Source organism: Spinacia oleracea, chromosome 6 (genome assembly GCF_020520425.1).
Source record: "Spinacia oleracea cultivar Varoflay chromosome 6, BTI_SOV_V1, whole genome shotgun sequence".
Classification (NCBI taxonomy): Eukaryota; Viridiplantae; Streptophyta; class Magnoliopsida; order Caryophyllales; family Amaranthaceae; genus Spinacia; species Spinacia oleracea.
Window position 1 is genome coordinate 102,462,828 of NC_079492.1, and position 72,089 is coordinate 102,534,916.

The following is a 72,089-nucleotide window of genomic DNA, read 5'->3' on the forward strand; positions in this document are numbered from 1 at the left end:
TTGGTCAAGAAACCTAATTGTTAACGAAGTTTTAACAATCAAGGGAATTTTTTTTTGAACAGTGTTCACATTACCTTGATATTGCATACACACTGTATTTTATTCCACATCAATTATCATTTATTTCTATGTCCCAAACATTAACCATCATTGAATAAAAAAAAAACTCCTAGAAAAATCGTTACCACACTCTATAATCATGTTTTCTTAAAGTCTTAAAACATTTTAGAAAAGTCAAATATAATAAACACGATTTATGTTTTAAAAAAGAAAATTATAATTTGTGAAATGCAATACACGCGCGAGAGCTTGGTTCGAAAATGAAAGGGGTTGCGGAGGTGGAGATCTCATCTAGTCATCCCAAAGAAAGAAACCAAAGGTTATAAACGTAAGTACGCTATTCTTAAGGAAAAGACAAAAAAATAAATATGAAGGAATGGGGGCAATACAGGTAATTCACTATTGTGTGAATAGTAATTAAAGTGTGAATCTTTATAAGTGTTAGGATATATACTTATGACAAATTGTTTTTACCACCTAGAAAAATCAAAAAATTGTTTTTTACCACAATGTGGGACATTTCTCACTTTACACTTTTCACTCTTTTCTTTTGTTTTCCCAACAAGAATTTCCAACAGCAAACCCAACTTCAACGCATACTCCTCTTATCTCTTGGAATAAAATTTGTCAACCTAAAAAATTTGGGGGGTTCGGGTCTCCGAAAAACGCGACCTTTAAACCAAGCCTTCCTTGCGAAACTTGAATGGAAGATTTTACAAAATGAACAAAGCTTGTGGGTCTCCCTTATTAGGAAAAAATATCTTTCTAACACGACTTTTTTTCGAGTGTATGCCTAAACCGAAAGATTCTTCTATTTGGAGGCATATCCTTAATCAAAGAGAAATCCTGCGCAAAGGAATCCGATGGAAAATTGGGAATGGGAAATCTATTAATTTCTGGCTTGACAACTGGGCAATCCAGGATAATCTTCTCAATCACCTGAAATTGAATTTTAGTAATGTCAATATCGACCTGCTCGTAGCTGATTTTATACTTCCCAATCGTGAATGGGACCGTCTAAAATTAGCTTCTACGGTTCCCCAGTCCTTAGCAATGAAAATCCAAGGTCTCCCTATTCCGATGACTAACTTAGAAGATACCCCGATTTGGGGTGCCACCTCATCTGGAGAATTTTCTGTTAAGTATGCTACTTGGATAGCGCATGGGTTGGATAATCTTCCCCAATTGTGGAACCATACCTGGATTTGGAAACTAGATATCCCACCTAAATAGCTATCTTCCTATGGAAAATATGTCACAATAGTATCCCAGTCAGAGAGACGCTACATAAACGAAACATTCTTCCCTTCGATGTATGCCCTCTGTGTAACACTTATATTGAAACTACAAACCATTTGTTTATTCAATGTCCATCTTCCAAATTTATGTGGGACCTCCCACTAACTAAACAATGGCTAGATTATTCCATAACCTCGCATGATCTTCTTGAAAATCTGAAGCTTCTAAGAAAATACCCCATTTAATTTCCTTGTATAAATTCACCTTTCTTATATGGTCACTCTGTAATGAAAGGAATGGTTGTATTTTTAATAATGCATCATTTAACCCCTTCAGAGTTTTCCATAAAGCTAATTCGGATTATCATGAATGGCAGTCTCGGCTGCAAATAGACCATCACCAGCTCAAGGGTACCCCTTTCACCTCACACACCTCCACTAACTCCTCTCCACCTTCTCCTCCCGTCATGGTTCGTTGGTACCCCCCTCCAATGGGTACCTTCAAACTCAATTTTGATGGCTCCAGTAAATCTTCATCTGCAGCAGCAAGAATTATCATCCGCAATAGTACAGGAATCTCTATCTTAGCTTGTACCTTCAACCTTGGTCACACTCAGCCTTTCATGGCTGAAGCTATTGCTCTTCACAAAGGACTTCAAGAAGTTAGGCGACTCAACATTGGTCACATTCAGATAGAAGACGATAATCTTCTTATCATTAATACAGTTAAAGGATTATGGGCGAGTCCTTGGAAAATTCATAACATCATTGCTGACATCAAGCATCTCCTAAGCCTTTTTGACACTTGGGAAATCAAGCACGTTTTCAGAGAAACAAATTCAGCAGCAGATTGGATAGCAAATGTTGGAAATATGTATATAGACCCTACGACTAGCCAAAGTTTATCTTCCATTCTTTGTAATGACTACTTAGGAGTGACCCTCGTTCCGTAATTCTTAGTCCGTAGAAGTTACCAACCATCCTCTCTAACTCATTTCTCACGGAGGAGATGTTGTTACCATTAAATTACATTTCCAATCAATAATTAATGTTGTATACATCAAAAAATCAATAGCTGCTTTAATTTAAGCTTCTGCATTCTGCAATGGGTAAAAGGACTTATACTACATATCGAGAACTCAAAATTTACATAACCCAGTAAAAGGGAATATACTATGCAGACATAAAAGAGTAGGTCTCTCCTACAATCCCCAAAGATTCTTGTCGTATCTGTCTTGCTTCATTTTCACGTAAATCAACTGATCTATGAGAGGCAGAGTAATTCAACTGAGTTCCTTCCTTGAATTCCTTTCTAATAGCCCATAACGCATCAACACAGTTTTTCATTGCCGGTCTAGACTGCCTCACAGGCCCAGTACATTGTTTGGCGAGTTCTAGAACTTTCTGAATTACCTTTATAGACGTTGGACTTCTGTTCAGTCTAGGATCCATTGCCAGAACTGGCATACCATCTCTTAGCTTGTTCATTGCCTGCATAAACACATTTATTATTTCCCTAATACTTTTTTGTTCTATTAAGAAACAAGTCAAAAGAAATGGTTAGGATGATTGATGCTCACCCATCTTGTGGTTATTCTCTCTTTAATCCCTTTAAAAGGCTCAATTGGATGTCTCCCTGTTACAAGCTCCACAAGCACTATACCAAAAGAGTAGACATCACTTTTTTCAGTCAACTGGTAAGACTTCATATATTCAGGATCCAAGTACCCAGCTGTCCCTTTGATCTGAGTAGAGATGTGGGTCACATCTGCACCATCTGGGACAAATCGAGCAAGCCCAAAATCTGCTACTTTTGCTCGTAATTTCTCTGTTATGAGGATGTTTGATGCTTTTATGTCTCTGTGGATAATTGGAGGATCTGTCAATTGCAGGAACAACGTAAAAAGAGATTCATTCAATCAATCTTCCTTTACCAAATAATAATTCAAATTATACAAAACTCTACAGGGACTGGACAGTGCTACTAACTACTAACGACTAATATTGTTTCTGCACTTCTCATGAATTTAAAAAACTAATAGTATCTACATATACTTGTATAGTTGTACCAAGTACTCCGTATACATATGATAGTAGCATCTGAGTGTCCGTTCAAAATTAAGTTGTTGCAAGCTTTGAAATTTTGGCTCCATATCAAAATCTAACAGAAAATGTTTGTAACCAAATATAATACGAAGTACAACAAAAGTATAAACTGCATAACTGGAGCTTGAAATGCACCTACCATTATAGCTGTGTAAGTAAGTGATTGCATGAGCTATGTCGATAGCAATATCCAGTCGTTCAGCAAGCTCAAGCACTAATCCCCGATTACCTACATTGCAATTGAAATACAGTCAGCTCCCTTGGATTGAAGGTTTTAAAAAAGATTATTCTCACTGAGTAGTGAGCACACAAGATATTGCATTGCATATGCGACATTTTCATTTTCAAAAGTCTAAACACGCTAATGTTTCACCATGCATTGTATTTGTAACAGCCATCATCAAACAACCTTTTCAAGTACGTATATGCCTAGGGACATTTAGGAAATGACTTACCATGTAAAAGGTCGAAGAGAGTTCCATTGTCAACATATTCAACAACGATAATTTTTTCTTCTGGGTGCTCCAGATATCCATAGAATTTCACCAAATTTAGATGTTCAATCTTCGAATAGGCCAGGACTTCGCTCTTGAATTCTTGTGCACTGCGCTTATCATACAAGTCCTGCCACACAACCAGCAATTCAATGTGAGCAAAAGAGTTTTTTTGTTGATCATCAGATACTAAACCTGTCATATTTTTACCTTTTTCGCACGTTTTATTGCAACAACAGTTCCATCCTTCAGCTGGCCTTTGTATACTGTCCCGAAACCGCCATCTCCTATTACATTATTCTGAGAGAAATTCTTAGTAGCTTTCCTGATATCCTGAAGGGTAAAATTCAACGACCCATACACCTCTCCACTTGCTGATTCTGCCACCGAACTAAAAGAATTTGGTTGCCTTGATGAACCTTTATTTCTGCTTCCTGAGGAAAGCCCAGCTGAAACAGAACATAGATATCATGTCTTAATCAGAATCCTCCAAATACTATCATTTTACAGGTTCAATTCCAAAGCATTGACCACAATAATTCAGTTTAAATTAACAAAACTACAATCATTTTTAGATAATTATAATCAAATGAATATGAACTAAAATAAAACAGTAAGCCAAAGTAAAGACATAGAAAATGAGAAAGGTGATTGAGAACTTACAGGAGTTACTATGGATCTGATTTGAGTTCTTGTTTCCAAAAGATTCGTCAGGTTCAGGGGCTTCCCTTTCTGATTTGGACCCAAAAGCTGTGCAACTAATGGTAATTCTCCTTATAAATTGGTATAAACGAGACCTCTTTTCCTGGTCTTGCACCATAGATTTACTAACAACATGATCTTGCTGAGAGTTTGAGCTCGAAACATCGCGTTGTGAAGACCGAGGCGATTTCTTCATTCCCAGCTAAAAGAAATTCTCCAGCAAAACACTAAGCTGTTTGGATCTAAAAGATGAAGTATAAAGATTTGCTGGTGCATTAATTCCACAATTAGCTAGAGATATTATTTTAATGCTATATAATAATGTGGCGATAAAATGACTAGTTCAATCCTGAGTTGCAAAGCCAACTAGCAATAAGTAGTTGAGTAATTCCAGCTAGTCAAAGATGTTGAAAGGTCAATAAATTTCATATACAACCGCAATACTCTATAATTCTTTATGACCATTCTACACAAGTGGATGAGACCAAGTTGCCAAGGCCCCAAAAAAATAGCAACAGTGAAAGCCTGCCAGAAGCCTTTGCCCTCTCTTGAATAAACATGTTTTCTGCTTCAACAATCTCTTTCCTTGATCAGTAGTAACCACACAGAAAGAGAATAGAGCTACTAGTGATATTTTCATTCAACTTTTAACCATTTGCAAAGTACCTCAGAAAGCCGGTCATTTGTACAATCCTCAACACTAATCACCGTCTTCCACTGTGGAGAGACCTGGGGAGTTTACAAGACACAAAAAGTCACAGTTGATAGCCTCTCTGTTCTATCTACACAGATATAACGAATTTTACAGTGGCTCATGAATACATGTATGATGAACTTCTTATAATTTACAGCAGGAGTAATTCACACGTTTTGTGCTCTAGGATGAAAACAGATGCAGCCGAACCTACTTCTTCCATTCTTCATACACCTCTTCAATTGTATGATAAGTCCGTGTTATTTACAGATACTATATATCACCACAGGCACCTACAGAATCTGGTTCAAGAACCTGCGATTCAAATAATTTATGGAGTTTGTCAAAACAAAATTAACAATGTGCTGAGTGAAGCTGCTGCTACTCTGAGGAAGGCAAAAGAGTATTATAATCACATTGATCGACTTAGCCTAGCAATTATTTTACATTTTTTCAGGTGCAGCATTTGAATTGTTTGCTTCATACACTGCGCAGAAGATGCCACAAAAGCTAAACCATTCTATTTTTATTGCATAGCACTACTGCACCAGAACTCTACAGAGATAGTGAATGTTGAAAATGGAAACATGCTTAATAAATCATAAAAGGCATGACACTTACTGGATGCATCAAAATCTACCATCTCTCCGGTTGAAAATAAATTATAGAACAAAGCAGCAAGAATATACAAGAATGACGTCAGCCATAAAAATCCTCTGAAAGATCCGAACCGTTCAACAAAAAAACCGGCGCCAATGGTTCCCAGGATTGCAGCAACAGTTCCTGCTGTATTCGCCAACCCTGTACAAATATAAACTCTATCAAGCTAGAATCCAGAAATTCACGGATTGAAATATTTTAGTCTCGTTTTCCCATCCGTGTCTTGAAATTCCCAAGTCACGCATCAAACCAAAACAAAAGAAAGAAAGATAAATATAAACTTACCATGTAGTATGCCAGTATATTGTGGAGCAATTTCCTGGTATCAGAAAAGAGCAAGAATAAGATTTCTGTAGAAACTAAAGACATAAACTGAATGCCTACTGTAATACTTAACGTTTCAGAAGCTACAAACCTGTATGTTGACTAGGAAACCAGAATGACTGAATGACTTTAGGCCAACAGCTAATGTGAGCCAAGCAGAAGCTATCGAGGGGCTAGTTGCTGTAGTCAGGCCAACAAGAGCTATGGCAGGTCCAATAAATCCTATTGACTGCACATAATGAACAGAATCAATGCTACGGTTTGTCCAAAGATAGTTTAAGAGAACCCATTAATACTATAATTAAAAGTACAAGGTGAAACAAGGAGAACAATAGGGCGAGTCTAACAGGTATTTCATTGAGAAGTTACAACAGGATCGTTGCAAATATAAAGAATACAGGAATTCTCACATCAAATTCAACAACCTTATGGTTTCAATATGCAGTTTAAGGGAAGAGGAAAATTTTAACATGCATGGCAAGACAAAGGGGGTAGAACAGACAAAATTATGGTACACTACAAACCAACGGAATGTTTTTAACAAATGGATTAATGGAATAGCTCAGCAACAAGCTTAGCTTGAGAAAGATATAACAGGTCAATCTACTGTTGTCATGCACAGGGTATTCTACAAGTGCAGGAAAATAACACCAAAAGTTTAAAATCAAGTTGCGTAGTTAGTTGACCACAAAAAAAAATTCCCTTTAGCTCATTGAACATACAATTCAAAACCAATGACTATTTATGAGCACCAAATCCTCCCTTAATAGAGAGTTGATAGAAAGCATGGTTTTTGTATTAATTGCTTTGATTTGCATATTTGTAGTTTTGTACACTTCACATTTATAAATTCTCAAACTGGGTGGCGCCTACTCCGCTACTCATATAAAGTTAAGAAGCATGGTCTCAAAGGACTAAATCAACTAGACAAGAAGAAAGGATAGGCACTCAATTTATAAAATAACTAGTCTTATATAAAAATTATAAATTATAATTTTGTTATTAGAACTAATCACCACAAACAACAGGTAAAAATAATTATTTACAAAGATCAACTAAAGAAAAAGTGAACGCACATGTCTACATGTAATATTTGCATATTTTATTCCTAATAATTTTTGCGACTAAATATTCTTGCGTTGACTTTTTTTGTCCAATCGGATTGCTTTTCTTAGGAAAGCAACATAGGTAAAATTTGCATCACACTTTTCCTAAATCTTGGCATTAATTAGTACAGGGTATTAATGTTCTTTTATATACTACAATTTGAATTGTGAGTGAGGGTACTATTGACTATTCTATAGGGCGACACCAAAAGGTCATTATCAGGAGTTCCCTTATAGAATAGAGATACATCAAGTGATAGGAGGCCTATCATACAAAGTGATTGAAATGCAGAAATAAATAAGCACCGACCTGCATGATTTTTCGGGTCAAAGTGACACTGACACCACGCTGGATCAACATATCTGACCAAGCACCTCCAAAATATCCCACAAGCGCCATCATACTCCATGGAACAGCACTGAACCACGCTGCTTGTCTAAGATCAACATGATATACCTGCAACACACATTAAAATAACCACTCAAAGAAAAATCATACTCCGTATCACATATGCGACTTCACACATAGAAAGATAAAAAGTTGATACTCACACTGTTAAAATATAAAGGCATCCAGGAAAGAATAACAAAGAAGCCCTGCACAAGAGAAAAAAAAATAAAGCGCCTTAATGAGGTAGAAAATTATTTTTTGCTATATAAGTAGGTAGAGGAATACATGACATGATAATGTCAAGATGAGTGGATCAGATCTAGATCATTACCCAACTATGCATAGCATTAGCAACCATAAGTGACCAAGTAGGAAGCTTAGAGAGCAGCCGCTTGAAAGGTGGGATCACTTTAGCTTTGTGCGTCTTCCCGGCGATGGATGGAGAAGCCTGCTGCCTCTTCGTTAGTATGTACTTTAATTCATACGCAGAGATCTGAGGGCTTCTTTCTGGAATACTGGATGTAGCAGACAGCCATACCACAACCCAGAGAAATCCAAACAACCCGAATATAACAAATGGTCCAAAAACACCAGCGTTAGACATAAGAATGGGAGAAAGCACTAGTCCAATAGCACTTCCAAGCTGAAATCCAGCCATTGCTATTCCAACAGCTCTTGCTCGTTCTGCTTGAGGAAACCATCTAGTAAAAAATTAGGTTCAAACAGAGACGTTCAGAAAACTACTCAGAAATGCATTATTCAGTGCAGAAAGCCACAAACAAGGAAAAAACAAAAAAGAAAACATAAAGTTGGTTGCCGAATCAGAATGTTCAGTAAATAAGTTCGGAAAATAGACATGGTATCCATACTTTGATATCATGTTGTTCATCGAAGGAAGAGCTACACCTTCTGCAATGCCAAGCATAGCTCGCATGGCAAGCAGAGCCCAGAGAGACTTTTCAGCTGCCCACGGAGTAAGAAACGTAGCAAAAGACCACAAAGCAACACCCCATCCCATGACAGCTTTACCGCCATAATAATCCACTAGAGCCCCACCAGCTATTGGTGATATAAGGTACCCCCACAAGAAAGATGACTGCCATCAACAACAACATGAATCAGCAGCAGCAGAAACAAGAAATAGATCTTTTTACTTCTACTCAAACTTCCATCCTAAGCTAATGATATCATGCTAGTCGTGCATTAAATCAGTTAATGAATTTATAAAAATCCGTTACAAACTGCTATTCCCTAGCTCCTTGTAAGGGTTAACAAGTCAAAAAAATATCTGGCAAGACACAAGCCTCGTCATTCTCACTGATTGGCCCACAAAATTATATCTTCGGGCACATAAGCAAATTTTCTTTTATGATGAGAAGACAGTGGATATAAGAGTGATGTAAGGGACAAAGGGCATTCTACCATACATCCATTCTCCTGAACAGAAAATTACTCAATTTCTTCGATAAAGAATTGCTATATCAGTCCAAGTCTCCATAATTTTGCAGTTGAATCCTGAAGTTCTCAATCCCTAACTGAACTCAAATTCTCTTCCATGAAAGTGGTATCATTAGGAGCTAGAACCCCCAACTAATAACCAAATGAGCAACAAAACAAATTCAAACGCAAATCTAGGAACTGCTAAATGCTTAGTAACTGGACAAAGTTTGACAAAGAAGGTTCAGTCAACGCATAAAACTTCATAAACAATGTTCAATTACGTCACGACTGAAAGCAATTTCAAGTAGCTATTAATTCATGTATGTTACACTGCTTGCACAAGAATTAATCAAACAATTGAAACCTGAAGAAGTGTTATAAATTTAAGCAGTCAAAATAAATTCTGAAAGCTTTAATTGCAAAGATTAACATTCGAGCAATCAAAGAACATAGACCTGAACAACGCCAGCAAATGCTCGGCTCCAACCATGCGATTGAGAAAGAGGGACAATGGCGACGGACATAACAACACGATCAGCATTACAGAGAGCAAGAGCCAACGCTAGCATCATCACCACTTTCACTCTCTCAGACGTCAAGAATTCCAGAAAACTCGGCGCTTCCATTCCCTCCCCTCCTCCGCCTTCGGCGAGGAAGTGAGAATCATCGGAAGAAACCCTAGATTTACCGGAAAGTAACGGCGGATATCCATTACTGGGCCTGACTGCAGGACGAACGGAGAAAGGAACGCCGGCGAGAAAGGGAGAGAAAATCGAGCGTCTATTGATGGAAGGTGGAGCAAATTGAGCGGAGGAGAGAGAAGGATTGGAGAAGAAGTGGAAATTAGGGTTTAGGGAAGGGGAAATTGAGCGGAAATGAAGTTTGTAGCTTGAGGCTGGAAGAGAAGCGCAGGTGTTCATGGTTGGTGTTGTTGAATACTGACTGACGTTGGTAGAAGAGAGAGACAGTAGTTCAGGCCAGAAGTTGTCAAAAGTACGCCGTATTTCGGTGGTGTACTCCCTAGTTTATTTATAGGACTATTTTTCTTATATGCACGTGATATATGCGAAAATAAAAAAACTACTCTGTAATAAATGTTAAGTATCATTTATATTAAAAATATTCAAATAGTGCAATATTATAATACGCATGCTCTTAAATGACAAAAAAATCTAAATTGTAATATCAAAGTACAAAAATAAACATAATAGTATTACATGCACACGATGCAAACTGACAACTAATTTGCTAATTTTAATAAAATGTGTCGCATAAAGTTTAATTTTGTACAAACATGTGTAAACATTAAAAATACATTCGTATACATATTTGTATAAAGATTAGTTTTCTAATTTGTAGGATATATGTTTATATTTGCAAATTACAAGCTCAAACTTCTAATTTTAACAACCTTAAACTTATAAAATCATTTTAAATTACAACCCAAAGTCAATTTCCGATAAACTTTACCGGAAGATATAGTCATAATGTTATTAAAAAAAATTACTCCGTACATAATTTCTATAAAAAAAATTAAATCGAAATATAGAAATTAAAACAAAATAAATCGAAAAATAAGAATTAAGTGTTTTTTTTATAGCTATTATGTAATTGTTTTTTTAATAACATTATGACATCATATTCTGGGGTTATTTGCCTGAAAAAAGGCTTCGAGTTGTAATTTAAAAAGGATGTATAAGTTTAAGGTTGTAATTGGCAAAATTAGAAGTTTGAAGTTGTAATGGGCATAAATAGAAGTTTGAGGTTGTAATTGTCAAATATAGAACTTTATTAGGTTGTACGTAGTACTTGCCAAATTTGCCTTATTTATTTAATGCTATTGAATAATTCTAATTGTCGTTGAGGATATTATAATATATTCTATAGGGGCACACCAAAAGGAGGCATGCTACATCGTTGTCCACCAGCGACAAAAAAAATCCATACCCACCCTTAAAAAAAAAAGTTGGAAAGATGGCCCACACATAAATAAATGTGTACAAGTGTTGCTAACTTGTTATATACTGTCATCGGTAATATAAGTATTGTCATTGTTATACATATACTGTCATTGTTGTATTAAAATACTGTCACAATCAGCCAAAAAAGACAGATTGATAAGATGGCAGCTGAATATTGATGGTACTTGTGGCCTGTGTCAGTTGGAAAGTGAAAGCTTGGAGCACTTGTTCTTCTCTTGTACTTATTCTAAGGAGATTTGGAGACAGGTTCTGCTTTATCTAGGTGTGACTAGAACTGTGTTGCCTTGGCATGATGAAGTACAGATTGCAGTGAAGAAAAGCAGAAGTAAACAGAAGAAGGCTTGCAAGTATAATATAGCTTTCATTGAGTCAGTGTACTGTATCTGGTTGCAAATAAACTCTAAGGTGTTTAGGGATCATGTTGATCCAGTCAAAACTGTTGTTAGCAACATTATGTTTAATGTTGAGTGTAGATGTCAGTAGTGGCTTCTGTTTGCCTTAGCTAGCTTGTGTTGGTTAGCTTGTTGCTTCTGTTGTTCTGGTGGACAGTTGGTGTTTTCAGAGTTTGTTAATACTCTGATTACTTGGTAAATAAAGCTTATTATTATTTGCCAAAAAAAAAAAACAATCACCCAAAAAAAGGAAATTATGTATACAAGTGTAATGAAATAGAAAAAAGTAAATGGACCACTTAAATGAATGGATAAAAGTGTTGCAAATTAAATGAATGGATAAAAGTATGTATACAAGTGTTATATAAGTATTATCATCGTTTACATAAATATTGTCATTGTTGTATTAAAATACAGTCATTGTTGTATCAATTACTGTCATATTGCCGATATTTAGTAATTTGTTTGACTTTTCAACTCATGTAGCGAAAATACCATTTTGCCCTGGGTATGGAGTCTTTTTGTCACTGGTGGACAATGATGTAGCCTGCCTCCACCAAAAGGTTATTTGGGAGTTCCCTTATTTATAAGACTATTCTTCTCTCTCATGTGATTTGTACCACGTTACACGAAATTGAAAAACAACTATTGTGAATTTGTAATAGTAAGTACGGAGTACTTTGTATAGCATTTTCGTAATAAAGTAGAAAAAAATGTGAATTAAATGAATAACATTTATACTAATATATTAAAAGGCGTTGCGAAAAATGTTTATGTGCCACGTAGAACTCTCCTGTTTACGCCACGTCATTCACTCACCAAGTTTATGGGATGTTGTTGACAATTAAAAATCAATACAATGAGGTTCGAACACAAGACCTCAAGTTTGGAGAATAACTCTCATTACCATCTTAACCAACCTCTAATTGTTGTTTATCAATGCATGTTAATTTATAAATACATGTTAACATGAAGTCTAAAACAACTAAATTTCTATGTTACCTCTTATTTCTTATGGACTATATTGAAATAAAAATAATAATTAAAATATTAGAAAACCCATGAATTAAACAATTAAAACATTAAGAAAATTACTTGGCATTATAAAGGTAATGTACATGTGTAATTGATGAACTTAATGAATTTTTTCACTTTTATGGTCTACATGTATTTTAGTCAAATATTGAGTTGAAAAAGAATTTCGAATTTCAATTATTCAAAGTAGCAACCGGGGGCATCGCCCGGGCTACACACTAGTTTGATATTAAAAAAAAAAAATAGGAAAAATTGATAGGAACAAGTCAACATTTTGGGTGTTTGCAAAAAACTAAGTCAACCTTTTGATGATACCTGAATAAGTCAACCTTTATGCCTATCAATTTTAAACAAGTCACTTTGTATTTAATTATGACCGATTATAGGAGGTGGGGTGATGACATGGCAGGTAATTACCAATTTTTTCTTTTGTACTTATTTATTTATGTATTTTTTAGTTTTTAATATTAAAAATAAGCTTTTTTGACTCCTTTAGATAGGGGTGACAAGAGATCGGAGGTGGATCGGGTGGAGCTTCATCCGTCTCCATCCGTCAAGTTTGCATCCATCATCCAACTCATCCATCACCCGATTTACCTCCATCCACATCCGACCCATTCATTATCCGCGGATGAATCGGGTGGATCGGGTGATTAACGAGTGTAATTAAAAACATCGTCAACTTTATTTATAATATCAATATAAAGTAATATGTGTTAATATAGTGGATAATGAAGTATAAATTTAATACATCTACACTATAAAATAGCCTAAAATGCTAATAATAAAAAATTATTAGGTAGTACATACAAAATTCTATTAATAATTAAGTAATTTAAGTAAAAAAATTAATAATTTTAACGGATGGATGGATGGATCGGGTGACGGGTTGGATGAACCTCCACCCGAATCTGACCCGACCCATCACCCGATCCACCCGCCACCCGTTTAACATCCGTGTTTTATCGGGTTTTCATCCATATTTTCGGTTCGGGTGGTTCGGATATCCGTCGAGTTCGGATAAAATTGTCATCCCTACTTTAGGTGCTTTTGACACGTTTTTAGATGAGTTTTAACATGTTTTTTGAGGCATATTTAATATGCCTTTCCATGATGAACTTTTGGCACATTTTTCAATGCATTTTGACACTTTCCGACACTACTTTTTGTCAAGTTTTAAAAGACGACTTTACATGTTACGCGAGGCAACAAAAAAATTCAACTTATAAATAAAAACGAAAATATAAAATCCAAATGAATCAAATACGTCCGATTTTAAAACGGAAAGATATGCAATTGGAAGGCCAATTTTTCTCTGATCATCGTCAAATCTTAACATGTTATTCTTGTCATCTCAACATTAATCTCCAACTGTTGAACTATGGTTTCGTGTTTTTAAAGGTTGTACTTGATGTTCTTCCTAATCTCCATTTATTTTAATTTATTTTAATTTTTGTGTTTAGTTTTTTAAGATTCGATGTATTTTGTTTTATATAGTGTCTCCTAGTAAAGTGTGTCAAAAGACGCCTTAAAAAACGAGCTAAATACGCCGAATAGTCGTTTGAAAGTATGTCAAAGAGTTGCATAAAAAGGGTCTCACACTCAAAATATGTAAAGTTATATCGAAAAACATACATTGAAGAACGTGTTAAGGTATCGGCCTAAGAATTAAGGCTACAAAAACGTAAATTGCATCAGAAAATTAGTTAAGATGATTACCCAAAAATCATGTCGGAGAATTTATAAAACTAACAAAATAAAAAAATGAACTTACAAAATACGAAGTATAAAATAAATTAAAAAAATCAAAATGAACCTGTTAACCGAAACTACAAGAAGTCATTGCCCTCTCTAGTCATCTGGCTTGTTTAAAATTGATGGGTGTAAATATAATGTTGACTTAAATATCAGGTATTATCAAAAGATAAACTTATTTTTTTTGCAGATGGTCCAAAGGTTGACTTATATTCCCATCAATTTTTCTAACATTTACCCTTATATTTTAAAACATAATGTTTTGAACACAATAACCCCATGTGTCATCACATGAATTTGTTTTTTTGGTTTTGTTTTGTAAAATCCATTTTTATTTGTATGTGGAAAGCTTTTTAATTTCATTGTGGATCCTAACATTTGGTAAAATAGAATCTCTTCCTCTAACAATAATTTCTCAACATGTTAGTTTTTTCACAAATTCTTATTTACATGGGATGTACGATAAATATTGTACACCAAAGCTAAAGTTGAGGTAAAATGGTTAAAAGTTACCTTTAGATATGTAAAAGTTATCTATTTTTTAGTGATAAATTTTTTTGTTTTAATAAAAAATAGGCAAATTTGTCAGGAACCACCTTTTAAAAGAGATTTTGCGAGAAACCACCTTTTAAAAAAAAATTGCGAGAAGAAACCCGTTTTATAAATATTTTTGCGAGAGACCACCTTTAGCCGGATTCCGGTGGTTGACTCTTTTTCCCGACATTGACTTGCACACAAGTCAACAACTACTTCCAGTAATTCATTCAAAAATGCATATAAATACTCAAAACCTCAACACACCCATCAACCAAAATTCAACCAAAATATAATCAATCAAATTAGAAGGAGTTGAATGTCCCTAATTTCAACTTTTGACTTTGATTTTTTTTTTTTTTTTAGTTTTTCTGGGTGATCTGTAAATGAGTAAGAGGGTTTATGGAAAACTTATCCAGAAATTCAACGAAATTTGAGAAAGAAACCCAAAAATTCAGATGAGCGGTGTTTAAGGGAAAATTAAAGGGAAGAATGATGAAAAAAACGATTTAATTTTTTGTTAAAAAAAGTCACGTGCAAGTCACATGTAAAGTAAACTCCGGAAAAAAGAGTCAACTAACGGAATCTGGCTAAATGTGGTCTCACGCAAAAATATTTATAAATCGGGTTTTTTCTCACAATTTATTTTTTAAAAGGTTGTTTCTCGCAAATTCTCTATTTTAAAAGGTGGTTTCTGACAAACTTACCTAAAAAATATTTCTTCAAAATCACTAATAATGTATAAAATTAACCATTTAACACTTTACAATGTTTATATGTCAATTGTTTTTATAATAATATAAAAGTTAGAGAAAATTGGGTAAAAGTTAGAGAAAACTCAATAAAAGTTATGTTTGATGTACAATAAATTTATTGTACAATTTGTGCATACCAGACCTTTTGTAATTTTTTTTATAATAACAAAAAGTTACAGAATTAGCTTCATTTCCCTTTAAGCAATCTTAATCGAGATCTCCAAGTTGTTTAGCCAATATTTGTTTTTCCAACCAAATATGACATTATGTCCATAAATAACTTAAACATAACTTGGAAAGATAAAAGTAATATTCCTCACCCAACTAATCCTCAAACCTATTTTTGGAAACAAGGTTCATCCAATTGACATGGATGTATAACAAATTTATAACTTTTTCTTGAAACTTTGCATTCGCAAATATTTTTAGAACAATTTTGTTTTACATTTTTCTCCCCAACTAACCCATTTATTTTATAAATCATTTTTCTTCAAAATGATTTTTCATAGATGGCTATTAGATAACACAATATCGGACTGGAAATTATTATTCTTCAAAAACAGTCATCTATGCAGTATTTAGTTATGGAAAAAATATTCACCTGCCAAAATTTGATTTTAATTTTTTAATTCACAATCCATCATTTAGTTATGGAAAAAATATGCAACGAATCAGATGTACAATAAATTTATTGTACACCATAATAACTTTTACCCAAGTTTTTGACTTTTTGTAACTTTTACCTAGTTTATTGTAATTTTTAATATGTTTTGATTAGATTTTATATTATATACTCCCTCCATTCCTTTTTGTTGTACCCATAAGGAATGTTGGGGGTATTTTAAGAAAACTGAATCTTGGGTTGTATTGGGATATGAGTAATGATTGGGTGTAAGAATAATGATTGTGTGTAAGAAAAAGAATAAAGTAAAGAGAGAGAAAGTATTAAATTAATTGGGGAAAAAGTAGATATTTATTAAAGTATTGAATAAATTGAGTTACAATTTCTGTCACATGGACAAACCCAGAAAATTCAAACCAAAAAATCGACAAAAAATCAACCAAAAATTCGGAAAAAATCAACCCAAGATTCGACCAAATATAACCAAAAAATTCGACCAAGATCAAGGCAAAAAATCAACCAAATCAACTCAAAAATTCGACAAGAAATTCGACCAAAATCAACCCAAAAAATTCAAACAAAAATCAACCCAGAAAATCGATAAAAATCAACCCAAAAATTCGACCACAATCAACCCAAAAAAATAACAAAATTCAACCCAAAATTCGACCAATATCAACGAAAATAAATCGACAAAAATCAACCAAAAAACCATACCAAAATCAACCCAAAATTTCAACAAAAAATAACCCAGAAATTCGTAAAAAAATCGACAAACATCAACCTAAAAAATTCGAAATAAGGCAAAAATAAATTCAAACCAACGTGATCTCAATATCACGATTTTGAGGATTTAGAGGCCAAATTCGACCATGAAAATTCTAGATCTAGAGTTTTCATGGTCGAATTTCACCATCTAAAGCCATAATACGCATTCTACAGCTTTTTCTGGCGGGTGGTGGTGGCGGAGGTGTGGTGGTGGTGGCGATCTAAAATTTCACCTCCAGATCTTAAGAACAGAGATATTGTGGAGGAGAGAGAATCTTAGAGTTTTAAGAAATCAGAGATTTTAGAGGAGAGAGAGAGAGAAAAACGTGAGAGCAAGTATGGAAAATGAAGAACAATTTGGGGTTCTTGAGAGTTGCAGAGGTTTTGGAGGAGAGAGAGAGATAGAGCAAAATGAGAGGAGGAAGGAGAGAAATGAAGAGAGAGAGAGAAATGAATTTTGTCATGAATTCATGATAGGGACGGTTCAAATGGGTGGGGAAATGGGGAAGATTTAAGAATAAAATAAGAAAAGTGGTGAAATTTAGGTGTGAATAAGAGTAGAATCTTAAGGTTTTTTGGTAAATAGTGGGGAATCTTAGGGTAAATTGGTAAAAAAACTATGGCCAAAAATAGTAAAGATTCAGTAGGGGAACAACAAAAAGAAACGCCAAAAAAGGAAATGGGAACAACAAAAAGGAATGGAGGGAGTATAAAAAAGAGTTAATAGATAAACATTTTAAAAGGTTAAATGATTAATTTTATACATTATTAGCAATTTTGAAGAAATGTTTTTTATAAACTGAAATATTTATCACTAAAAAATAGATAACTTTTACATATACTACGTATAAGAGTACTGATATGTGTGTTTTATATAGTGTTTTACCCCCGTCTCTTAGTACTTTTATGCGTCAAATGAGCTCTTACGAGCCGTTTTTAGTACTAATATGTGTTATTGAGTGTGCCTTGAGTTTCAGGTTTGATTATGAGAAATTGGTCTTTTTAGACCCGTTTCATGGTGATTTAGGCCACTACACGAGCCCAAGGAAGCTCGGGACCTTTATCGTCGACTTTCGGGAGCCTTAGATGCTTATGGTTGAGCCCAGGGAGTTAGACTAGGTGATATGGGCGAAGGATATTGAGGATTGCAAATCGCCCTGTGAGCTGAGGGCGAAACGCGACCATCGGGCGGAAAGAAGAAGAACTGAAGCCATCTGTACGCGCCCGATCGGGCGCACTTTGCCCGGTCCGGATCGGGCGCCCATCAGAGTGCAGCTATGGACCTTTCGCACCGCCCGATCGGGCAGAATTCGGCCCGATCGGGCCGACTATCGAGCACATCGCCCGATCGGGCGAAGCGTCGTCCGATCGGGCGAAGCGTCGTCCGATCGGGCGAAGCGTCGTCCGATCGGGCGACGCCAACCTCCAGCAGCTTTTCGCGTGGTTTATTTCCGTTTTTTAGTTTTATTTTGGGCAAACTATATATACTTAGCCCTTTTATTTTTAGTGACATCTCTTATTCTAGTTTCTAATACTTAGTTTATTTTTAGTTTCTCTCTAATTTGTTCAAACACTTAGTTTTTAATTCAAAGTTAAAATTCAAGCTTTATTATTTCATTGTTCTTCAATTCGGTATAGTTTCTTACTTTAATTTATTTTATCGCTTTAATCATGTTCTCCATTATGTTAATTGCGTTGTTATTTATTATCATGAGTGAGTAGTTTAATTTCTAGGGTTTAGGGGATCCATGAATGCATGATTGGGATTATATGTGGACTTGATTATTGATTGATTGATTATAATTTCTATAGCTTTTTATTATTGCTCGTCAATTCTGTTCGGCCAGAATAATTTGATTTGAGTTTGATTAACTTTAGATTATGCGCCGAGAGGTATAAATCTGATATTTTTGGTCTGTGGCTATTAGATAGGAATTATTTCTAGTACATAGCGAGAGCCTGCTAGTTATTTTATCCTAAGGAATTCATAAGATTCGAGAGATGCATGTTTTCCTAGTTATGATTCTTAATTGATTGTTATTGTCCGTAATCCAATCCCGGTCTGCATTTATGGTGAACCGCTGCCCTAGATTCCCTTAATATTATTATATTCCGTTTTGATTATTTGCATTAGTTTAATATACAAACCAATCCAACTCTTTGTTACCAGTAGTCTAGAATAGTTAATTAATAGTAGGAAGACCACTGTTTCCCTGTGGATACGATCCCTGCTTCCCTTGTTATATTTTTAGTTGGTGAACGTTAGGTTTATCTTTGATAGGAGTGATTTTATTTTTTTCTCAAAAAAATCTATCTATCTACTACATACTATACTAGGAACCAATTGCTTGTTGGTTCAGTGGTGATTGGGGATGAACTTGGTAGGGAGAACCCGTGTTCGATCCCCCGCAACAACAATTGGGAGGGGACTGGAACCTAACCACCCAGAACTCGCCCCGAGTCCGGATTATCCCTAAGGGAGAACCGGGTGTTAACACCAAAAAAACATACTATACTAGAAGGGACGAAATCAATGTAGGGATGACAAATGTTGATTCGCCTCTCTTTTACATATAAAAAAATTATGACAAATTAGAAAATCAATCATAGTATGAATAAGAGTGTACAATTTTTTTTTTACTATAGTACACATAATATTTTAACAACTACATTAGATCATTATAACCCCTATTGGTTGTACTATTTTATACGTGGTATATTTAGGGAAGAGTTTTCAATGGCTATAATAAAATGGTAGCCACTATAAGATTGTTTGACCATAATCTTTGACAAAAAAATGTAAAAGAAAAAAAGAAATGTGTAAGGATTCTATAGAGACCGTGGTTTAAAATTTTATTAAATGAGTTGTTTTGAAATAGCGTTCTCTATGAATCCTTACAGAAAAAGGTGAAGAATTAAGTTTAATTCACGTAAAACGATTATGAAACGAAAGAGATATCCTAATTTTAAAATGAGAAAATCATAAAGTGGTATTAATTCTAAAACAAAAATATTATTTAAGGAAGTAAATTACAATAAAATTTTCATAAAGATAATTAATAGAGTATAAAAGTGGTGTATTTTTAAGATAGTAAATACCAAAAAAATATCCTTATTTTAATCTATTTAGATTGAGTATGATTTTACTACATTTTGAGATTTTCTTAAAATTAAAATGATTCCGTAAAATCGTAGCTAATATGTCAAAATCATATCCAAAGTTTTTTTTTAAAATAAAGAGATAAAATACTTCAAAATCTCCCTGTTTATCAAAAATAATTTCTAATTAGGATTAAATATTGTTAATTTACTAAATTTGAATTTTAACTAGGATAAAAAATTGTTAGTTTATTAAATCCAAATTTAATTTGGGATTTCTCAATAGCAAATGTATTAAATATGAATTTAATTTGTGATATCTCAATTGGTTGTATTTCATCGTTCGATGAAGTATTGAATCTTCGTCAGCAACAACAATGTTGCCGAAAATAACCACCAAAAGTTCGTCATCAACAACCATGTTGCCGAAAATCACCATCGAACATTTCGATTAAACCCGCTGAAAACTTCGCCATGAACAACAATATCGCTCGAAACTTTTGGAAGAGGAAGAACAAAAAGTTTTTTCTCTCCTGTCAAAAAAGGAGAAAATATGTTTTCTCTCTCTTGTCGAAAAAAACAACCAAAATTAGTATTCCCTCCGTTTCTTTTTTTGTTACGTTTGGACTTTTGCACGTTCATTAACGTATAATAAAGATTCTTTTAGCTTTTATTTTTTATTAAAAAAATAAACCCAAGCAAAACCTCAATCCACTAATCATTACAACAACCAATAAAATTGTTTTATTTATCAAAAATGAACCAATAATGGAAAATCACACAGATTGCTAACCTAACATACTTGGGAAATTGTAAAGAAATTTAATGAGTTGAAAAAATTGGACCAATTAAAATTAAAAGTTGGCACAAAAAATAACAGTATACAGAGTAATAAGTTTATAAAAGGAAAGATTCTCCCACATAACACACATTGTGAAACATCCTAAAAGGAATACGTAACAAAAAAAAAAGAAACGGAGGGAGTAATTAATTATGTTTATGGGAAGTTGTAAAAATTTTGAAATTCAAATCTTTGTTATATATTAAAAGACGTCTATAAGAACCTCTAGGGGTAGTTGACTGTGGTGGATTTGGAGATGGCGGAATTGCACTGTATTTGGGAGGGCCAACGAAATACCACTGGATGCAGGACCTTTTTTAAGGGGTAGAGTGGAGGAAAATTGGAGATGCTTCAATGACAGTGCATCAGCCAGACGAAGAACCTCTAGAATCTTAGTACGATTGGACTGCACCCCCCCCCCCCCCAAAATTGGTGCACACTAAATACTGATGGAGCATCAAGAGGTTCACCAGGTCTGGCTGGTGGAGGTGGAGTAATTAGACTCCAGTGGCACGTTTCTAAGGGCTTTCACAGCCAACTTTGGTATATGTTCACCCTACAAAGCAGAACTTAAAGCTGTTATGCAAGGACTAGAAATGGCAAAGGAGATGGGAATTCAGAAGCTAATAGTGCAGATAGACAGTGAAGACTGTGTTCAAGTGCTCAAAAGTAGTGAGTTAGGTGGTGGGGATTACTTTCATATTATTAATCATTGTCGTTTTTAACTTAATTTATGTAGCTGGGAAGTACAAGTTGTTCACTGCTATAGAGAGGGGAATAAGGTGGCCGATAAGTTAGCTAACTTAGGAGTCGACCAACAAGATAGTTTGTTGTTTTTCACTAGCCCAATAGGGGATATTATTAACCTCCTTCACGAGGACCATGTAGGTGTTACTACACCACGTTTAATTTCGTAATTTTAATTAAAGTCGGGGCCTATCCCCTCATTTGCACCCAAAAAAAAAAAGACGTCTATAAGAAAGTATACGTGACATGTAGCGCTCTGCTTATGGGTCGTTCGCTCCATATAATCTTCATACAGTAAAGCTTTTACCACTAAGCTATTACATATTTTATATTATCATTGCAAAAAAAAAAAAAAGTAAATGTGAATGTTATTAATGTAGTAACCCGGGGCATCGTCCGAGACCAAAAACTAGTTTAAAATTAAAAAAAAGACATCTAATTTTTTTTAGAGGAAGTTGAAAGAATGGCAATGTAGTATCATCCGTCAAAATGGCCAGCTTAGGAAAAAGTCATTACAATGGAGTCAAAAATCAAAATTCATTAGTTCATCAGAAGAAACTCAAGTATAAACCATCATGTATAACACCATCCCGTTAGTATTACAGTGTTGATCACCTGAAATTTGTAGGTGCAGCCGTGCAGGTGAACTTCTCATAAAGTCCAGAATTTCCATCCTTGGAGGACAATTCACCTCAAGCTCGTACCATACTTAAGGTTTACCTATTCGACATTAAAGTTTTGCAACTTATATAAAAATAAAAATAAAAATAAAATTGAAAAACGCGCAGTATTTAAGGAACACTTGAACAAAAGCATCTACAAACAATATCCAGAATTTATTTGATTCCCAAATGTTTGATCTGCTTGTGACTCCTTATTTACACATATCAGTAACAGAACTGCAGTTATAAGTTCGCATCTATAAACGAAAGAATAGTCTCTCGAGTGCAAGAGCAAATTAAAAATGGTATTAGTATCAGATTTTACTCTTAAGTCTGCTAAACAATGAGTGTCGTCCTTGAGCAACAATTTCTCCAGAATCCTTCTTCTTGATGACAACAGAAGTTCCAGAAACAGCTCCAATTTTCCCTAGTAGTCTTGACGTAACCTCCAATTCATCCTGCCAATATATAGACCAAAGTTGTTTAAAAGTGCATAACTTAAAAGATAAAGATACTTGGTTAAGATATAGCGACTAATCACCTAAACAATGAGAACTCAATGAACATATACATCCTAACTTCAGAAACAAGCTTCAGGTTACTAATGTGGACTAGAACTTGATTTCAGGGTCTTATAGAACTCACTCTATCCTTTTCAGGTTCATAAAATCATTCTTAAATTCATCAACAAGTCACTATCAAATGAAGTATGCATATCATGTACTGTAGAATAATGCTTGTTACTTACATCAAGCTTTGCATTTGACAAATATGAGATGGACATGTCAACAGACACATTCATTGGCTGTCCAATTCTGTAAATCAGTGCATTACCAACTATGTCGACGAGATTGGCGATTGCACCACCAGCCAGATTTCCTGTTCGATCCTGCAACAGGTTGTTTATATAAACTGAATAAGAATTGACTTGTCATACATCTCAAGAAAGGATATCTAAGCATGAACATGAAAGATTAAAAAACATAACTCCACTACAAGATAAGCTTAATTCTGTGTATGTCATGCAAAATAAGTGCCCTTTAAGGCTCTAATTAACCTCTTAAAAGTTACATTTGAAAATGGATACCAAATATCTTAGGAAAATTTGCAAAATACAAACCCATAAGCTTGTCCCTTTACGCGTTACCACCTCAACTTTCATCTTTGTTAATTACAACCCAAAACTTAATCCCACGCTTTAATTTACAAACCCATGTCAGATTCTGGGTAGCGATGTCAGAAAGTGATGTCATAATTATAATTTCCTCCCAATCGGAGATTGAGTTGTAATTTAAAGTGTGGGATTAAGTTTTAGGTTGTAATTAACAAAAGTAAAAGTTTGAGTTGTAACCCGTAAAGAGGGAAGTTTATGGGGTTGTATTTGACAAATTTCCAATGTCTTAGGTAGCAGAGTATCAAATTAGACATTGTATTGATCATAAAGAAAAGGTTTTGTGTCATTGTAATCACAGATGTCCACAAATATTTGACCATATGGTTCTCATTTTTTTGCATTTTGCTGTGCAACAACCTATAACAAGCAATAGTATCATGTACTGAAAAGAGCAAAGAATACCTAATCCACACGATCAAACATATATACTGCATTCTTCGTATACTAATTCTTAGCAGATGGCCTGATGCAGCCAATCGCAGCCTTCATGCTCATCCTATAGCCTCAAAACATCATACTTAAAATGAACCATTCTACTTCAAAATATGATTGCTTTATAAAAATGTACTCCATTTGTCTCAAAATAATTACTTTTAACAAACTTTGTTACGCAATTAAATAATGACTCTCAAGTCTCACCTTATAGATCAGTGCATCGTTATATATTCTTACAAGTAACAACTAACAAGTCAAAGCAAAAATTAAAACGTGGCCTAATATGGAGTATTTTTAAATAGAGATGGTATATTCTAATTTCATACTTCAACCTGAGCTGAAGCAGCCACTTGTAGAACTCTTTCATTCTGGATAATATTCAAAGTATTACAAAGTTTCAAGTAGTACATACCACTCTCATGATCATCAAAATATACACATACCACCACCATCATAGCTGAACAAAAACAGTAACGGACTTAAAATATATTTCTTTGGCTCCAAAGGATTAGACATCATATATCACTATCAGAATATATCACTATATCAGTATCATCACAAAATCAGAATCCGCTGTGGGCAAATCACAAGAGGTCCAAACGTATCCCAACTTCATCCGTATGCGTCACACAAAGACCCACATTTCCTTAACCAATATATGCACTAGAAAATCATAAACCACTAATTGAGCATTTATTCAAACCCCAAATTCTAAGCAAATTTCAACAGAGTTCCAATACAACCACAAACTCAAGCTTAAGGATTACGGATAGAGCTAAGAAATCATTTCCCCATCTCATTTCGACACCAATAGGAAAAAAAAACACCTTTCTATTTGATTACGGAGTATAAAAATTCCCAATAGTATAATTTCTGGGTTAATTTTAAGCACAAATTGACACCCTTTCTTTTGATTATTATAAATTCCAATAATTTAATTTCACAGCTGCCTCAAAATTACGATAGAATCATAAGCATAATTAGGTCAAAAATTATACAGGAAGCAATCAAATAAATCACTGTAATTCCGTAAAATAAGAAAAGGGAGTGAAATGAGTTTAGAAAGAATCTTACAATGAGGCGAGGAGGGACCTTGAAGGTGCAGAAGATCAGACCTGGTTCGACTCGGTCAACTTGGATGCCTCTGAGGGCAAAATCCTCGTAGAAACTAGGTCCTATTTGGGGCTCGTGCGGCTTAACAACGAGTCGCGAAACGCTCCCAAACTCGTCGTCGCTCAACTGTAGAACCTGTTTTGCTCCCTCCATAATACTCTGAGCCTTAGGACTTGTTTTGCATTTGTCGTAGGTTGGTATGACGGTTTGACTTCTTATATTATTAAAAATAATTTTGCCTAGAGTGACTATTGGATACGAAGTATTATAAAAGTGGAGCGCTAAACCCCGCCGCATTATTACTCACCCGCCCTATATAGTTACTAAAATACCCTTGATTATATTAGCTTTCTCTCTACCCCATTTTACCCCCACCTCACTCTTAATCTCTCCATCAAACTTGTTAATAAATTTAGTTAATGTATTTTTAAAATTTAATGAATTTGGTTCATAAATTTAATAAAAATCCAAAAATTAAAAACAATAATTTAAAGAAATTTAGACTTCTTTGTTTTGAGCTTGGTCCATGGTAGAGGCTTCTGCGTTTTAAGCTGCGTCCACGGGAAAAGCTTAAAGTGCAGAAGTCTCAACCATGGACCAAGCTCAAAATGAAGAAGTCCACGTGTTCAAACAAAATAATCGAATTTTAATTAATGATAATAATAAATAGGGAAATTCTCTATGGTAACATTATACTTTTGTACATTCTCTGCGGTAGCAAAATTTTTAAAACTTTCTCTAAAATAGCATTAAGAATATATAATCTCTCTAACATAGCATTATTTTAATGATTTCAACCTAATTAACTAAAATAATGACCATGGTTAAATATCAAGAAAATTACTAAATCACCCTCTTTAGCCCATCTCCTCAATTCTAAGGCTTTAGCCTGTAATTACAGTGTACAATGCTGAAATTTTAATGATACATGAGTCTTGACTGTCTGCTACACGACGATAGAGTGTGCAATAACCCCCTTGGTGGCTTTGTTGCTGGGATATTCATGAAAAACAAATGAAAACAATGATATCTAGCTAGAATTTCTCTTTCCAAGAACTGATTGAATATGGTGCACAACCTGCTATGTTTACTCCATAGTGTGCAGAATCATTGCTGACATATTCATGGAAAATTGTCATTCACCCAAATCTAGCAGTAATCATTCAACTAATTTGATTCGCAAGTCTTTGTTTACTTCATGAGTAATAAACCGATCAACAATAAGTTCCTGCAAACAACCTAAAAGTCACCCAATTGAATCGATTTAACGAACAATGTTAGCCCTCCATCAGTCTCTCTGCTTTTCTGTGTGTGTGTCCACCATATTTCTTGATTATAATCTTCAAAGTTTTGAGCTTTTCGGCGTTTCTGGCATTACACACAGCTATAATCAACAAAAATGCAAGCTGCTCTCGTCATCCCAAATGTGGGTTCAAATTTCGCTGCTCCCTGCATTTCAAGACGAGTATCTTCAAGTGTTCAATGCCAACGCCGTTTGAAATGTGTCTCTGCACTCACAACCCCGGCAGAATCACCTGCATTGGTTACATCAAAATCCACAGAGGGAAAGCTCAACAAGCATAACTCTAACAAACAAACAAAGAATTGATCAACTTAAAGTAGCAGAACTTAGGTCGACAAAATTGGGCGAACGAAAATGATAATCTATACAGAAAATGAATCAATCAACTATTTTCTATGAAATTGAGCTTTAACAAACACGATTTAACTTCAGCCGATGCATCTTTAAGGTTTAATTTTTCCGTAAGAATCAATTACGAGTTTCAGTTTTTGACCAAAATTTGAGACGAAATGTTGAGGTGGACAAAGTATATCATCTCACATAAGAACACTCAACAATGTAGAAGAAGGGGATGGAAGGGATGAGAGGAAAATATATGATCTCCAGCCACTATAATCAACCAACAACCCCTCATTTGAAGAACATGATTTTTTATGTTAACAGACGAAGATGCTTTAATCTAATCAAACAAGGGGCTGTTGGTTTTTTCTTCAGAATTTTTGCTGGGAATACTTGAGATTAGTAAAAAGAGGGTGATTTAGTAATTTTCTTGATATTTAACCATATATGGTCATTATTATTTTAGTTAATTAGGTTGAAATTATTAAAATAATGCTATTTTAGAGAGATTATATATTATTAATGCTATTTAAGAGAAAGTGTTAAATTTTGTGCTACCATAGAGAATTTACAAAAGTATAATGCTACCATAGAGAATTTCCCTAATAAATATCAATCTGGTTAATAATAAATAATAATAATAACAATAATAGAAATTAATTTAATTCCCTCAATAATAAAAATCTAATTAATATTTTTTTGAAAAAAATGGAACTTCACATAGGCTTTTTCAGTTTGAGCTTGCACCATGGTGAAAGCTTAAACAGAAGAAGTCTCCACTATGGTTGAAGCTCAAACAGAAGAAGTCTCCACCATGGTTGAAACTCAAACATAAGAAGTCTCCACCATGTGGAAGCTCAAATTGTAGAAGCCTCCATGTTAAAAAGTTTGTTCTTTTGTATAACAAAACTTACGAAGACTTCCACGATTTGAGCTTCTACCATGTTTGAGACTTCTGCTGTTTGAGCTCATACCATGGTAGGAGCTCAAACAAAAGAAGTCTCTACCACGGTATAAGCTCATACTGTGGAAGTCTCCATGTTACAAAAAAAAATTGTCAATTTTTATTTGTGATTTTAATTAGTGTTTTGTAATTTAATGTTGAATTCGGAAAAATGTGGAGTAATAATTATTTATTTGATTAGTTAATTATATGTTAATGAAAATGGGGTACAAAGTGTAAAAAATGGAAATTTTTTAAAAAGGGTAGTTGAGTCATTTAATAGGGCGGTAATATAGAGAAGTGAGTAATACTAGGGCGGGGTTTAGTAAGCCCCTTATAAAATGATATTTTATAGCAAAAAATTGAGTTAAGTTAAAGGTTGGGGTTCAATCTTTTGGGGTTTTCACCTTTTAGGACCCCAATTTTTTTTCAAAAGGTCTTGCGCGCACAAGGTGTACAATAACTTTATCGTACACCAAAATAACTTTTACCTAGTTTTTTGTAACTTTTACTATGTTTTGGTTAACTTTTATATTATGAAATTTGTTTTGATAGATTAACATTTTAAAAGGTTAAATGATTAATTTTTATACATTATTAATGATTTTGAATAATTTTTTTTATTAAAATGAAAAAAGTTTATCATGAAAAAATAGGTAACTTTTACATATATAAGGGTAACTTTAATGTATTTTGAGTCAACTTTTACTTTGGTGTACAATATTTATTGTATACCCCTTGTAAATAAGAATTTGTGATTTTTTTTATCACCTTTTGGGTTTTATTTTCATTTTCCAGCAAGTTAACCATAGTTTAACTCACCGTTAACCATACTATAACTCAATAATAAATTAAGCCAAATGTTAGGGTCCAACCTTTTGATTTTTTCACCTTTCAGGACCCGATTTTTTTTTCAGCTTTTGGGACCTCATACCCATTTTTGGCATACAAACGTTATTTACAAAAAAAAAAAAAAATTAGCACTTCACTTAATAATTATATTACTATTATGTAATAATAATTATATTATTATTATGTAATAATAATAATTATATTATTTAATTAATAAAAAAAAAATCATCTTTCCCAAACCCCTTCATACAATTAAAACTACATAGTACTTTTCTCCAAACGTCATAAATAATCTTTTCTCATTTACAAGACCTTTAATAGTTGAAACTTAATTTACGTAACCAATAACAACTGATTTGAATATGTTATAGAAAATTTAAGGTCATAAATTTTAATTTGAAAGTTGCTAATTAATTTTGATCGAGTTAAGCATAAATCAGTTTAGTACCTCATCAATAATCCAATTGTCTTTATTCTCATAAAACAATCAAGAACTAGTACGATATATTAACTTGTGATCAAAACCGGAATTCGTTTAAAATCAACCCATTATATATTTTTAACGTTTTTTTGTAGACATTATTAATATTTTAAAAACAAACCACAAATAATTTCGAGGATATACCATCAATAGCGGATCATCCTTAGAGCTTGGGTCCCGGGGCGGAAATACCGTAGTGTATTTTTGTTCCACCGTCCCCTGTAAACTTTGAGTATAATTGAATAAATATTGTACTCCCTCCGTTCCTTAATAGTCACACCACTTTCTTTTTCGGGTCGTCCCTTAATACTTGCACCGCTTCTATAATTGGAATTTTTTTACCAATATTATATTATTTCTCACACTTACATACTAACCCACCTACACCCCACTCATTACAAAAAATCATTTAAAAATTCACACCCCCCACTCCCCACCCGTTACCCCCTACACATTTCCCACTTACTATATTAGAAAAATACCTCACTATCAACTAACACCCATTTAATTATTAAGTCAATTCAAGTGTCTTAAACTCCCTACCGGTGCGAGTATTAAGGGACGGAGGGAGTACTCCACTATAGTGCTAAATTCTTCTATTTCCATTGAAAATATAACTGAATATATAAAACATGATCAATTTGTAAATAGTTACTTGCTTCTTTACTCTTTAGATTATCTGATGTCCAAATCAATTCATATATGGGCTTTGTGAATTAAGTTACATATTATTTCAATTTGAGCTTATTATATGTTAATATTAGAAACTTTAATAATTGAATTGCAATTACATGAAAATATGAATGAGGTCTCAAAAGGTGAAAAAAGAAAGTTCAGGTCCCAAAAGGTGAAAAAACTAAAAGGTTAGTCCTCAAACTTTAGATTTACTTTAACATTTTAACCTAAGGACCTAACCTTTTAACCCAATGACCTAATCTTTTAATGTACTCTAGTTAAATTTGACCAGAAAAGGGGAATCAGGTCCCAAACGGTGAAAAAAAAGTATAGGTCCTAAACGGTGAAAAGTTCAAAAGGTTAGACCCCATCTATTAGCTTAACTCGCCAAAAATTTACGAGAAAGAACCTTATATCCTTTTTTTCTGTAAAAACACACATTCATTTAATTTTTTTTGCGAAAAACAACCAAAGGAAAGTTTCCAACACCGACTGAGCTTTTCTGGCCATTGACTTACACGTGAGCAGCACGCGTGGCTTCATTTTACATGTTAACTTGTGAAAACGAAACAACTTCCCTTAAAAACGACACAATATATCAAAATTGAACACTACCAAAATAAATATCACTTTAACAATGCGTTTTGTTAAAAATGTAGCAAAACGAAGCCACATATGCTTCTCACGTGTAAGTCAATTGCCGGAAGCTCAATCAATGCCGGAAACTTCCCTTACGTTGTTTTTCGCAAAAAAGATTTACATTAAGGTGTGATTTCACAAAAAAAATTATATAAGGTTCTTTCTCGCAAAATTTGGTTATAAAAGGTCATTTTTGACAAATTTGCCTTGAATTTAACATTGTGTTTGGGAACCAATAAGTTTTTAGTCCGTGCAATGCACGAGTTTATTTATTAATTAAAAAAAAGTAGTCAAATTTCATGTAACAAACGAGAGAAAGAATGAAAAATCACAATGTAGAAACAACAGTAGAAGACGATAATAGAGTATAATATAAATTGCTCAATTGAAGTTGGAATGCTAGCTAATAAAAGTGAATGAATAGACATAGTGGTTTAGTTAAAATGAACCATAACGAGAGAGGAAAATGTGTTACATGGTTTTAAAAAATAAAGAAAAAATAAAGAAAAGGGGAGGATGACATGTGGCGTGTAAATCATCCTGTTTTAAAATATTAGTATATACTTAATATGGAAATGTGAAACAACAAAATTTTGGAAATCTAAAGAAAATGAAATCCACATAAATAAATGAGAACCTTTAATTTTCACTTGTTTGAATTGTAAATAAGGAAAACTATGGAAAATAGAGGATTACATAGTTTTCAATTGTTTGTTTTGGTTTGATGGAAAATGGAGTAAATTTACTTATCACGTGTAATGATAGTAATGTCCTTTTTTAAAATTGTAAATTATTTTCTTATGACAACAACAAGACTTATATGTATATATAAAGCATAACTATATCGGTATATACCCTATGATGTTCCCAATGATAAACCTATCTTTGGGCCTGAGGGTACTGCCCCTCCCCTTCCTAAGGGGGTACTGGTGGTTTTCTTCTGTTAAGTAGCCTTTGGATGCCTTTACATATTTACAATTTTTTGTGCTATATTGTGCCTTTAATTCATGCATTTCAGTACTCAGGTACGTCTATACGTTACAACACTGACTTCTGGTTCTTATTCATGGTGGCTGCACTATTTGCTCGCCTAAGTTTTTTTTCTTTCCTATTTCAGTTTGGAAAGGAACTTGAACCGTGTTTATGTTTGTATGGAAAGATTTCAATGTAATTTCCTTTCGTTTTTCGGGAACTAAGTTCTTGTATTCCGATCCTAAGAACGAACAATCCGACTCTTTTCTGTTTTAGACTTAAGTCTATTTTGGAACCGAATTTCAATATCAACTAAAGAATCGCCTAATAACGAAAGTTCTTATCGGAATCGAATTTTCAAATCTTCTATAGTTTTTTGCTTAAACAAAGTCCTTATCCTTTTGGATAATCTTTACACAGATTTCAATTTAAATTTGTTATGAATGAGAGTTTGCACTTGGAATATTCAAGGGGGTAAGCGAAAAGATGGCTGTGGGCCGGGCCGGCCCGAAGCCCGACCCGACCCGGCACGAAAAAAGCACGGCCCGGAACGAGCACGCAAAAAGCACGGCCCGGCACGGGCACGAAGTCGTGGGCCGTGGGCCGGGCCTAGGCCTTAATTTTTAGGAAAAAGCACGACAAAGCACGGCACGACTCGACCCGGCACGACAAAGCACGTTAAATTTAGTCAAATTAGCCTTAGGCACGGCGGCCCGGCACGAAAGCACGTGGGCTTGGGCCTTATTTTTAAATTTTCGGCCCGGCCCGGCACGACACGAAACAACGTGGGCCTGGCGTGGGCCCGACACGGTTAGGCCCACGGCCCGTGGGCTCGGCACGAAGCACGGCCCGGCCCGGCCCACAGCCATCTTTAGGTAAGCGCGGCCAAGAAATCTCCGAACTCCTCCTTATCAAACATAGGTTTAGACCGGACATTCTTTTCTTTCTAGAAACAATTACAAACAAATCAAATTAGCAGAAATGTTATCAAAACTTTAAAGTTCCAACACAAACTTATTATTAACCTCTCTAATCACTCCGGAGGTATTTGGATTTTACGGAATGATGATAACATAAATATTTTAAACTCACATCTTACCGATAGATGTGCTCACCTAACAGTCTACCATAAACCGAAAAATCTCATCTCCCTTGTCTCTGGGATTTATTGCCCAGCATAGGCGAATGAGAAAAGTGCCTTTTGGGAATCCTTAAAAACCTTTTATGATAATATAACTCTTCTTTGGCTCCTAATAGGAGATTTTAACGAACTTTTATCACTAGAAGATAAAACTGGAGGCAACCCTGTCTCCCAACGTCAATGTCAATGATTTCCCGATCTAATGCTTCACCTAAATGCTATAGAATATAAAGTGTGTACAAAAAAACTTTCTCATGGAGTTCAAACAAAGATGAATTCTTACTAGCTTCAGCGTCTTGGTAGAGCTATTGTAGACCAACAATTCGTGAACCTATACCCCCAAGCTATCGTTTCCTATGGATTTTTTTCAATCTCAGACTACGCCCCGATTTTCTTTGAAACTAAATCTCCACCAAAACAAACTCTTCAGGTTTCAAGATCTTTGGACTTTGGATGGTGATTCTCATGCTATAGTCAATAAACTTTGGAAATCTAGAAAATAAGGATCGCGTTTCTTTAGAATTAAAGAAAAATTAGCCGCCATTATATCTTCCCTTCGGGAATGGTCAAAGAAAAAATATGTCTCTAGGGAGATACCTTGAAATCTTTTTCTCGGCTTATAAACTCACTAAACATGATTTCGCAAATATATTGCAAAAAGTGAAAGTAGAATTAATTCATGGCATATTAATTATCTCTCCAAAGCAGGGAGAACTATTCTTGTCCAAAGTAATCAAGAAACTCTTCGAACTTATGTATGCTCTTATTTTTTATTGCCTCAAAAGACTTTCTATCATCTGGATTCAATCCACATAAATTTTATTTTGAAAACAAACCTCTAAGACAACTGCAACTCCTCTCATTTCTTGGGCCACTATTTATAAACCTAAATCATTTCTAAACAGGGCATTTCTGGCTAAACTAAGTTGGAAAATTCTGAAAATAGCAACAATCTATGGGTCTCAATTAGAAAAAATTAAAATCAAACACTTCCTTTTTTGAATGCAAACCAAATCAACAACATTCTCAGATTTGACATGACATCCTAAAGCACCGAGATATTCTTAGGAAGGGAATTCGTTAGAAAATTGGGAAAGGAATATTGTAGGGGTGTTTTTTGTACGTTTTGATCTCCCTACGGGGCTTTGTAAGTTTTTTAATTTCGAAGGAGTCGCCAACAAACAATATTTAAGGGTCCGGTATGGAAAGACCAAGGTTGACTCTTTGTGGATAAGGCATTGAATCTTAGAAACGGATGGGTAAGATCCGGGCAAGGAAACGAGATGCTTATTTTGCAAGCTTTTAAAATTGTATTCGAGTACATGACAAGAAGCATTTTCGGATAACCCTAGTCATGACACTATGTTGATTTGAACATGCATTTAGAACATGAATATTTCTACTTGTATGTGATCACTTGCTTTAAAGTTAATTAAAGGAACCTAAGGCCGGTTTGTCCAAGAATTATCTTTGTTAAGCGTGATGTGACCTTTTGTATATTTGTTGAATTTAGCATGTGAGGTGATGAAAGCAATAAACAAGTAAAGCATCATCACAATAAGTAAAGGAATTATTGAAAGTGCGTACAAAACCACATCACCTTAAAATAAGGTGAGTAAAGAGTGCGAAATTGAAATAGCAAGAATAAAGGTGCAATATTGAAATGCGATATTGAAAGGTGCGATATTGAAATGCGGTATTGAAAGGTGCGATATTGAAATGCGGTATTGAAATGACGATATTGAAATTGTGATATTGAAATTGTATTATTGTATTTGAGATCCGAACGCCAAACGACTACTTAATAATAAGTGAGTCCGACACGGATTCAATTCTAAAAATCTCAACTTTAGGATAAGTTGCTCATCTCGAAGTGTCTTAGATTTTGATTGTTGAAATTGAACTTTGAATATTGCATCTTGAATATTGAATCTTGAACTTAGGAGGCTAAATGTTTAAAGTCCAAATCTTTTAATGTGAAAAAGATCTCAACTTTAATGTGCTCCATAAATTTTACATTGATTCTAGTTTTAGGAAGTGATTACAAACAACCTTAAACATCATAGAATCCATAACTTGTATTTGAATCATAAAAGGGTTTTGATTTTGTAAAAACGTGTGATTGTTGTAAGTAACACTTTTAAGAGTAAAAGTGTCAACTTTACTAATCATTTTTGGAATAAAGATTGAATCTTGTATGACATAATGGAAATGGTGTTTTGGACAATCATTTGGAGAGGGTTTCAAGAGTGAAACCTCCCAAAGATGACACCTTTGGCATTGTTTTTCCTAGTTAATCAAGGGTATGAACCCTAATGATAACATCATAGGATTTTGGATTTAGAAAGGTAGAAGAGTAGAAAACATTGTAGATTTAAGTAGGGATTCGGAATTACCTAGTTAGGATTAGGTTGGATTTCCGATTAGTGCTCCCAATTGCTTAAATACTTGAAATTGTATAGGAATTTGTAGTTTAGAATTGGATTTTGTATTTTGATTTTGAGAGCAGATTTTGAAATTACGACGTTGTGTTTATGATTTTCTGCCCTAAATGCTTAGGAAATAAGGGCTTAAATAGAGAATTAATCGGCTAAACTCCAAAAGCCAGCTGCGCATGGCGTAGGGCCTTGCGCCTGGCGCAGGTAACGTGGCTTAGAATCCGCCAAAGCAAGGACGATGACGCCGTCCTTGCCTTTGTCTCTTATGGATGTACCTTTGTACGAATTGTACGAAGTTGGCACATAGTGAATTATTAAGGATTAAGGCTTGATTTGCGTCTAAAAACAAGCCGTTTTGAATTTCGAAAGTGTGTTTGGACTCGGTTTTACGGGACGGGGCCCCGCATGCTCGGTTTTGTGGGTCGGCGCCCGAATTTGGATTTCTTAGTGTCATTTTATCTAGAAACGACCTTGTAAAGTTAATGGAGAGGTCCATTGGGTGAAATTATGTTTGGATTTTGAAATTGATTTTCGGAAATTGAATTTCGTAATGGGAACGAGCTCGGGAATTGGACTTTGGATTTTGGAATATATTTTAGCAATTGGGACTTCCGCACAGAGTTTCACCAACCACCTAGCAAGGATAATAGTATCATCATCATCCCATTAGGGGTGACACGATTTAGGTGTCTACAGAAGCCCCCACTTTGACTGAGCGTTCGGTTAGGAAAGCGATAGTCAAAGTTTTCGAATAGGGACGGAGAACGGTCAAGATGTTCTGCAATCAAGACCATTCTTTGTACGCCGATACCTGTACAAGACAAGCGTTAGAAAAAAGGATAGAGTCTACCTCCGTGCGGTTGTGACGACTCTGATTTGTACTTGTATTGCTTTCCCGTCTTTGGTTCAGGACGGAGCTTGTCATTAAAAATTTTGAATCTTGAAATTTTGAATTTCTTGAATTTTGAATTTTCGAATTTTGAACACTCGGAGTTGATCCGCTGGGGATATGTCCACTAGGGGAAAGAGTTTTTTTATTGATTCTTAAAATTTTAAAATTTTGGTTGACTTTCCTGGAGCTTGGGTCCGTTTGGAGTCGAACGCCTGAATTATTATATTTTTCGGACTTTGTATTCTTGAGATATTTATATGTGAATGTCGGAGAAACAGATATATACCAATATTCATCGGAAGGTAGCATGATTTGATGTTTGATGCCTGGTGCAGAAAACCGTAGCAACAAAGTACGTGCAATCAGCACGGATGACCGCGCGTAGATTCTTCCGCGCATGGTCAAAGGGGCTGCGTCTGGCGCAGGGTCTTGCGTCCAGCGCAGGGCTGGGGTATATAAACCCCCTCGCCGTGCTCTTGTAGGAGCACATTCACTTGTTCGTTTTGCTTGCTCAAAGGTTGATTGCTCTCTCCCCTTGGTCTAGTTGCTCTTGCCTTGTCCATGTAAGTATTTCATGTTTTGTTTATAAATAACTTTGTAGGATTGCATGTAGTTTCGATTCTTGCACTTGAAATATTTTTGTATTTCTTGATGTAGTACTTGTAGGGTAGTAGGCTTCTTGTAGGAAGAAAATTGTTTGGTAGCCACTTGAACTGTTGGAACTTTGTAGAATTTTGAACTTTGCTTTTTTTTTTTGAATTTTGTATTTTTTTTGAATTTTGTACTTGGCCTTCATAGATAGTGACTCCATTGGATAGCCTTGTAGGAGAGTAGGCTAGGATAGCCTAGACGTTGTTGTAGAATTCTTGAATATATACCTGCTTCGGCATGGATAGCGTAGGCGTTGGTGTAGAACTTGAATACCTGCTTCAGCGTGGATAGCCTAGGCGTTGGTGTAGAACTTGAATACCTGCTTCGGCGTGGATAGCCTAGGCGTTGGTGTAGAATTCTCTATTGAAGTAGAGGTCCCTGGCTAAACTTGTATTGCCACCTTGGACTTTTTTTTGGAACCTTGATTTTTGTACGGGCTAGTATAAGATAGCCCCCAGGTTTGGATGTTGATTTTTTTGTATTTTGAATGCTTTAGCATGCCTCGTCATACTCGGAGGAAGCTCGCTGAACGCTCGACTGTTCGAGCGGCTATGGAAGACGCTTCAAACAATGAAGCGGCTGAGGCGGATGTGCCACTGCCGGGCATGGTACCACGGACCAGACCGACTTTCGAGGGGGACGGCTGGCAGTCCTCAAATCTTGCATTTCGTCCCGAGTTTCATCTGTCTCAGCGGCCACGCGCTGGCTTGGTAGGTTTTACACTGTGTTTTGAACTTATTTCTTGAACTTGTATAGGGTTGAATTGATCCACCCTTTTGGTAGGCTGATGGGGGAGGCGATGCGTACCTATTGATCCTTGAAGGATCTTTGGACCATTATATTTATCCGACTGTTTTCGACGCCGAGGAGACTCGAGTGATCTGGAATCATACGAGCTTGGCTCCTTTCTGGGAGGCATTGGGAGGCTTTCGAGGGCAGGCGGGCATCAAAGCCCGGACACAGGTCCTGCTGGAGCGGTGGTGGGATACCACCAACACATTTCATATGGTCCGGGGGGAGATCACCAGTGCCCTTTTGAGTTTGCTATGATCACGGGCCTTCCTTTTTTCGAGAGATGGACGTGACCTTTGATCCCTACTTGAAATGAAAGTCGGAGGGCGTCCGGGACTTGATTGGCCCTGTCGTTGATTTGATTTTGGAGGGCACCCATACGTCCGTGGCGGTGATTATGACTGGGCTTCGCATGACGGACATATCAGCGGAGCAGAGGGTTCGGCTCTTCCTCCTGGCTCTTGTAGGTAGAGTGATGGCCCCAGGCAGGAATAGCCTGATGATTCATATTTGTATAGGGTATCTAAGCACATTTAGGTTGCATTATTAGGCATTTATATCATTTTAGTTGCATTTAGGGTTACATTTGCATAACTTATCGTTGTCGTACTATATTACGCCCCGTTTGTGTTTTCTTTAATGTTTCAGGTGATTTCACGGTCATTTGGATGCTTTTGGAGTGTTATGAGTTGATTTGGATGATGAACGGATGAAATATTGACTTGAGGATCATTACATGTGTCTAGGGATAATTTTGAGTCAACAACGAAGCTAAACGCTATTTTTCTAAGCATCAAAACGGACAAGAGTTCACTCTTTTGATGATATCTCAAGTTCCACATGTCGGAATGAGACGATATTGATTGGGCTAGAAAGTAGGCTTCAAGAGCTTTCCAACGACAGGTCACACGTCCCTATAGGCATTGTAGAACAAGAGTTATGATATGAACAAGGTGGCTCGACTATCCGATTCGCCCACAGCCCACGACGATGGCCCAACTCTTCTTCTTGGGCGCGAAAACCAGCGACCAACCAGCGGGGCCGCTGGTTTCTCCGCCCAACTGAATTCCGCGCGGGTTCGTTGCGTCGCTTCTCGTGATCGTTCAATTAAATGATAACTTATGTAATTATTATTATTTCCTATTTTGTTTAGAATTTAGGAAGCATATAAATACTTCAAGGGAATTAATTTATTTCCCAATATGCTTTTATTTTCCTAATGTTTTAATTCCCTTAGAATTCCTAGAACTCCTTTTTTTCACGTTATTTTCTATTCTTCCCTTTACCATTGTTGAACCCTAGCTTTTCAACAATTCAATTCATCAATCTAAGGTATTTTTCATAATTTCTTTTGCTTTAATTCTTTCTTATTATTTTCGTTTCTTAGATTAATTCATCCTTTGATTATGAATCTCGTTTTTACTATTTATTTCATGCTTGTTAATTCAGTTATGAGCGAGTAGTTGTATTCTAGGGCTAAGTAAGGGAAGCCATGTTTATACAATGATTGTTATGCACTAAAGTTTGTTAATTTATAAATTATTGCTTGAGTATTCCAATTGATTTGTTTTAATTGTTGATTCGTGTATTTGGCCAATATCATGGATTGATTATTTATATAATAGGAATTAGAATTGAAAGATCATATTCTTAGAGGCTTGGTGCAATTGGCAATTCTGATTATGCTAGCGACCGTACTGCATATGTTGGATTGACAGTGTTAAGACCCGATCGTAGGATTAACATGTACTTTAATTACTTGGCTTAGTTTATTCATTTCTGGATTGATTTGTGTTCTTGGATTGGTATAAGCATGGCGAACCGAACAGACGCCCTAGACCTTTAATTCATAGATAAATTCGCATTTACATTATTGCTTTAGCTTCATTAGTTAATAATATTCAAAATCAACTTTTGTTTACTGAAATAGTTTATTTAATTGGGCAAAAACTAATAGAACTTGTCTCCCTGTGGGATCGACCCGTATTTGCTAAGTATCTGCTAACAACAGACAACGTGCACTTGCGGTATCACTTTTTAATTCATCATAGCCGCATGCTGGTGGGCTTCCTGGGATCTTTGAGGGATTTGAGGGCTGTTTCAGGCCTCAACTGGGGTGGTCTGGCATACGGCCACCTTTTGTACGAGATGATGAAACGCCTCCCGGACTGCACCGGAGTGCAAGGCGAGTGTAGCTGCTTCATGGAGCGTGCTGGAGGTATTCCTTGTATTTTGTATTTCTTACTTGCATGTTTGTATGTTGAATTTTGTATGCATAAGACTTATGCATTCCTTGCTTGCTTTCGAAGATTTGGGCGTATGAGCACTTTCCGAGCTTGGCGCCGAATCGCACCAGGGTTGCGGCTTACCTGTTTGCTGCCTCTTGGGAAGGAGCGGAGCGCAAGGATCTGTCTTTAGCGACCTTTCGCAGATCTTTGCGGGCCTTGCCTGTCATAGAGGTAAGCCTTTGTACTGTTCTGGATCTTTATCTTTGTTGTATTTGTATACTTGTATGAGCTATCTGTCTTGTAGGTGGTCTGACGCCCTTTTGATGATGCGCCTACACCTGCTTCGGCCATGCGGGCCTATTACATGTCTGGATGGCGGGTGCTGTTCCCGGGAGTGTACCGTCCCATGTGGTATCTGGGTGAGCGGGTGACTCCTCAATATAATGTGAGAGGCAGGTTCGTCCCTATGGATACTCCAGAGTCTATGCTGGCGAAGATTGTTGACGTTGCCCGGCTTTATTCGGATGCCATGGAGGCTGGGGGCGAGTCCATTTTTCTCCCCTGGGAGATCTTTGTGGATAGAGGAGCCGCTATGGTGATCTCTTGGCGAGGCTCGCCCCACCTGTTCGCTTTGTGCCGCCGGTGAGTTTTTGGATTTGAATCTTGTATCCTTGTATTCTTGTATTCTTGTATTCTTGTATAATCGGATCATTGTATGTGTGCTTGTAGGAGGAGGCGATCGACCCTGAGGATGTCCCCTATGCTGACAGGGTTCTCCGTTATTTGGACTCATATGGGGAGCAGGTGGAGGTTACTGTTCCAATGGCCTCTCCTCCGCATCGGGCGGCGATTGATGCCCTTCCTGAGTACTATGCCGCTGTAAGTGCCTTTGTATTTTCTTGAAATTTGTTGCAATTTTGTATCTTTAGAAATTGTTCTTAAATTTTGTATGTAGGCGCCTCGGGCGAGAGTGCGTCGCTGGATGCTCATGATTGATTCTTTGAAGAGGCATTGCGTCAATCTGACCAAGAAGCTTGCTGGCAAGGACAAAGAGGTGTGTTTGTTGCCTATGAGGTGTTTGTATTCTTGAAACTTGTATACGGATATCTAATGTTTGAATTTTGAATCTTGTATAGGAGCGCCGTCGAGGTCGCAGGGAGTCCGTGGACAGGGGTCCCCCGGTGGATAATTCGAGAGAGCAGGTCGGGCGGAGCTTAGGTCAGAGCCCGAGTCCTAGTGCTGGTGCCCGTCAGAGGCATTCTGATGTTGACAGGGGAGTTGTCCCCTATACTTTTGTTGAGCCTACCAGGCATTCGTACTCTCTTGGAGGTATGGGTAGCCGGATGCCTTTTACGCCTCCCCCTGGTGCCCATTTAGGAGCGAGTAGCTCCCAGGCTTGGAGCGCAGAGCCATGGGCTCATTGGTATGAGATGGAGCGGAGGCGCCAGGCTTATGATTTTGAGATGCAGCGCCGGCTTATGACGACCCAGCAGCCTTATCAGTATTCTCCCTATCAGTAGGGAACTCAACGACCTTCTGGTACCCTTCGTATTTCGGAGCAGGAGCCAGCTACCCTTGGGACAAAGCTAGACCAGGATCTGGAGCGGTACATGAGCCGGAGCAGGAACAAGGGGCCTGTGATTGATATTGTGGCTGATGATGACTCGGATTGACCCTGCATGGCAGCGAGTTCCAGCTTTTCCTTGGTTGGGTTTTTGTATGAGGATATTTGTATGGATATTTTTATGGACATTTGTAGTTGTATTTTTGTATTTGGATTTGTATGGTTGGATTTGTATGGTTCGAATATGGATTTTGTATGTTTTGAGTTGGTATGATTTGGTATAGTTTGTATGTGTTTTTGTAGGGTTTGAATTGAATTTCGTATGCGTTGTGTGTGTTTTTGAAATTTGTGGCTATATGTATGCATGCAAAATGAAAAAAAGTTGCGCATTTTTTCGGGTGTACATACCCACTATAAGCCCCCACTTTGACTAAGGCTTTTTGGTTAGAAAAAGCGCAAGTCAAAGTATATTCAACTCTTGCTCATGCACATGCTGATTCTAGCAAAAATTTACCCATTTTTTCGGGTGTACATACCCACTATAAGCCCCCACTTTGACTGAGGTTTTTTGGTTAGAAAAAGTGCAAGTCAAAGTAAATTCAACTTTTGCTCATGCATATGCTGACTTGACTTAGGACGCCGATCTAGGACTAGAATGCTTTGAATTTTGAACAGATTGACCCGAAATTGACCCGAAATGACCCGATTGCTGATTCGGACTGCTTGAAATTGCGCGGCTTGCGGCTTTTGGAATCTTCAGCATGAATTATTGGGGCTGATCTAGCTGCCCAAAGCTATAAAGAGCGCGTACTTGGAGTCATAAAGTGGACGTTGAGCTCGTCCTTCTTGCAGGCCCTGCGTCTGGTGCAGGCTATGGCGCCCAGCGCAGGTGGTCCTTTCGAGTACCACCATAAGTGCTGGTTTTTGTATAAATAGGGAGCTTTCAGGATCACATTTCTTGCACCAATCCTTCTATTCTCTTCTTTACCTTCTACTTCTTCACAAAAAGAAAGCAAATGGCTATATCATTTGAAAATGCCTTGAACTCTTGGCTTGGTTCGTTAGGCAAACTGGAGAAAAGGGAGCTGGATGACATGCATCTTGGGGTGCTTGTCTCTTTCCGGTTCGTGAATCTTGACATGTATTTCATTCATGCTGCTTTGGAGGCCTGAGATCCGATTCACCACGTTTTTTTGCTTTGGTAACAACGAGGTATGTCCTCTCCCTGAAGAGTTCAGTGCCATATTGGGGTGGCCCCTTATGATAAAGCCTTGCATGCCTAGTATTGAAGAACACTTTTTCTTGGCTTTTGAGAGGTATATGGGCTTGAAGCCCCCACTTTTGAGTGCTGTTGTATATGGCCGAGGGGTGGATTTTTCCCTCCTTGTCACTTACTTTGCTGGGCTTGACGTCCCCAAGGTTTTCCGCTTGAGGGCCTTGAGTTTTTGTATCTTTGCTCGCTTCCTCTTTTCGAAGCAGGGGTTTGGCAATATGGCGATGCCTCCCTAATAGAGATTGTGGAGCAGTTTGCTAGTGGTAAGGACCCAATGCCACTTGTAATTGGCGGGACATTGATGGGTCTTGATATGCTGAAGTCGGACCCCTCTTCCATGCTGTCGGGAAGTCCGATGCTACTCCAAGTAAGAATCTGGGGCTTTTGTATTTTGAGATTTGTACTTGTATATAGAACATTGAATTTTGAACTGCTTTCTTGTATTTTCTCCAAGATCTGGCTTATGGAGAGACTCATGTTGGTGGCACCACCAGAGAACATGGCAAGCTATAATAGGAAGGGGTTCACTGTGCGGCCCATGATGTATGGCCGACTTTCATTGGATGAGTGGCGCTGCGCACTCTAGGGGGTTGGATCTTGTATCAGGTGGGTAGTTCCTTGGTGGGGAGTTGCTGCTATGAAATATGCACCCGACTCTGCTGCCTTGAGAATGCCTAGCCTTATAATGTTAGTCTTCTACTCGCCTGCTTGAGTGATGAGACAATATGGCTTGAAGCAATAAATCCCGGATTGTGCTGAGGAGCATCCGACACCTGTTGTACTGAATGCTGACCGTCTTGAAGTTTGGAGGCGGTATTGGGTTGCCAAACCATTCTTGAATTTTGAATTCTCACCTAAGCCTGCTACTTTGTCTGCGGGGTATATTGTATGGATGAAAGGTCCAAGCCAAAGGGACATTTCTCTCTCCGGGCCAGCGGGAGACCGAGGTTCTAGAGCTCGGCGCCCTGCATCAACTGATTGTGAAGAAAGTGACGGAAGTGTGGCCCGTCCGGTACTTGACCGTTCTAGGTCCAAAGGAGGTTCGTCATCCTCCCGTCTTGGAAGAATAGCAAGTTCCTTCTCCTGCTGCTTGGGCAAGGGGAAGATTGATGAATGATTGCGGGAAGAGCTACGGGATAGTACTCAAGGTGCCAAGACTCAAGAGCATAGTCTCCCAACTCCAGATCTTTGTAGGCTTAATGTGTTTGAAATTATATTCGCAGGAGATGTGTTTAGAAGATGTGTTTAGAAAAAGTGAAAAGGTTTTGAGCTTTGCTTCATTTGATTCCGTCCTTGTTATCGAATTAGCTTTGATGGAGGCTTTAGAGCCAAATAAAAGTTACTGTGTTAAATTCCTCTTGAACATGCTTTGCATTTTATTTGCACATTTGGAATAAGAACAACAACAACAATTGAGTTTTGAATTTTGATTTGATTTTTAGGATGCCCTTAATTGAGGAAATTTTGAATTTTTTTGTATTAAAGTGGCCGGGCCTCGGAATGAGGTTGCCTACGTGTCCCGTTAAGGAATCAGGCCGAACGTAGTTCTAACATACAAAAATTTTCGAATTTGAATTTTGAATTTTGAATTTAGACATAGAACTTCTTGAGCTGATCCAGGTTAGTCAAGGAACGGAACTCAGTCCCATCTACATATGTTAACTCGACTGCTCCTCCGTAAAGGATTTTCTTGACAATGTATGGCCCGACCCAGTTGGGTTTGAATTTTCCCATTGGGTCCATGACGCTCTTGCGAAGGGCTTTCAGGACAAGCTCGCCTTCTTTGATGTTTCGGGTTCTGACCCTCTTGTTGAAATGTCTGGCCACTCGGCGCTGATAGACTTGTACATGGTGAGCGGCTTGAAGCTGGCGCTCATCGAGCATGACTAGCTCGTCATATCTTGCTTGTACCCATGCAGATTCTAGGATTTTTCTTTCGAGGACTATCCTTAGAAAATGTAATACCCCGAAATTTTAAACTTGATTTATTAAAATCAAAAATTTATTAACTTGATTTCGTTTTAAATAATTACGAATAATCGAATTTCTTTAATTTAAACGTTTTTACGATGTATTTTAAACGATAAACTTATAAACGAAAATTTATTTAATTATGTTTCGATATTTTTATTAAGAATTATTTTAACTAAATATTTCTATTTTTAGTAGCTTCCAAAAATAACAATAAATTTCAGAATTTTGGCCTAAACTGGTGAAATGACCAAAATGCCCTTAAGAACAAAATTTCATTTTCACTTTTTTTTCCTGCTCTCCACGTGAACCAGAGGAAGAAGAAGCTAAGTTCTTCCTTCCTTCTTCTTTTCCCTCAAATCTAGTACATATTCATTGGAGAGTTCAAATTGAACTCTTCCTTTTCTTCCTTTACAAACCCAACAACCAGAAACCCAATTTCTCAAACCAAAAATCAGAATCGAAAATCAAACCAATCTCACTTCCCCTTGTTCATGTGAATTGAACCACCACAACAAACATCACTGCAACCACCGGCTACCACCACTGCCACCTCCGTCGAACACCACACAACCATCCAAACCACCGTCCCCCACAGCACCACCGCACGCACCACCTCCTTCCCTCTCCCTCCTCTCGACACATTCCCCCTGTCTCTCCCTTTCCCCCCCGCCTCGCTGCACCACAACACCACGCACCACCACTCCCAACTGTCACCACCACCTTGCCAACCAATCTCCGACTCCCTATTTCCGGCGAACCACCCTTCCTTTCCCCCAAAATCAGTCGAAATCCCCACCAAAACTCCCCTGCTTGCTCGCCCATCTCGTGCTCATTCTCTGTCTCCCTCGCCGTTCCGCCGCCACCAAACCACCGCCATCACCGTCGCCTCCCGGTGTCGAGTCACCCCAGCCAGCCTCCCTTCCTCCCTCCTCTTCCCTCCTCCTCGTCCATCTCCTCTTTCCTTCCCCTGTTTCATTTCGTGCCCTGCTCCTAGGAAACCAAAAATAATTTTTGGTTTTGGTTTTATTCTCCTTTAAAACCCACAATTAAATTGGGCCATTCTAGTTTGGGCTTTTGGGTAAGAAACTCTCTTATTATTTCAGATTTTCGAATTTATTTAGTTTCATGTTTATAAATTTTTTATGATGAAATTATGTACTAATAAATCGTTATTATTTTCAGGTTTAATTATTTTATATCGATTTCACTAATTACTAGCTTTACTTAACAAAATAGAATTTAAATAATATTTTCATGAAAATCGATTTATTAAATATAAATAAATACTTCGATTGAAATTTCGATAATTAATATTTAAATTATTAAATTATATTCTTATTAAAAATTCGTTATTTATAAATTCGTTACTTATAAATTTATGATTTTATAAAATATTAAATTATTTATCGACTTAGTACTAATTCAATTACTTATTATTTTGAAAGAAATTGGACTCGGAGCTCAGGGAGAACGAACCAACGAAACCCTTAGCAAAATCATGGAAGTGAGGTAACGACTATTGCTAGTACCCGCAATTCCCTTCTAAATGTGTTTATAAAATTATGACGATATGATTGAATTTTTGAACTGAATGCTTTGACATGTTTTATTGAATTGCGGGAAATGAATTATGTTTTGGCTGAATTATTTCTTATTATATGATTTGATTGAGTTTTCTCAAAAAATGATATTTATGTGATGTTATGAAAGAAAAGATATTTTATTGATCCCAGGATCTAAATGATATTTTATGATCTAAAAGAGTTATGTTATTTCAACTGAAATACAAAGCCAAGGCTTAGTAAAATTACATAAAACATGATAAATGAAAGTGAAAGACATACTTTGTCTGGCGGTATATAAACTACCATCTTCCTATCTACCGGTCATGCATGCACCACGGACACCTGTCCACCCATGGATTACGAGCCCAGGCTCCCATGGTCATGAGCCCAGGCTCAGGGCCCAGGCCCATGTTACAGTTCAATGATGAGCCCAGGCCCATGTTACTGAGTCTTCGGCTCACCGTTTTGTTTTTTGTTTTAGGTACTGCGGGGAACAATGGAAACGAGTAGTGGCGAGGAATTTCACTTTAGTATTAATTACCTAGTTATGCTTAATGTTTTAATAGTTTAACTAAAGACTTTTAGTAAGTTATGTACTTTTATTTTGGGAATATAAAGGATTGTTTTATTAATTTGGAGTTTTAATAGCTTATGTTATGAAAGTTGCTTGTAATTTCCAAGAGGGAATTACGGCGTGTAATGTCCCGACCGAATTAGGTTAATTCCGCTGCTAGGTATGCTTTAATACTTGAATTAGAGGTCGGGGCGTTACAGTTTGGTATCAGAGCCAAGGGTTCTGGACCATTAGTGCTAAACCTCACGGGTTTTGGCACGTAATTAGAGTCATTAGGCTTTAAGCAAAGAGTTTTAAGGAATTGATTAAAAGGAATTTTCTAAAAAAATCATGATTAAGTTAAGTTAAAATGAATATGAGTGTGAGTGTAGGAACGGGTTAAAGGGCTTATTTTCGGTTGATTATTCGCTTCAATCTGATAAGATATGTTACGCAGAATGTCGACTATTGATTCTATCAATGATGTCACCAACGGAGCTCACAATGGGCACCATGTTCATGATGATAACGACACGATTCACAAGGAATATGTCCATATCGACGGCCATGAGGAAAGAATGGAACGATTGGAAAATGTGAGTGCGATGCTGGCCGAATTAGTCCATGATTCTCGGAAAAAGAAAGATGTAAGTGGGAATGAGAGCGCAACGATGTTCAAGAGATTTTCATCGCTCAACCTACCATCCTACGATGGCAAGCTTGATCTAGTTGAGTTCGAGGATTGGATAAGTCGCATTGATCAGTTGTTTGAAACCCTGCAATGACCGGAGAAATGGAGAGTTGACTTTGCGGTGTTTTATTTAACGGGCCAAGCAGGATTATGGTGGAAAGTTAATAAGGAACGAAAGAATGTGCCGGGATTTGGTTGGAACCAACTCCAGAAGTTAATGAGAGATAAGTTTTATCCACCATCATTGAGGAAGCAAAAGGAAGATGAATTTCTCCACTTGCAACAAGGGACAATGAGTGTTTTGGAGTACGCAAACAAGTTCATGGAGTTGTCAAGGTTTGCACCAGACCTAGTATCGACAGAGCAATCCAGGATGAACCGTTTTGAGCGAGGTCTTCACCTTAAGTACCAAGATAGGTTGTCCACTCAAAGATTTACTTCCTATCAGGATATGGTTGATATTGCAGCTAATGTAGAGCGAGTGGTACTGCTTCGAGAAGCGAAGAATGTTGGGTATAAAAGGAGAAATGAAAACCAGAATCAAGGAGGAGCAAAGAGGCCTAATCAAGGCTATCAAGGAAATCAAAGGAGGAACGATGGTGGAAACAAAGGACAAGGTTATCGTGGAAATCAGAATAATAAGACGCAAGAATGTGCCAAATGTGGGAGAAGAGGCCACATCGAGAGTGAATGCCGTGTAGGATCAAACACTTGTTATCGATGTGGGAGCCATGATCATTACATCAGAGATTGTCCGAAGCAAGTAACACCAGCCACGAGAGGACCAGTTTCAACTAGCAACAATCGTGGTCGGAACAACGCAGGAGGTTCAAACCGCAATCCGCCACGACCATCGCCAACTAGAAGAGTTTTTGTGATGAGACAGGATGAGGCAGAAGAGGATGATAATGTTATCACTGGTACCTTTCTATCCATTCTTCACCTGCCCATGTTCTTTTGATTCCGGAGCTTCACATTCCTTTATTTCTCCATTATTTGCTAAATGTTTAAATTTGAAACCATGTTGTGAATTTCATGTTATGAGTGTTTCCCTTCCTAGCGGAGAAATTGTGAAATGTAGAACCATGTATAGGGATTGTCCTATTGTAATAGAGAAAGTTGAGTTGCTAGCAGACATTAGCTTTTGACCTATCTGAATTTGATGTAATTTTGGGAATGGATTGGTTGACTAAGTATGAAGCTAACCTTAATTGTTCGAGGTAATGTGTGACCCTTAGAACGCCCAATGGAGATAGAATTTCATTCCATAAGTTGGTAAGAAAACCAAAGATCCAGATTGTCCATGCTTTGCGAGCCCGTAAAACGATTGAGAGTAGTTTTTGGTTATCTTTGTAGTATTGTTGACCTAAATACACCTGGATCTTCCATTACCGACATACCTGTTGTTTGTGAATACCCACATGTTTTTCCTGAAGAAATACCTAGTATGCCCCCACCAAGAGAATTAGACTTTAGCATTGAGTTAATTCCAGGATCCACCCCCATCTCTAAGGCACCATATAGAATGGCACCAGCTAAGTTACAAGAATTAAAGAAACAATTAGATGAGTTACTTGAAAAAGGATATATTCGACCTAGAGTTTCACCTTGGGGAGCCCCTGTCTTATTTCTGAAGAAAAAGGATGGAACTTTGAGGTTATGCATAGACTATAGAGAGTTAAACAAGATTACTATTAAGAATAAGTATCCTTTACCCCGCATTGATGATTTGTTTGACCAGCTTCGAGGTGCAAAAGTATTTTCTAAGATTGATTTGAGGTCAGGTTACCATCAACTTCAAATTAAACCCGAGGATATTCCAAAGACAGCCTTTAGAACTAGATATGGTCACTATGAGTTTGTTGTAATGCCTTTTGGGTTGACCAATGCACCAGCTGTATTTATGGATTTAATGAACCTTATTTTTAAACCGTACCTTGATAAGTTTGTGGTTGTCTTTATTGATGATATTTTGGTATATTCCGAGAGTAATGAGGAACATGAGGTTCATTTGAGAAAAGTGTTGGAAACATTGATTGAAAACCAATTGTATGCCAAGTTGTCAAAGTGTGAGTTCTGGCTTAAGGAAATATCATTTTTAGGTCATATAATTTCTGAGAAAGGTGTATCTGTTGACCCTGAGAAAATAAAAGCAATTGTGAAATGGCCTAGACCAACTAATGTCTCTGAAGTAAGGAGTTTTATGGGTTTAGCTGGATATGATAGAAGGTTCGTTCAAGACTTTTCTAAGGTTTCCTTACCTATCACCCGATTAGTTAGGAAGAATACCAAATTTGTGTGGAATGATGATTGTGAGTGTGCATTTCAAGAACTTAAGAAACGTCTCACCACTGCCCCTGTTCTTACCCTTCCATCTGGAACTGAGGGATTTGTGATTTATAGTGATGCTTCTAAGAACGGGTTAGGATGTGTCTTGATGCAAAATGGAAAAGTCATAGCTTATGCTTCACGCCAACTTAAAGTCCATGAACAAAACTACCCTACCCATGACCTTGAACTTGCAGCTGTTGTTTTCGCCCTCAAAATTTGGAGACATTATTTGTATGGTGTGTCGTGTCAAAGCCTTAAGTATATTTTCACCCAAAAAGAACTCAACATGAGACAACGTAGGTGGTTAGAACTCCTTAAAGATTATGATCTTGATATTCAGTACCATCCCGGAAAGGCCAACGTTGTTGCACATGCATTAAGTCGGAAGTCTCACCTAAATTCTATCCTAACTTTTTCCCGAGCCAACCAAGATGATCTACAAAAGATGGGAATCGAGTTCATCAAGAAAGGAAATTCTTGTTTGAATGTGTTGGTAATGAAGCCAACTTTAATTGATGAGATTAAGGAAGCGCAATGTAAGGACTCACAATTAGAAAGAATAAGAAGTGAAGTGGAAAATGGGAAGTCACCTGGTTTTGTCATTCAAGAAGATGGCACGTTGAGGTTTCAGGGAATATTATACGTGCCTAATGATGAGAAGTTGAAAAAGAGAATTTTAGAAGAAGCTCATAGTTCACCATACTCGATTCACCCTGGAGGAAACAAGATGTCTAAGGATTTAAGACAAAGGTATTGGTGGAGCAACATGAAGCAAGAAGTGGCAGAATATGTGGCTAAATGTTTGACGTGTCAGAGAATTAAGATAGAGCATCAAAGATCAGCAGGTTTGTTGCAACCTCTGGATGTGCCAGAGTGGAAATGGGACTCAGTTTCAATGGATTTTATCATAGGTTTACCAAGATCAACCAAGGGAATGAATGATATTTGGGTCATTGTTGATCGATTAACAAAGTCAGCACATTTCTTAGCAATGAAGAACAATTCAAGTTTGGATCAACTTGCTGAACTATATGTGAATGCTATTGTGCGATTGCATGGAGTACCCAGTTCGATTGTTTCTGATCGTGATACAAGGTATCAATCAACCTATTGACATAATTGCAGAAAGCTCTTGGAACGAAACTTAACTTTAATACTGCATTTCACCCAACGACTGATGGACAGACAGAACGTACCAATCAAATTGTCGAGGATATGTTGAGAGCATGTATTTTGGATTTTCAAGGAACCTGGGAAAAGTTTCTGCCTATGCTTGAATTTTCGTACAACAACAGTTATCAGGCCACCATTGGTATGGCACCGTACGAAGCTCTTTATGGAAGAAAATTTCGAACACCATTATGTTGGAGTGATATCGATGAAGCACGTGTTATAAGACCAAGATTAATTCAAGAAACTACCGACAAGATTCGTTTAATCCAATCGAGAATGAAAGCAGCGCAAAGTAGGCAAAAGAGTTATGCAAACCAACGAAGAAGACCGTTAGAATTTGAAGTTGGTGATCACGTGTTCTTGAAAATTTCACCCACAAAAGGAATAATGAGGTTTGGTCAGGCTGGGAAGTTGAGCCCAAGATACATCAGGCCATATGAGATATTAGAAAGAATAGGAGAAGTAGCATACCGACTTGCATTACCGACCGACTTGGAAAAGGTGCATAATGTGTTCCACGTATCAATGTTAAGGAAATATGTTCCTAATCCTAGCCATGTGATTATTCACGAACCCTTGATGTTGCGAAACGATATGACTTACGAGGAGAAACCAATCGAAATTCTTGAACGAAGAGAGAAACGACTTAGAAACAAAGTAATTCCAATGGTTAAAGTCTTGTGGGCCAATCACTTGACATCTGAAGCCACATGGGAAGTTGAAGCACAAATGAAATCGAAATACCCCCAGTTATTCGCTTAGAAACGATAAGATGTATGAATTTTAATATGTTATTTAAATGATTATGTTATAATGTTATTTTATCATGTTTGTGTAACGAATAAAATGATTAAGTGTGAATTGTATGATTTCTATGGATGGCTAGTTCGACTGAGCTCCAGTTTCGAGGACGAAACTTTTTCTAAGGGGGTAAGGATGTAATACCCCGAAATTTTAAACTTGATTTATTAAAATCAAAAAAAAATTATTAAAATCAAAAATATTTATTAACTTGATTTCGTTTTAAATAATTACGAATAATCGAATTTCTTTAATTTAAACGTTTTTACGATGTATTTTAAACGATAAACTTATAAACGAAAATTTATTTAATTATGTTTCGATATTTTTATTAAGAATTATTTTAACTAAACATTTCTATTTTTAGTAGCTTCCAAAAATAGCAATAAATTTCAGAATTTTGGCATAATCTGGTGAAATGACCAAAATGCCCTTAAGAACAAAATTTCATTTTCACTTTTTTTTCCTGCTCACCACGTGAACCAGAGGAAGAAGAAACTAAGTTCTTCCGTCCTTCTTCTTTTCCCTCAAATCTAGTACATATTCATTGGAGAGTTCAAATTGAACTCTTCCTGTTCTTCCTTTACAAACCCAATTTCTCAAACCAAAAATCAGAATCGAAAATCAAACCAATCTCACTTCCCCTTGTTCCTATGAATTGAACCACCACAACAAACATCACTGCAACCACCGGCTACCACCACTGCCACCTCCGTCGAACACCACACAACCATCCAAACCACCGCCCCCCCACAGCACCACCGCACGCACCACCTCCTTCCCTCTCCCTCCTCTCGACACATTCCCCAGTCTCCCCATTTTCCCCCGCTTCGCTGCACCACAACACCACGCACCACCACTCCCAACTGTCACCACCACCTTGCCAACCAATCTCCGACTCCCTATTTCCGGCGAACCACCCTTCCTTTCCCCCAAAACCGGTCGAAATCCCCACCAAAACTCCCCTGCTTGCTCGCCCATCTCGTGCCCATTCTCTGTCTCCCTCACCGTTCCGCCGCCACCAAACCACCTCCATCACCGTCGCCTCCCGGCGTCGAGTCACCCCAGCCAGCCTCCCTTCCTCCCTCCTCTTCCCTCCTCCTCGTCCATCTCCTCTTTCCTTCCCCTGTTTCGTTTCGTGCCCTGCTCCCAGGAAACCAAAACTAATATTTGGTTTTTGTTTTATTCTCCTTTAAAACCCACAATTAAATTGGGCTATTCTAGTTTGGGCTTTTGGGTAAGAACTCTTATTATTTCAGATTTTCGAAATTATTTAGTTTCATGTTTTAATAAATTTTTTATGATGAAATTATTTACTAATAAATCGTTATTATTTTCAGGTTTAATTATTGAATATCGATTTCACTAATTACTAGCTTTACTTAACAAAATAGAGTTTAAATAATATTTTCATGAAAATCGATTTATGAAATATAAATAAATACTTCGATTGAAATTTTGATAATTAATATTTAAATTTTTAAATTATATTCTTATTAAAAATTCGTTATTTATAAATTCGTTACTTATAAATTTATGATTTTATAAAATATTAAATTATTTATCGACTTAGTACTAATTCAATTACTTATTATTTTGAAAGAAATTGGACTCGGAGCTCAGGGCGAACGAACCAACGAAAACCCTTAGAAAAATCGTGGAAGTAAGGTAACGACTATTGCTAGTACCCGTAATTCCCTTCTAAATGTGTTTATGAAATTATGACGATATGATTGAATTTTCGAACTGTATGCTTTGACATGTTTTATTGAATTGCGGGAAATGAATTATGTTTTGGCTGAATTATTTCTTATTATATGATTTGATTGAGTTTTCTCAAAAAATGATATTTATGTGATGTTATGAAAGAAAAGATATTTTATTGATCCCAGGATCTAAATGATATTTTATGATCTAAAAGAGTTATGTTATTTCAACTGAAATACAAAGCCAAGGCTTAGTAAAATTACATAAAACATGATAAATGAAAGTGAAAGACATAGTTTATCTGGCGGTATATAAACTACCATCTTCCTATCTATCGGTCATGCATGTACCCTCGGACACCTGTCCACCCATGGATTACAAGCCCAGGCTCCCATGGTTTATGAGCCCAGGCTCAGGGACCAGGCCCCATGTTACGATGATGAGCCCAAGCTCTTATGGGCCCAGGCCCAGTGGAGAATTCCTTCACGGTTCATACCTGCCGACAACTAGCATGTTAATTAAAAAGTTTATGAATGAATTAAATATGATGTTTTATTAAATGTTTTACTTATTCTATTATCCCTGTGTTATTGAATAAAATGAATTGAAATGAATTTACGTTGCTAGGGTAGTCGTTATTGAGTCTTCGGCTCACCGTTTTGTTTTTTGTTTTAGGTACTACGGGGAACGATGGAAACGAGTAGTGGCGAGGAATTTCACTTTAGTATTAATTGCCTAGTTATGCTTAATGTTTTAATAGTTTAAATAAAGACTTTTAGTAAGTTATGTACTTTTATTTTGGGAATATAAAGGATTGTTATATTAATTTGGAGTTTTAATAGCTTATGTTATGAAAGTTGCCTTGTAATTTCCAAGAGGGAATTACGGCGTGTAATGTCCCGACCGAATTAGGTTAATTCCGCTGCTAAGTATGCTTTAATACTTGAATTAGAGGTCGGGGCGTTACAGAGAAGGTATCTCTAGCTCAATAGGTTGTAGTGCTTCCATTCCATAGACCAATGAAAATGGGGTTGCGCCAGTTGAAGTGCGAATTGAAGTTCGATACCCCCACAATGCGAAGTGCAGCTTTTGGGGACAATCTTTGTAGTTGGTTGTCATTTTCATGATGATGGTTTTGACATTCTTGTTGGCTGCTTCGACTGCCCCATTAGTTTGCGGGCGGTAAGGCGAAGAACGATGATGTTGAATTTTGTACTCGGTGAAAAGATCTACACACTCTCCTTGGAAATGGGTTCCCTGGTCACTAATGAACTCGTGAGGAACGTCGTACCTGCATATGATGTTTTCTTGTATGAACTAGGCCACTTTCTTGGAACCCAACACTTTGAATGACCTGGCTTCGACCCACTTGGTGAAATAATCGATTGCGACCAATATGAATTCATGACCCCCGGTGCCCGTTGGAGTGACTTTGCCAATGACGTTGATACCCCAAGCTGAGAATGGCCATGGTGACGATTGAGAATATAGTAAGGATGGGGGAATGTGTTTCAGGTTCGCACACTTTTGACAGATAGGACATTTCTTGAGGAAGAAGTAGCAATCCCGTTCGAGGGTGGTCTAGTAATACCGAGCCCTGATGACTTTGAGGGCCAACATCTTCCCATTCATGTGAGTACCACAGACCCCAGCATGCACGGTGTCCATGACTCTTTGTGCTTCATGCTTGTCAACACATCGGAGATTGGGGCCGTTAGGGGACCTCTTGTATAGAACGCCGCCTTCTAAGACGAAGTTGGCTGATTATAGGCGTAAAGCCCTTTGACTTTTGCTTGAAAAATGCGGTGGATACTCAGAGTTTTGTAGATACCTTTGGATGTCTGTAAACCAAGGCTCATCTTTGTAAGGCTCGACGTCGTCAATAGCATGGACATATGCTGCTTTTTGATGCGTTTCAATTGTTAGGGGCATTTCAGCCATGCTATTTGGAATGTTGATCATTGATGCCAGTTTTGCCAGTGCGTCGGCGAATTGGTTCTCCTCTCTTGGGAGGTATGTGTAACGAAGCTCTTCCACTTGCTCAGACAGCTTCTCGAGATAGGACTGGTATGGGGATAGGCTTTCGCTTCTGACTTTCCATTTCCCGCAAATCTGATTGATGATTAGGGAGGAATCCCCGTATACTCGAAGTTTTTGGACGCCCAATGCTAAGGCGGCTTCCAGGCCCATAATGCATGCTTCATATTCGGCCGCATTATTTATAACATTGAATTGCAACTTTGTTGATATGGGAATGTGAGTGCCGTCCGGAGCTACTAGGATTACCCCGATACCACATCCATTTTGATTTGAGGCACCGTCAAAGTGCAACGACCAACTGTCATCGCTTGTCATTAGAATTTGCTCATCGGGTAGATCGTAATCCTCCTCTTCTGCCTCGATGAGACAGTCGGCTAGGAAGTCTGAGCTTGCTGAACCCTTGATAGATTTTTGAGGAATGTACTTGAGATCTAATTCGGCTAGCATAACCAACCATCGGGACAACCGTCCGTTGAGAGCCGGCTTTTCGAATAGGTACTTGAGAGGATCTGCTTTGAAAACCACATGAACTGTGTGGGAGGGCATGTAATGCCGAAGTTTCTTTGTGGCCCAAACCAAGGTGATACTGAGTCTTTCGAGTTGAGTATATCTGGTTTCGTACTCGAGTAACTTCTAACTTAGATAGTACACAACGTTTTCTTTGCCGTCAATCTCTTGGGCGAGCATGGCCCCTACTGCCGAGTCAGTTGCTGTAAGGTAAAGCCTGAGGGGAGCCCCCGGTATTGCTGGCTTCAACACTGGTGGATTTGATAAATAGTCCTTGATGGTATCAAATGCATGTTGACAGTCTTCGTCCCATACCTTGGGCTCACTCTTGCGGAGTTTTCGAAACACTGGCTCACAAATCATGGTGACTTTTGAAATGAATCTACTGATGTATTGTAACTTGCCAAGAAACCCCCAAATTTATTTCTCATTCGCTGGCAGTTTCATGTCTAGGATGGCCTTGATTTTTGAAGGATCAGCCTCGATGCCCCGAGACCTGATGATTACCTGAGCGTTGCCGTTATAGTCTCCTTTTACGGTGCGACGCTTGACAACGTCAAAGTAACCAGTTCTCAAACAAGTAATCTCAAATCACTCAGGTATTGATGACTAGTGTCTAATAATGTAATGAAATTTACTTATGACAGATTTTCATCTCTTAAAGTAAAGTTTCATAGGTCTCTCCGATACTAATCTTCTCAAGTAAGTATCTATGCAAATGATTGCGACAATGCCATGTCCACATAGTTCAAGAAACAGAACTACTAGTCATCTTGCATTCTGATCGTCTAGAGTTTTCTATGCGTCCACCTTTATAGAAAACTTCCGACCAGGGACCATTTTCAACTTTTGACATTCAAGTTCACTTGATAGACATTTCATAGTCACATTTCATATATTGTCAAATTGAAAGGACTCATCATTTAATAAACCACAAAATTAAATGGAAAAATTAATTCTATTCATTTATATGAATGGTTAATTAAAATGTTTTACAAAGTATTAAACTCTAAAACTTTAAAACATTTATCAAAGCCATTCTCCAACATGCTTGATTCCCATAGTTGCAGTGTGCGAGTTGTGCTTCTCTTGCGGCAGAGGTTTAGTTAATGGATCTGAGATGTTGTCGTCAGTTTCAATCTTGCTTATCTCGACTCCTTTTCTTTCCACGAACTCTCGTAGAAGATAAAATCTACAAAGTACATGCTTGACTTTCTAGTGGTGTCTAGGCTCCTTTGCCTGTGCAATAGCTCCGTTATCGTCACAATATAGAGCTATTGGTCCTTTAATTGAGGGGACTACACCAAGTTCACATATGAACTTCCTTAGCAAAATAGCTCCTTTTACTTCTTCATGTGCAGCAATGTACTTTGCTTCAGTTGTAGAATCCGCAATGGTGCTTTGTTTAGAACTTTTCCAACTTACTGCACCTCCGTTGAGGCAGAAGACAAACCTAGACTGTGATTTGAAATCATCTTTGTCGGTATGGAAAAACTTGCGTTCGTATATCCTTTAACAGTTAATTCATCATCTCCACCATAGACCAGGAAATCATCTTTGTACCTTTTCAGGTACTTTAGAATATTCTTGGCAGCAGTCCAATGCGCCTCTCCTGGGTCTGACTGGTATCTGCTCGTCGCACTGAGTGCGTACGCAACATTCGGGCGTGTACATATCATAGCGTACATTATTGAACCAATCAATGATGCATATGGAATCTTACTCATACGTCTACGCTCATCCAGTGTTTTGGGGTAATGAGTCTTGCTTAGATTCATTCCATTAGACATGGGTAGGTAGCCTCGCTTGGAGTCAACCATATTGAACCTTTCAAGCACCTTATTGATATAAGTTCTTTGACTAAGTCCAATCATCCTTTTAGATCTATCTCTGTAGATCTTGATGCCCAGTATGTACTGTGCTTCTCCTAGATCCTTCATCGAAATACATTTCCCTAGCCAAATCTTGACAGAGTTCAAAATAGGAATGTCATTTTCGATAAGTAATATGTCGTCGACATATAATACTAGAAAAGCAGTTTTGCTCCCACTGACTTTCTTGTATACACAAGATTCGTCTGTGTTCTTGACGAAGCCAAAGTCACTGACTGCTTCATCAAAACGTATATTTTAGCTCCTTGATGCTTGCTTCAATCCATAAATGGATTTCTTAAGCTTGCATACCTTTTTAGCATTCTTTGGATCTTCAAAACCCTCAGGCTGTGTCATAAACACAGTTTCTATTAAAACGCCGTTTAAGAAAGCGGTTTTGACATCTATCTGCCATATTTCGTAATCGTAATAATCAGAGATTGCTAACATTATCATAATAGACTTTAGCATTGCAACTGGTGAAAAGGTTTCATCACAATCCACACCGTGGACTTGCCTGTATCCTTTTGCAACCAATCTAGCTTTGAAAACTTCTAGTTTCCCATCCTTGTCCCTTTTCAGTTTGAAAACCCATTTTCTTCCTATGGCTTGGTATCCATCTGAAAAATCGACCAAATCCCAAACCATGTTTTCAGACATGGAGTCTAATTCAGATGGCATGGCTTCTTGCCATTGCTTGGAGCTAGGGCTCGTCATAGCTTCTTTGTAAGTCGCAGGTTCATCGCTTTCCAGCAATAGAATTTCATGGCTCTCATTCGTCAAAATACGTATGTATGTTTCTGGTTGAGACCTATAACTCTGCAATCTACGCGGGGTTACATTTCTAGTTGGTACTTGATTCTCACCAGATACTTCTAAAGATCTCTGAGTTTCAACCTGAATGACATCTTGAGCATTCTCTAGAGTTTGTTACGTTGTTCGACTCGAATTTCCTCGAGGTCAACTTTTCTCCCACTCGTCATTTGGGAAATGTGATCTCTTTCCAAAAAGATACCATCTCGAGCAACAAAACACATTGTTCTCAAATGTATTATAGAAGTAATACCCCTTTGTTTCCTTTGGGTAGCCCACAAGGATACATTTGTTAGATTTTGGTTGAAGTTTGTCTTAGGGTTTGACGTATACTTCACAACCCCAAATCTTGAGAAAAGACACATTTGGAGTCTTTCCAAACCATAACTCATATGGAGTCTTTTTTACAGCTTTAGACGGAGCTCTATTTAGTGTGAGTGCAGCTGTGTTTAGTACATGTCCCCAAAATTCTATTGGAAGTTCGGCCTGACCCATCATTGATCGAACCACGTCTAGCAAGGTCCTGTTCCTCCGTTCTGACACACCGTTCCATTGAGGTGTTCCGGGAGGAGTCAATTCTGATAAGATTCCACAATCTTTCAGATGGTCATCAAATTCATAGCTCAGATATTCACCGCCTCTATCAGGCCGCAGTGCTTTAATCTGCTTGCCTAGTTGATTCTCTACTTCACTCTGAAATTCCTTGAATTTGTCAAAGGATTCAGACTTATGCTTCATTATGTAAACATAACCATATCTACTGAAGTCATCAGTGAAAGTGATAAACTAGCTGAAACCACCTCTAGCATTTGAACTCATTGGTCCACATACATCTGTATGGATTAAACCCAATAGATCAGTTGCTCTTTCTCCAGCTTTAGAGAAAGGTTTCTTTGTCATTTTTCCAAGTAAGCATGATTCGCATTTACCATAATCCTCTAAGTCAAATGGTTCTAGAATTCCTTCCTTTTGAAGTTTTTCTATGCGTTTCATGTTAATATAGCCTAATCGATAATGCCACAGATAAGTGAGATCTGAATCATTCTTTTTGGCCTTTTTGGTATTTATGTTATAAACTTGTTTGTAGTGATCTAGCACATAAAGTCCATTTACTAATCTAGCAGATCCATAAAACATCTCTTGAAAATAAAACGAGCAACTATTGTCTTTTATCAAAAAGCTAAATCCCTTAGCATCTAAGCAAGAAACAGAAATGATGTTTTTAGTAAGACTTGGAACTTGGAAACACTCTTCCAGTTCCAAAACTAGCCAGAGGGAAACGACAAATAATAAGTTCCTACAGCTAATGCAGCAATCCTTGCTTCATCTCCCACTCGTAGGTCGACTTCACCCTTGCTTAACCTTCTACTTCTTCTTAGTCCCTATGAATTAGAACATAAGTGTGAGCCACAACCTGTATCTTATACCCAAGAAGTTGAATTTGCAAGTATACATTCTGTAACGGAAATACCTGAAGATGGAACAACAGTTCCGTTCTTCTGATCTTCCTTTAGCTTCAAGCAATCTCTCTTCCAATGCCCATTCTTCTTACAGTAGAAGCATTCAGACTCAGAAGTGGGTTGTCTCACCTTCTTCTTTTCGGACTTGGTGCCGTCAGTTTGCTTAGTTGGGCTGGCCTTCTTGCCACCTTTCTTAGCATTCCTCTTCTTCCCATATTTCTTAAACTTGCCCCCACGCACCATAAGCACATCTTGCTTATCACTTTTGAGCGCCTTTTCAGCGGTCTTCAACATACCGTGAAGCTCAGTGAGCGTTTTTTCCAGACTATTCATGCTGTAGTTCAGCTTCAACTAATCAAACCCGCTATGAAGAGAATTGAGATGGTGTCTACAACCATTTCTTGAGAGAACTGCTGATCCAGCCGACTCATGTTCTCAAGTCATATTCTCAATTAATCCAATCATCTTGAGAACATGTGAACTTACGGGCTCGCCCTTCTTGAGCTTGGTGTCAAGAATTTTCCTATGAGTCTCGAATCTTTCGACTCGAGCTAGATCTTGGAACATGTTCTTCAACTCACTGATGATCATGAAAGCATCTGAGTTGATGAACGTTTTCTGTAGATTTGCACTCATGGTTGCAAGCATTAGACATTTTACATCCTTGTTGGCATCAATTCAACGATTGAGGGCTGCCTGAGTGAACCCTTCGCCCGCGGCTACGGGCATCGCCTCTTCCAGGACATACTCCTTTTCTTCCTGCATAAGAACTATTTGAAAGTTCCTCTGCCAGTCAAGGAAGTTTTTCCCGCTCAACTTCTCCTTTTCGAGAATTTATCGGATGTTGAATGAATTGTTGTTTGCCATAATTAAAACTATAATTGAAAAGAATAAACAAATAAATAACCATTCATATTTTCTCTTAATAAACTTAAATTCTAGCATGCATGCATAATTCAATATTTACTAAGCATTTTATTCAGGTTTTTGTGTTCTAACAGGTGTGAATAAAATGAATCCAAGATCCTTAAATCATTGAAGAATTAAGCACATTATGTATTCTGACTCAATTCTAAAATATTTTAGGTAAGCAAATCCTTTGCTAATGGTCTAGAAACTACTCTTGGTTGATAGGTACGTCTAAGAACTTATTAGATAAACCTATCCCATTTGCCACGACATAAAATGACTCCTTACTTATATCGTTGAGTTTTACCAAAACTAACATGTACTCACAATTATTTGTGTACCTTACCCCTTTAGAATCAACAAGTAACACCTCGCTATGGCGTAAAACTATTACTTAGATTGATGTAAAGGTTATCCAAGTAAGCGTTATTTTGGAATGACACCTTTTAACTCAATTTTTAAAGTTTGGAACTTAAAGCTCTTACTATGTTGGTTAGATTTTAAGTGAACTAAAATCCTTAATCATGCAACATAATCAAGCCATAATCTCATGCATTATTAAGACATATTTAAAGCAATAAATAACTTAAAGCATGCATAAGATTTAAATGTGATCTAGTATGACCCGACTTCATCTTGAAGCTTCAACTTCAAACTCCGTCTTGAAAATGGATTGGAAACTCCGTCTTGAATTTCACCATGGGAGGCGCCATTTTCTTCAAATAGGATATGCTATAATTAAAACTAATTACAACTATTTGATGGTACGCATACCATATTTAGATAAAAACTTTGGTGCATAAGACCAATTTTACATTCAAACTAATGGTACGCAGACCATATTTACTATCCTATTTGGGCCATACTAGTCACTTTCCATAACCTGCAAAATAATACATTTACAGTATACCATTCATCCATTCATTTATCAATGAATGGCCCACATAGCAAGTTAGTAGAAAAATCATGCATCACATAAACATTTGCAGCAACTAATCAAAGGTTCCAACAATCTACAAATTATTCAACCTTATTAGTTCTAATCGAGTTGTTTTGACCTTAAAGGAATAAAGACTTAATCAAGAGTTTAATGACTAAAAGCTCCCACTAAAACCAAGAATTTACATGCTTTACAAATTTCAAACATAAAATTGTATTTCCTAGTCCAACCGGAAACTTACAAATTTAATAAAAATTTAATAAAATAATTTTAAATCCCTTTATATTATTTTCAGTTGATTAAAATTAATTAATTATAATTTTACCAAGGTTTTAATTTATTAATATAATTAGTATAAAAAAATTTATAATAATTAAATTAATCAAAATTAAATTCTGAGAAAAATTAAAATTATGAAATTTAATTAAAATCGACGCTCAACCAAAAATCAAACAAACTACCCAACGTTCCAAGGCAAGGCCGTAGGTTGAAGCCCACGCCTCGCCCAAGCAAGCCACACAGCAACGCCCATGGGCCGCGTGCACAAGTGCAGCGCCCATGGCCTGCTTGTTGCTGGTCGTCGAGCACAGCCATCGCAGGGGCTGGCGCGAGCAGTGCTCGCTGTGCTTGCCTTGCCATGCCCCCTTCGCCCTTCGCCTCATCGCTCACTGCACGCGACGTGCACAGCGCTGGCCGAGGCCTTGTGTGCACGTTCGTGGTTGCTGTTTGCCTAGCACCGCGTGGGCGACGAGCTCCCTTGCTCGTCCTCGCACGCCCATACTGTTGCAACACCCCTTAGAGCATAGTTATCAAACACCTTGGTTTTAGTTTTCAACCTAATAAAATATAATATATTTCCATTTCTTTCTCCCCAACACCAAACTCAACACCAACATCATTTAACAACATTTATCAAACACCAAAAATTCATATCTCTCCTACATCATCCATACCCCACCTACATTTATATCTCATGATATTGTTATGGATAAGTATATATAATCAAATTATTAGTGGCATAATTAATCGTTATTAACTAAGTTAGTGACATATTAATTGTTTATTAATTAAATTTTATAATCGGCTAATAAATATTTAATTTAAAATATTTAAAAATTAAACTAAGTAAAACTTCACTTGTTAACGTATATAATTTATATTAATAATAAACTTAACTAGCCTGTTACCTAAAAACTCGATCATTACAACCCTTAAATAAGGGGTATTGCATACTACTAACATATAACTAATGAATCACTAGTTTGTCTACATTTTTACCATACATTTTCAATAAGGTCTTCCTTGAGAGATTTGTGTACTTCATGATCACACACTCGAGCTCTATTGGCCATACATGTTGATAAACTTGCAATGCGCGGTTTGAGGAATATTCAAAAGGTTCATCGGTGTTCGTCCTATTTTACCTTAGCCTTGTACTAGTTGAAGGTTCTGGTTGTTGTTCCTCATATTGTGTTGGATCATAGTAGATTACTAGAGTGCATATTTATTAAACAACTAAAAATTTGTTGTTAGCCATTGTTTAAGTTTTTGTCAACAACAAAAAAATTAAACAATAGAGAAGAAAATAAAGATTTTTTTTTGTGATCTAAAGTGGATCAATATTAGTGTCTATTTGTAGAACATAAAAAAATAAAGATATTTATAATTTTTTTTTTTGAGTTGTAATATTTTTATTTTATGGACATTGTAAATTTGCAATAGTTATTTATTTTTAACACAACAAATCTATGTCATCAATCACATTGCAATTTATTAAAAAAAATAGATAACCAATAATTTTGGTCCCCATATGACACATATCAATATCTCCAAGCAAGACTTTGGTTTTCCATTTGGTGTTCATGAACACCAATTTTTTTTTGGTTTCATTATCTCTCTAACTTTCTCACTCATCTCTCTACCTCTTTTATTATTTTTTATTCACTTCTCTCTCCTAAACACCAAACCAAGGTGTTTGATAACTATGGTCTTAAGGGTAATACTTAGCTTCCATTGCTTCGTGCGTGCAAGTTTGTGAACGATTTATAAAATTCAAAACTTTTATATTTAAATTTAACGACAAATTAATAATTCATATTAATTTCACTAAATTTAGGCGAAAAAATCGAAAATTTATTATTCAAATTAATTTCCGATTACATATTTTTTTAGGGATTAAAATCTAGGTCATAAAATTTTAAAACTTTTCAAATTTAACAAATTTTATGGTGGTTTTTAATCATAGGATCCTAATTAAATTATCAATTAATTATGAAATTCAAAACAAATTCTAAATTATTTGAAATTCAACGAATTAATTATACTTACAAATTATGTTGTATAATTAACAAAATTAGACCTTAAAATTGTTAAACATATACAGTAGGTCAATCATAGATTCAAGATTTACATACAAGATTCGCAAATATTTAATTTAACATCATAAAAATTACAAATTTTGCATTCGAAAAACTAAAACCTCCGAAAAGTCATAGTTGTGCTTCGAATTTGAGAATTCAGGATTCGGCTAAATATATGATTTTTGTCAAAATTTTAAAACGTCGTTTACATGCGAAATTCACTATAAAAACATAAGATTTCGACCATTATTGACAAAACTGCTGAAAAATCCTACGAACATATAATCAAATAATGGCACGAATTTGCAATCAATTACATCCACGAAATTAATCACCCCTTTAATTCATTGCAAATTTATAAAATTTAATCCATGTTAACTATAATTGATTATGGAATTAATTAGAGGCTCGTGATACCATTGTTAGGTTATGAATAATACAATAATATAATTCATGCGGAAAAACCATAAAGCCAGAATCCAAATTAATTGCCACATAGTCAATTAGCATAAATTAGGTTACATACAATGTGACGCGTGCCTTCCCTAGCTGCTCCCGAACCGAACAAGAACAAGTCTTTAGAGCCCCAAACGTTGCTCCTCCGTAGAAAGACCACAACACGTTCAGATCCGCCTTAGGTTTAACCAACTAGGATTTTACTTAAGGTTTTATGTATTCGGACTAGGCTGTATTATGTTCTCCCTTGAACACAATGGGAATAAAGAATATGATTTTCAATGTTATTGAATTATGTATAATTATGAGGGCCTAGCCTCATATTTATAGGGTAGGAAATAAGGAATTTGAATCTTACTAGGAATAGAATTACCAACCTTGCTAGGATTGAAATTCTTATTCAATTAGAATTGCAACATTAATTAAACTCTTAATTAAATCAATTCCAGTAGGACTAGGAATACTTAATCCAAGGTTACTTGAGAATTAAGCAATCGGAACTTTCCTGGAGCCCAAGACGAAATAACCCAACGCAACCACAACGGGCCACGTTGGTGCGCGTGCCTGCCTAGGCCTAGCCATAGCCGCAGCTGGCCGAAGGCCCAGCGCGCTGCGGCCTTGCCTTGGCGGGCCTGCACTGCTTTGCTCGCTGGCTTGGCGCTGCACATGGAGCTGCTGCCTTGCTCGCTTGCTTGGCGCGGCCCATTGGCGCTGCTGCCTTGCTCGCTTGCCGGCTTGTCGCTTGCCGGCTTGTCGCTCGCCGAGCTTCCGATTCGTTTTCCGATTCTGGAATCCATTTCCGTTTCGAACAAATATTTACGTTTCCGTTAATATTTCCGATTCCAGAAATAATTTCCTTTTCTGACAATATTTCCGATTCCGGTGATATTTCCGTTTCCGGTGATATTTCCGTTTCCGGCAATATTTTCGATTACGGCAATATTTCTATTTTCGATAATATTTTCCGATACGAACCATGTTTCCGTTTCCGGAAATATCTACGACTTGGATAATATTTATATTTCCGTCATGAACCATATTTACGTTTCCGGCAATATCATCATTTCCGGAGTATTCTTTATTTTGCCTTTTGACGATTTCAGCTCCCACTGGAACCGAGATCCGTCGTTTCCGAATGTTCATAAATGGAGTACTTAATGAATAATATATTCACTTAAATACTTGATCCGTTCACGTACTATTTGTGTGACCCTGCGGGTTTAGTCAAGAGTAAGTTGTGGATTAATATTATTAATTCCACTTGAACTGAAGCGGCCTCTAGCTAGGCATTCAGTTCACTTGATCTCACTGAATTATTAACTTGTTTAATTAATACTGAACCGCATTTATTAGACTTAGCATTAAATGCATACTTGGACCAAGGGCATTATTTCCTTCACAGCTATCCTAGGACATTTAGGATTCAACTACTTTTCTAAGAATTTGTAATTATACTCATACTAAGCTCGGTTTCTAAATAACACGTGCATACTGATAAAGTCCTAGATTACACGTACCTCAACGACCGGGGGAAGAAAGATCCGACCACATACAAATTCAGGATAGTTGTCATCAGCCATCATCAGTTGTCCCACAGGCACACCCTATCGCAGCACCGCCCGACAACTAGCAAGGATACCCGGGCGGAACATGCTAGTAGGCGGCGACCGAGGCACCCGCACAAGCTCAGTCGTCTGTCGGAGGACCCGCTCCCCAAAAAACCAAGCGGGACCCCTAGGACCCTGATACAGAATCCGGCACCGAGACTGCCGCCGAGCCTCCGTCAACTCCGCAGTCTCACCTAGCTGGGCCTAGCACATCCAACCCACCTATTTACACGATCAACAAAAATAAACAGGTCTCGCATAAAACAAGACAAAGTGAAAAAACTAACTAGGCTTACCAAGTCAGGGTGCGCAGTCGCGATCATATCCCTGAACTTCGCCATAGTGGGCTGCCTCTTCATCTTTCCGGCACCGTCCCAACAGTTGGCCACAGGGTAACCCCCGTCCACCATACCGGACCGCGGGGCAAAGAACGGTAGACGCTCAAAATCCCACAACTGCAGAAAACAATAACGGTAAAAGAAAACGGGGTGAGACAAATACCTAACTCATTTAGTATTTCTAAATGATAATAATAAGGCACGTACCTCAATAAGTCGCGACACGACGCACATAGAAATAAGCCTCATGGGCCTATACGGGCCATCCAGGACCCGCACAGTGTAACACCCTAATAATTCCTTGCTTTTTATAAAACATTTTCCAACTTAAAACACAGGAATTACCAAGATATTACCGCCACCGTGATAACGGCTAAGGCTATTTACAAGAATTACGCAGCGGAATTAACTAACTTTCAAACATATTAAATAAATAGTTAATGGTTATTAAAACAAGTTGGAACCATTGAGGCCCAAAACCAAAGTATTCAACCATTTAAAAATCCATTAACTATAAATAGTAGCAATAGTAGTAGTCATGACTAAATAAAAGTAGAGTTTATAAAATACGGAAGATTAAACTCTCAACACGAATCCCATGATAACTTCTTCCGCAAGTTATCTCTACAAACCTGCTTTATAAAAATCTGCTACCCAACAATGAAAATGCAATTGATGGATCATCATAGGGTCATTACGGCAAAGGCCATGACCAGTAGACATGAAGCACGAAGTCAGCAGAGCTGAGTACGAACAAGTTAGAATAACATTCTATCCTAACATGCTTCACTCGACAAATTAAATAATCCACATGCAAAAGCCATATAATAAACAAACAAACATGGAGACAAGACTCGACACTTGACACGACTCTTGACTCGCAGTTTAATCAAAAGTAGCTTCGAACGGGTAAAGTAAAGTATCCTCAAAAGGAAAGAAAGGGTGATGGGAGCCAACCATACACCAAAATAAGTCGGGCTACTACCGACAGTCGGGCCACACCGACAGGAATTCCAATGCACAACGGCATAAAAGATAATGAAACAACGTCTTGTATCATTCTAGGAGTACAAGTTTTCCGGCAAGACTCCCCCCATTGTTCATACTCGAGGTATATACGTTCCAAGAGTTTTGAAGCTCTTTGGGTTACACTTTACGTTAATTAGTATATTATGTTCAAGGCGACTCAAGACACAACATACAAACAATTCAACAATTCAACAATTCAACAATGACTCTTTAATATTTTACTTCTTTAGGACTTGTGATCAAACAAGACTCAAGTGAAATTACTCCCATTGTTCCTTCTCAAAAACACTGTTTGAGATAACCCGACATTGCCTATTAACAAGCGGGGTGTGCCCTTAGCACGAATTGTCCTTAATTCAATTCACATAGATTCTCTTAACATATTCTACCCATTTGGTAGAATATATATTGCTCACTGGCAATATTCGACTGGCTCAATAATTATGCTAGACATCCTGTACTATAGCATAATAATAATAACTTGCATGCGCACTACTCATACATGCAAACCAACTTGAACAACATGCTTGACATAATTCAACGATTATAAAAGTCCATAACATGATAGTTCAATAGAACCTATAAAGCATAATTCAATTCATAACATGCTCGTTCACATAGATTCAACAATAATAATAACATGCTCGTTCTCAACATTAAACATGAATTCATAATAACATATTCATTCCCAATCATCAAACATGAATTCATAATAACATATAAGTTCACATGATTCACATTCAATACACTTCACAAAGTCCTCAAGGGATGGGTGGTCACCCTAGTCTTGCACGTACCTGGAATACCTAAGTACGGGGGCCACTGTGCGAATCACGACTCACTAGAAATCAACTCCTATAAACACAAAAGGAGAACTAAATTATTATCCATGTTTACTAAATTTCCAGCAACTATTTAAGGTTCTAAAACTCTTAGTTTAATTAGAAATCATTCATTAACCGTTAATTTAATAGTCTCAAATAGTCAACTCAAGCCCTAACATAAAAACATTGACTTTTTAGCTTTAAAATCATTAAAAACCAACTTTTTAAAGCTTATAAACAATCTGAAAATTTAAGTTGATTCCCATAATTTAAATCGTCATTAAATTATGTGAATCAATCGCTTAATCAATTGGAATCAAAACCCTAGTTATAGGTTATCATAAAAACCATGTTTTGACTTCAAAAATTGACACTTTATTAATTTCTTAAATCTGAAAATAATAATTTAAATCATCAAAATCAATCTCTTTAATTAAATACGACCATAAACCAATACGATGTTCATAATCGTTCTAATCAATTTAAATAATCCAAAACAATAATAATAATTTAATAATTTAAAAACGGAATTTGGAAAAGGTTAAAAGTATACGGAGTATGAACGATAAACAACAACAAAACACACACACACAACACAATTGTGTTGCGTGTGGGCAGCGGCACAAGGCAGCACTCGTCAAAGGCAGGGGCGAGCCAAGCTCGTGGCTTGCTTGCGGCCGAAGACAAGGGCGGAGGGAGGAGATCGAAGAGAAAAATTACTGCAGCAGGATTTTAGTACGCTCATAACTTCTATTCTATAACTCGGAATCGATTTATTCTTGAGGCAAAGTTCAAGAACATTTCGAGATCTACAACTTTGAAGAAGAAATATTTTTCTGAAAACGAACGGAAGTAGGAGAAAAACGGCTAAACATAAGTTCGACGAAAGAAAGAGGAATTTAGGGTTAGGGTTTTACTTTTAGGTTTAATGAATAATAGTGAGGGATTTTGAGGGTGAGCACTTATATTTATAGGCTTAGGAAACTCAAAGATGGGCTAGGGTTTAGGATTCCCTTTCGGGCTTCATTAAACATAAGATGGGCTTGCTTAGTTTGTTTGGACTTGAACTTGGAATTGGATTGGGCTAGATTAATTTAAAATCGTTTTACTTTTGAAACCCAATTAAATTCCCAATGAAATAATAAATTCGTTTAGTAATTAATTAAAATAATAAATATTCTAATTAATTAAAAATACATTTAAATAATATTTAAATGCGATTTAAATTATAAAAATCATAAAAATACTTTATAAATATAATAAAATATATTTATAAATACAGAAAAATACGAGGTATTACACACAGCCACACTCATGTGACTAATCAGGTTCGCATACGCTGGCTCACCCCAGTAGAACGAACCCAGCTTAGATAGATTCCGCACCAACAGAATCAGCCAAGGATCAACTCTCTCAGAACGGTTCGACAAGATCGTCGAACTCAAGAACAACAAGTAGAAAGTGCGAGCATCTAACCTCGTAGAAGTACCAGAAGGGCGGCTCTCCGCCAAAACAGACACCAACAAGGAGTAAGGAATCTCCTTCCCTTCATACTTCGTCACCTCAACAATCAACTTCTCACCAATACACTCTCTAACCGTCTTCTCCGACGGCATCTCCCCGTCCCTGAGAGTGAAAATCGAAGTACCCGTGAAAGACAAACCCGTAAGGGCGGTGTATTCCTCAGGAAAAATGGTCATATCACCCCAGGAAAAGTGAAAAGTGTTGGTGGTATCACACTGTAATAGCCCAATTTTTTTAAGCAGTCCTTAACAAAATGCTATTAATTAGCTTAATTATGTTTTGATATGGTCTTAGATTAAAGTTGAGTATTGATTACTAATTACTAATACATGTTAAACAAAAGTTAAAAAAAAATTAAAAAAAAATAAATAAATAAATGATTTCAATAATGAAATGACCATTTTGCCCTTATTGATTAGTCACATTTTTTTCTCCTCTTTTCTACGTGTCTTGTTGGAAATGAGCCAAAGAGCTCCTTACTTTTCCTTGTTGTAATAATATCATGCATCATCATAATTCTTGATCAATCTCTTTACATTTCAATCCTCTAGTTTTTTTTTTTTTTTAAACCTCTGCTCCTGTTCGTCCAATTACTACAATATCAATTCATATTTTGCTCATAGTTCCTTCACAAATATTATAGCCCTTGAAAATTTAATCAATTTAGACTCAAAAATCGCTCAATTTGAAGCAGTATACTAGGATATAACCCCTTTTGAAACTAAGTGTTGCTGCTGTTGCTGTAATGTCAGCACCAGCTTCTATTTCTGTATTTTCAGTAATCTTCCAATCATTTTGAGCTTCTCTTCCCTAAATATGAAATGTATATCTTTTCAACCTGATGAACGTATGCTCAAGAATTAGTAAAATCGGAACGTTGAGCTAGGAGATATGGTCTTCTGAAACTGACAGTTGTTGCTCTTCCCCTTTACGCACCGCCGCTTCTTCTCTGTAGCCGGAGTTTTATAGAGTTGAAGTGTTTTTGATGTTTAGCTTCCTTTCCCCTTTAGATACTCCTATAGCCTTCTCCTCAAGTGAATTGTGAAGGTGATATTTGGGGCAACAATTGGAGATCAAGCAACGAGTCGGTCTTGGTGGAATCATGGAGGTGATCGAATTAAGATATTGAGTTCGTATTCTTGGAATTTTGGTGTGAATAATTGAGGTACACATTGTCCATCCACTTTGATGAAAATTTATAGCTTGTGTTATCTTTATTTGAAGAATGTGATTTACGTTTAACAATATGAATTTCGATTTAAGTTTTACTTATAATATTGTGATTTGGAAATCCTATATAAGATGTGAATATGAACATTTATAGAATTTCAATGATTTTAATATTGGTGTTTTTAATCTATATATATCTCAATTGGTTTAAACATGAGGATTGTGAAAGCTCGATTTTTGAGACTTGAAATTTTGTTCGTGAGACATTTTGATACATTTGAAAATGAAACTTGTGCCAATTCGATTGTGAGACTTGTGAAGATTTGGTAGCGAGATTTATTAAGGTTTGGTTACATAGTTGGAGGATGTGATGTAACACCCCCAAAATTTGGACCTTTTATATAATCAAAAACCCTGTTTTTATATCATAAAACAATCGTCCAAACCTTGGGAGTGTCACTGCTACATTTATTCTCCATAGAAAATAAATGCAAAGCAACAAAACAATTTAAAATCATTAAAGTCAAAATTAACTAAGTGGTCTAAAAGGTGGTCAATAAAATATTACAACCAATTAATCCCCATAAAATAAATAACAAAATCCAACTTAAACTGAAAAAGAAATTGTCTCTTGACTAGGTGGTTATTCTAAGCGTCTCCTCACTCGTAGCTAAGTACCTCTACCAACCTGCAAAAATAAATAGAAAAGAGACAAGAGAGACAAACTCCCGAAAATCAGATAAACTGAGTAATTCCAACTCCATCCCGTAAAATAAATAATTTTAGTTTGAAAACGTTTTGGGTACATAAAATAAATAATCAAACAACAAGTATCGATTTAATAACTCCATTATTACTTATCACATAAGATCAATATTAATTAAGTGAGGGAAAGAGAACGCTAAGGGTCGCGCGTAACCCTTGAGAATGGCCAAGTAAGATGAGTAGCTTATCATATCAAATAGCTCAGTAAGATCAACCAATTTACATCCTCATATTGGAAATATCCAATACGCAGCCTTAATTCACTATCATCACAATTATATCACTTTACTCCAATATTGCAATTCACAACTTAATAGTTCAATGTAATGTGCTACGTAGTCATTAAACAATATTAACAATAGTCCCATA

The 72,089-nt window shown here is 36.7% G+C and overlaps 4 protein-coding genes across 4 annotated transcripts; 1 reads left to right on the plus strand and 3 right to left on the minus strand.

Moving 5' to 3' along the window:
- Positions 1-2,283: 2,283 nt before the first annotated feature.
- On the minus strand, positions 2,284-5,406 carry LOC110793384 (calmodulin-binding receptor-like cytoplasmic kinase 2). The gene is made up of 7 exons (XM_021998256.2): positions 5,267-5,406; positions 4,562-4,842; positions 4,109-4,347; positions 3,860-4,028; positions 3,544-3,633; positions 2,879-3,177; positions 2,284-2,789 (listed from the first exon to the last, which is right to left on the minus strand). The coding sequence occupies exons 2-7, from the start codon at positions 4,794-4,796 to the stop codon at positions 2,472-2,474; spliced, it is 1,350 nt and encodes a 449-aa protein (XP_021853948.1). The 5' UTR covers positions 4,797-4,842; positions 5,267-5,406; the 3' UTR covers positions 2,284-2,471.
- On the minus strand, positions 4,968-10,221 carry LOC110793383 (probable anion transporter 4, chloroplastic). Its single transcript, XM_021998254.2, has 9 exons — positions 9,671-10,221; positions 8,645-8,871; positions 8,107-8,476; positions 7,937-7,981; positions 7,695-7,841; positions 6,370-6,507; positions 6,240-6,273; positions 5,916-6,095; positions 4,968-5,609 (listed from the first exon to the last, which is right to left on the minus strand). Exons 1-9 carry the CDS (start codon positions 10,133-10,135, stop codon positions 5,602-5,604), a joined length of 1,614 nt encoding a protein of 537 aa, XP_021853946.2. The 5' UTR covers positions 10,136-10,221; the 3' UTR covers positions 4,968-5,601.
- Positions 10,222-11,208: 987 nt separating this feature from the next.
- On the plus strand, positions 11,209-11,680 carry LOC130463421 (uncharacterized). Its single transcript, XM_056832550.1, has 2 exons — positions 11,209-11,248; positions 11,316-11,680. The coding sequence occupies exons 1-2, from the start codon at positions 11,209-11,211 to the stop codon at positions 11,678-11,680; spliced, it is 405 nt and encodes a 134-aa protein (XP_056688528.1).
- Positions 11,681-22,562: 10,882 nt separating this feature from the next.
- On the minus strand, positions 22,563-25,334 carry LOC110793380 (putative esterase C31F10.02). The gene is made up of 3 exons (XM_021998251.2): positions 25,091-25,334; positions 23,156-23,296; positions 22,563-22,865 (listed from the first exon to the last, which is right to left on the minus strand). The coding sequence occupies exons 1-3, from the start codon at positions 25,280-25,282 to the stop codon at positions 22,722-22,724; spliced, it is 477 nt and encodes a 158-aa protein (XP_021853943.1). The 5' UTR covers positions 25,283-25,334; the 3' UTR covers positions 22,563-22,721.
- Positions 25,335-72,089: the final 46,755 nt, after the last annotated feature.

Bases quoted from the DNA above. Each gene is read 5' to 3' on its own strand.
- LOC110793383 (XM_021998254.2), bottom strand. From the start codon at position 10,135: ATGAACACCTGCGCTTCTCTTCCAGCCTCAAGCTACAAACTTCATTTC. The intron at 8,872-9,670 runs GTCTATGTTCTT...TGTTGATGGCAG, and splicing joins CATTTGCTGGCGTTGTTCAG to TCATCTTTCTTGTGGGGGTA. The intron at 6,274-6,369 runs GTTTGTAGCTTC...TTCTGATACCAG, and splicing joins GTTTCCTAGTCAACATACAG to GAAATTGCTCCACAATATAC.
- LOC130463421 (XM_056832550.1), top strand. From the start codon at position 11,209: ATGTGTACAAGTGTTGCTAACTTGTTATATACTGTCATCG. The intron at 11,249-11,315 runs GTAATATAAGTA...TGTCACAATCAG, and splicing joins CTTGTTATATACTGTCATCG to CCAAAAAAGACAGATTGATA.
- LOC110793384 (XM_021998256.2), bottom strand. From the start codon at position 4,796: ATGAAGAAATCGCCTCGGTCTTCACAACGCGATGTTTCGAGCTCAAAC. The intron at 4,029-4,108 runs GTAAAAATATGA...GTTGTGTGGCAG, and splicing joins CAATAAAACGTGCGAAAAAG to GACTTGTATGATAAGCGCAG. The intron at 2,790-2,878 runs GTGAGCATCAAT...GTGTTTATGCAG, and splicing joins AGAGAATAACCACAAGATGG to GCAATGAACAAGCTAAGAGA.
- LOC110793380 (XM_021998251.2), bottom strand. From the start codon at position 25,282: ATGGAGGGAGCAAAACAGGTTCTACAGTTGAGCGACGACGAGTTTGGG. The intron at 23,297-25,090 runs GTAAGATTCTTT...AACCTGTTGCAG, and splicing joins AGGTCCCTCCTCGCCTCATT to GATCGAACAGGAAATCTGGC. The intron at 22,866-23,155 runs GTAAGTAACAAG...ATATATTGGCAG, and splicing joins TGTCAAATGCAAAGCTTGAT to GATGAATTGGAGGTTACGTC.